The sequence below is a fragment of the Syngnathus typhle genome, linkage group LG7 (genome assembly GCF_033458585.1).
Source record: "Syngnathus typhle isolate RoL2023-S1 ecotype Sweden linkage group LG7, RoL_Styp_1.0, whole genome shotgun sequence".
NCBI lineage: Eukaryota > Metazoa > Chordata > Actinopteri > Syngnathiformes > Syngnathidae > Syngnathus > Syngnathus typhle.
Genome location: NC_083744.1, coordinates 18,739,986 through 18,804,929, shown reverse-complemented (window position 1 = coordinate 18,804,929; position 64,944 = coordinate 18,739,986). Strand labels below are relative to the sequence as shown.

Below are 64,944 nucleotides of genomic sequence, written 5' to 3'. Positions count from 1 at the left end.
CACATTGAAAAACAACAGCACTTGTGGCACATTGAAAAACAACAGCACTTGTGGCACATTGAAAAACAACAGCACTTGTGGCACATTGAAAAACAACAGCACTTGTGGCACATTGAAAAACACAACACAACAGCACTTGTGGCACATTGAAAAAAACAACACAACAGCACTTGTGGCACATTGAAAAAAACCACACAACAGCACTTTTGGCACATTGAAAAAAAAAAACACATTACTTTTGGCACATTGAAAAAAAAAAAAACATTACTTTTGGCACATTGAAAAAAAAAAAAAACATTACTTTTGGCACATTGAAAAAAAAAAGAAACACATTACTTTTGGCACATTTGAAAAACAAAACACATTACTTTTGGCACATTTGAAAAACAAAACACATTACTTTTGGCACATTTGAAAAACAAAACACATTACTTTTGGCACATTTGAAAAACAACACATTACTTTTGGCACATTTGAAAAACAACACATTACTTTTGGCACATTGAAAAACAACACAACAGCACTTTTGGCACATTGAAAAACAACACAACAGCACTTTTGGCACATTGAAAAACAACACAACAGCACTTTTGGCACATTGAAAAACAACACAACAGCACTTTTGGCACATTGAAAAACAACAACAGCACTTTTGGCACATTGAAAACAACACAACAGCACTTTTTGGCACATTGAAAAAAACACAACAGCACTTTTGGCACATTGAAAAAAACACAACAGCACTTTTGGCACATTGAAAAAAACACAACAGCACTTTTGGCACATTGAAAAACAACACAACAGCACTTTTGGCACATTGAAAAACAACACAACAGCACTTTTGGCACATTGAAAAAAACACAACAGCACTTTTGGCACATTGAAAAAAACACAACAGCACTTTTGGCACATTGAAAAAAACACAACAGCACTTTTGGCACATTGAAAAAAACACAACAGCACTTTTGGCACATTGAAAAAAACACAACAGCACTTTTGGCACATTGAAAAAAACACAACAGCACTTTTGGCACATTGAAAAAAACACAACAGCACTTTTGGCACATTGAAAAAAACACAACAGCACTTTTGGCACATTGAAAAACAACAGCACTTGCGTAGAAAATAAACAACAGCACTTGCGTAGAAAATAAACAACAGCACTTGCGTAGAAAATAAACAACAGCACTTGCGTAGAAAATAAACAGCACTTGTGGCACTTGTGTAGAAAATAAACAACAGCACTTGTGGCACAGAAAATAAACAACAGCACTTGTGGCACATAGAAAATAACAACAGCACTTGTGGCACATAGAAAATAAACAACAGCACTTGTGGAGAAAATAAACAACAGCACTTGTGGCACTTGTGTAGAAAATAAACAACAGCACTTGTGGCACTTGCGTAGAAAATAAACAACAGCACTTGTGGCACTTGTGTAGAAAATAAACAACAGCACTTGTGGCACATGCGTAGAAAATAAACAACAGCACTTGTGGCACATGCGTAGAAAATAAACAACAGCACTTGTGGCACTTGTGTAGAAAACAAACAGCAGCACTTGTGGCACTTGTGTAGAAAATAAACAGCAGCACTTGTGGCACTTGTGTAGAAAATAAACAGCAGCACTTGTGTAGAAAATAAAACAGCAGCACTTGTGGCACTTGTGTAGAAAATAAAACAGCAGCACTTGTGGCACGTAGAAAATAAAACAACAGCACTTGTGGCACGTAGAAAATAAAACAACAGCACGTGTGGCACGTAGAAAATAAAACAACAGCACTTGTGGCACGTAGAAAATAAAACAGCACTTGTGGCACGTGGAAAATAAAACAGCACTCGTGGCACGTTAAAAACAACAGCACTTGTGGCACATAGGGAAAAAAACAACAGCCCTTTTGGCACATAGGACAAAAAACAACACAGCAAATGAAGTAACATGAGATCTATTCTCATCTACACACAGCACACACAACTTTGGATATTTTGAATGAATGAGTGAGTAAATGAATCTTATTTGTTCATTTAGTCAAAGTCAAAGTCAGCTTTATTGTCAATCTCTTCACATGTCAAGACACAAAGAAACCGAAATTACGTTTTCATTATCCCACGGTGACAAGACATATTACACTATAGACCAGGCATGTCAAACTTAGTTTGGCTCTGGGGCCGGATCCAGAGTTTCTTTTCTCAGGTGGGCCGGATCAGTAAAAGAATGTCAACTCCAACTATTTAGCTTTGTTTTTCAGTACTATGCTTTATCATTCAGCCTACATTTGTAACCTACCCTACATATTATAATCACGGATGACAAGGGATCTTTTCTAAGCATAACACATTTATTCACAAACAATGGAGAAAAAAATGATTTTCATGTTTGGCAGTGAATGTGTTAACAACTGGTTTATTTTAACAGTTGAGTGAATGCAGTTTTACACCTGAACCAACTCACCACACTAAACAAACTCAAGTGGGAGCTAAGAAAAAAAAATGTTTTGCCTTAATTGTCATACTGCTTTGAAATAATAATAAATAAAATGACAAAATAAAGGTTTTAGCAGTGCATGGGCAATAAGATTAGACTACATCAGCTCAAACTACTAGGCTGGGCCTAATGAAGCTGAGAATATACTGCACAATATTAATTGTCTTTAATATGAAACCATATTAATCTTATTTTTAATGATCTGTATTCATGCGTGCAAACAAATGTCGTGTCATCACACTTTTTTCTCTCTCTCACTGCACTCCTGCAGTCTACTTGCTGCTGCTGGCTCCTGAAACTTGGCATTTTTTGCTTTTACAAGTGCGTCAATATCAGGTGTCAAATCCTGAGTAGCAGCACATTTAACAATGTCATTCAAGTGTTCATTTGTTAACTTTGAGCGCGCTTTGTTTTATTATTGTTCATCACGGAGAACACCTGTTCACAAAGATAAGTAGTCTCAAACATGGAGAGAACCTTTGCAGCCATGGCTGTTAATTTGGGGTAACCTGGCACAAGATACTGATAAAACGTATCCAATCCCACGGACCCAAATGTATCCTTCATAGCGGAATCGCACTGCAAGTCAATAAGCTCGAACTGAATGTCAGCTGGCACACCAGAAGGCTTCACTGTAAATGGCGAGCGAAAAAAGCCGAACTTGTTCTCAAGTTCACTGAAAACCTGAAACCTCCGCTCAAACTCTCGCAGCAAATCTGTTATGTTGTCTTTATATTTATCCAAATCGGGACGATCCGGTGCCTTCGGACGCACAGCTGTGAGACATGAGAAGTGCATGGTGAAGCAAGCTTGCCGGTTTATTTCTAGTTGGACACATCACGTTGCGAATGTTTATTTCCTGGTACTAACTCGTGTCAGTGCCGCATGGTGGACGTGAGCTCTTTTACACATTTACTGCCCTCTAGCGGCCGGAGGGAACATTTGAGTTGTATTTATTTTAAAGAATCATAACTTTTGATAGAAATGAGCTAGTGACTCGCTTCTTTTTTTGACATACTCAGAAATTTATGACGGGCCGGATCAAATCATCCAACGGGCCGGGTCCGGCCCGCGGGCCGTATGTTTGACATGCCTGCTATAGACAAACAAGTAAACGACATAATATAAAAACAAGAAAATGATGACTGTGTTAATACTAGGTATAAACAGAAAATCTCCTGCACAGAATGCCCAGTTTACTTGTTTGAAAAGGTGTGTGAACAAGTAATCTATCCAATTTAAGACAATTGTAGGTATCTCTAACAATGTGTTACTTTAGCTATTGTTGTCTTTTCCGTGAATAAAAAAGGAAGGAAGGACTCACCGGAGACGTGTTCGCCAACGTGCAAACGTTGTACTTTGTATTTGTATCCTTCAAACATACAGGCAACGAACACTGTGGAACCTAAATGGAATGAAAGAAAACTTTATCATTTGGCCTCAACCAATAATCGCAAATACGGCACCAATGGCACCAATGGCACCTTTAGCTTGCTATGTGCTAAAGGTGCTTTTTATAGCGCACCTTTAGCAACATAGCAAAATAGCGCACCTTTAGAAACATAGCAAAATAGCAAACCTTTAGCAACATAGCAAAATAGCGAACCTTTAGCAACATAGCAATATAGCGCACCTTTAGCAACATAGCGCACCTTTAGCAACATAGCGCACCTTTAGCAATATAGCGCACATAGCAACATAGCGCACATGGAAAAATAGCAAAACAGCACACACAGCAACATAGCGCACATAGCAACATAGCGCACATAGCGCACATAGCGCACATAGCAACATAGCGCACATGGCAACATGGCGCACATAGCAACCACCAACACCGCATCACTGACAAAGAAAGCCCAGCGCAGCCTGTACCTCCTGCGGAAACTCAGGCGAGCGAGCGCTCCTCCGGCCGTCATGACTACATTTTACCGTGGCACCATTGGGAGCGTCCTCTACAGCTGTGTTGCTGTTTGGGGTGGCGGCTGCACTGATAGTGAACACGGCTGGTAAGATTATTGGTGCTTCGCTCCCCTCCTTGAAGGACATTTACACCTCCCATCTCACCCGCAAGGCAACCACGATTGTGAATGATGTGAGTCACCCCGCTCACTCTTTGTTCGAGCTTCTGCTTTCTGGGAAGAGGTACAGAAGAAGCACAAGAGCACAGCGCGCAAGGCAGCACACAGCGCGAGAGGCAGCACACAGCGCGCAAGGCAGCACACAGCGCGCAAGGCAGCACACAGCGCGCAAGGCAGCACACAGCGCGCAAGGCAGCACACAGCGCGCAAGGCAGCACACAGCGCGCAAGGCAGCACACAGCGCGCAAGGCAGCACACAGCGCGCAAGGCAGCACACAGCGCGCAAGGCAGCACACAGCGCGCAAGGCAGCACACAGCGCGCAAGGCAGCACACAGCGCGCAAGGCAGCACACAGCGCGCAAGGCAGCACACAGCGCGCAAGGCAGCACACAGCGCGCAAGGCAGCACACAGCGCGCAAGGCAGCACACAGCGCGCAAGGCAGCACACAGCGCGCAAGGCAGCACACAGCGCGCAAGGCAGCACACAGCGCGCAAGGCAGCACACAGCGCGCAAGGCAGCACACAGCGCGCAAGGCAGCACACAGCGCGCAAGGCAGCACACAGCGCGCAAGGCAGCACACAGCGCGCAAGGCAGCACACAGCGCGCAAGGCAGCACACAGCGCGCAAGGCAACACACAGCGCGCAAGGCAGCACACAGCGCGCAAGGCAACACACAGCGCGCAAGGCAACACACAGCGCGCAAGGCAACACACAGCGCGCAAGGCAACACACAGCGCGCAAGGCAACACACAGCGCGCAAGGCAACACAGCGCGCAAGGCAACACAGCGCGCAAAGCAACACAGCAAAACAGCACCTTTAGCACATAGCAAAACAGCACCTGTAGCGCATAGCAAAACAGCACCTTTAGCATTTTTAACACATAGCAAATTAGCACCTTTAGCACATAGCAAATTAGCACCTTTACCACATAGTAAATTAGCACCTTTAGCCCCTTTAGCACATAGCAAAATAGCACCTCTGGCACCTTTAGCACCTAGCAAAATGGCACCTCTGGCACCTTTAGCACCTAGCAAAATGGCACCTCTGGCACCTTTGGCACCTAGCAAAATGGCACCTCTGGCACCTTTGGCACCTAGCAAAATGGCACCTTTGGCACCTTTGGCACCTAGCAAAATGGCACCTCTGGCACCTTTAGCACCTAGCAAAATGGCACCTCTGGCACCTTTAGCACCTAGCAAAATGGCACCTCTGGCACCTTTAGCACCTAGCAAAATGGCACCTCTGGCACCTTTAGCACCTAGCAAAATGGCACCTCTGGCACCTTTAGCACCTAGCAAAATGGCACCTCTGGCACCTTTAGCACCTAGCAAAATGGCACCTCTGGCACCTTTAGCACCTAGCAAAATGGCACCTCTGGCACCTTTAGCACCTAGCAAAATGGCACCTCTGGCACCTTTAGCACCTAGCAAAATGGCACCTCTGGCACCTAGCAAAATGGCACCTCTGGCACCTAGCAAAATGGCACCTTTGGCACCTAGCAAAATGGCACCTTTGGCACCTAGCAAAATGGCACCTTTGGCACCTAGCAAAATGGCACCTTTGGCACCTAGCAAAATGGCACCTTTGGGACCTTTAGCACATAGCAAAATAGCACCTTTGGGACCTTTAGCACATAGCAAAATAGCACCTTTGGCACCTTTAGCACATAGCAAAATAGCACCTTTGGCACCTTTAGCACATAGCACCTTTGGCACCTTTAGCACATAGCAAAATAGCACTTTTAGCACATAGCACCTTTAGCAGATAGCAAAATAGCACCTTCGGCACATAGCAAAATAGCACTTTATAGCACATAGCACAATAGCACTTTATAGCACATTGCACAATAGCACCTTCAGCACATAGCACAATAGCACTTTTAGCACCTTTAGCACCTAGCACAAAACCACCTTTAGCATCTTGCACAATAGCATTTTTAGCATCTTTAGCACAATAGCATTTTTAGTATCTTTAGCACATAGCACAATAGCATCTTTAGCACATAGCACAATAGCACCTTTAGCACATGGCACAATAGCACCTTTAGCACATATGCACCTTTAGCACAATTGCACTTTTAGCACCTTTAGCACAATAGCACCTAACCACATCAGACCTTAGCACCTAACCACATCAGACCTTAGCACCTAACCACATCAGACCTTAGCACCTAACCACATCAGACCTTAGCACCTAGCCTCTTAGCACCTAGCCTCTTAGCACCTAGCCTCTTAGCACCTAGCCTCTTAGCACCTAGCCTCTTAGCACCTAGCCTCTCGCACTTTACTTGTTTGAAAAGCAGTAGGAAGTAAGACTTATTTCATTTATTTAAAGGGAAGAAGTAGGACGTCTTTATTTAATGGGAAGAATGGATTTGCTGGGATTCCAAATTTCCAAAATGGTTGAATGAAGTCATTTCAAATGTGATTTCTGATAAATACTAGGTGTGAACACAAAAACTACTGCACAAGATGGCCAGTTTAATTGTTTGAAAAGGACTGTGCAGAAGAGAGACTTATTTCATTTATTTAATGGGAAGGAATAAGACTTATTTAGTTTGTTTAATCTATTTTTGTTCCCAGGCAAAATTGGATTTGCAGCAATTGCAAATTTCATCAAAGCACAGTGCCAAGCCTTGACTTGAGACCTGATAGGACGTATTAAACGCTTGGATAAATTAATAGAAGTTGGTCGTATGAGCGAATGGAGTAACATGAGACCTATTCTCATCTACACATAGCACACACAACTTTGGATATTTTGAGTGAGTGAGTGAGTGAGTGAGTGAGTGAGTGAGTGAGTGAGTGAGTGAGTGAGTGAGTGAGTGAGTGAGTGAGTGAGTGAGTGAGTGAGTGAGTGAGTGAGTGAGTGAGTGAGTGAGTGAGTGAGTGAGTGAGTGAGTGAGTGAATGAATCTTATTTGTTCATTTAAATGATGACTGTATAAATACTAGGTATAAACAGAAAGTCTCCTGCACAAAATGGCCAGTTTACTTGTTCGAAAAGGTGTGGGAACAAGTAATCTATCCAATTTAAGACAAATGTAGTTACCTCTAACAATGTGTTACTTTAGCTATTGTTGTCTGTGACTTTCCCATGAATAAAAAGGAAGGAAGGACTCACCGGAGACGTCTTCGCCAACGTGCAAACGTTGTACTTTGTATCCTTCAAACATACTGGCAACGAACACCGTGGAACCTAAAGGAATGAAAGAAAACCTTATCATTTGGCCTCAACCAACATTCGCAGATACAACACAATGTGACGTGCGAGGTTAGGGTTAAAGATTGAGGGAGGGGCCCTCGTTTTAAACTACTTTTTTGAAAAGGAGTGGGGAATAGCAACACTTATTAATTTATTTAATGGGAAGAAGTAAGCCTTATTTAGTTTATTTAATCAATTTTTGTTCCCTGGCAAAATTGCATTTGCTGCAATTGCAAATTTCAACAAAGTATGGTGCCAAATCTTGACTTGAGACCTGATAGGATGTATTAAACGCTTAGTTAAATCGATAGAGGTTGGTAATAAGAGCGAGTGGAGTAACGGTGGTTGAAAGTAATTTAAATTATGACTTTGTATAAATACTAGGTATTAACAGAACATCTACTGCACAAAATGGGCAATTTACTTGTTTGAGAAGGAGTGGCAAGAAGAGAAGTAAGATGTATTTAATATGTTTGTTCCCAGGCAAAATTGGATGTGCTGCAATTCCAGATTCCACCACATGATGGTGCCACATTTCTACTTCAGCCCTGATAGGCCATATTACACACTTAGTTGAATTGATAGAAATTGGTAATAAGACCGAGTGGAGTAACATGAATGTGCTTTTGAATATTTTTAGGTAAACAATTTAGCTTCGCTTTGAGCATCATTTGAGCAGTCTGATAATCTACCAAATCTTTGAATTGAAGAATTTAGGATTTAAGAAATAGCTTGTTATCATGTTCAAGGTAATCAGATTTGTTGACAATTCGAATGGCCTTCTTTTAAAAACTATTCTGGATTACTACTTTGGATCTTTCTTGAATGGATGAATGAATGTTGAAAGTAATTTAAATTATGACTTTGTATAAATACTAGGTATTAACAGAACATCTACTGCGCAAAATGGGCAATTTACTTGTTTGAGAAGGAGTGACAAGAAGAGAAGTAAGCTTTATTTAATCCGTTTGTTCCCAGGCAAAATTGGATGTGCTGCAATTCCACATTTAACCACATGATGGTGCCAAATTTTGACTTCAGCCCTGATAGGCCATATTAAACACTTAGTTGAATTGATAGAAGTTTTTTGAATATTTTTGGGGTAAACAGTTTAGCTTCGCTTTGAGCATCATTTGAGCAGTCTGATAATTGACCAAATCTTTGAATTGAAGAATTTGGGATTTAAGAAATAGCTTGTTATTATGTTCAGGGTAACCAGATTTGTATATAATTATAATGGCCTTCTTTTGAAAACTATTCTGAATTACAATTTTGGATCTTTTCTTGTATTACTTTGCAACAATATACTCGGTGACAGATTACACAGTATAATCACATATGTTCATTTGAGAGTGCCCACACTCAATTTACTTATGGTTATGTGTTACATTAATTACTGTTAGACATGAAATAGTGTTGAACATAAATGGAGGAAGAAAGGGGTACTCACGGTTGTGATCAATGAAGCAAGCCTCCAATTGATTTGTATAGTCATTCTTCTTACATTCTTTTTCTTCTTCTTACAGTGGAAAACATACAGCAAACAACGTTGAACCTAATGGAATAAAATTAAACGTTAACATTAAACCTCAACCAACATACGCAGATACAACGCAACTACGTTTCAAATAGGGTTAGCTAGCTACTCAGCTACACATAGCTATTACACTGGACGCTAGCTACATCGACAACTTTAGTCAAACTACACAAAAGTAAATCTCTACGGCCATCTGCTCCTGGTTCGACCCTCCGATCCAAATTTAGAACCCGGTTCGGCCGGCGAGTCAAAAGGTTTGCCCACCCCTGCTCTAGACGGTCCAGTTGCAAGCAGAAATTAAAGATATTTCTGTTGATAATCGCCGAGTTTGTATTCGCGCCCACGAATTCAAATTTTGGCGGAAGCTCCGCCCATCAACGCCACGTCCGCGTCACATGACTGGACGTAATATTATCTAAAACGGTAAATTAAAGTTAAATAAAGTTTTATTTTTTAATTAAAGCAATAATTTACAACCGTTGACCAGAAAAAATCGTCGAAATTCAGAGTCTGTGGCTGGAAGCAGACGCAGAGTTTGACGTCCCCCCCAAACGCAACATTCACTCGGTTTTTAAGGCTACAAAAGTACTTCTTTTTAAAAACAATGAGTTGTATTTACCGTGTACGCTTTAGACGGTCCAGTTGCAAGCAGAAAATAAAAATATTTCTCTTCTTACTCGTCGTGTTACTATCCGCTGTGTCTCGTTCGCCGCCATCGCAGGTTTCGGATTTTAATTTTGGCGGAAGTTCCGCCATTTGACGTCAAGTCAAATGTAAATTAGAGTTAAATAAAGTTATCTTTTTTTAATCAACGCGATCATTTACAACCGTTGACCAGGGAGAATCGTCGAAATTCGGCGTCTGTGGCTGAAAGCAGACGTTCGACGTTCCCCCCAAACGCCACACTCACTCGCTTTTCAGAGCTACAAAAGTACTTATTTTTAAAAACAATGGGTTGTATTTACCGTGTGCGCTCTGGACGGTATAGTTGCAAGCAGAAAATAAAAATATTTCTCTTGTTAGTCGTCACTGTGTCGCGCTGCTCGGCATTGCCGCCTTTCTAGCTCCTGTTGAAAAGTGCGCCCTCGGATTTGAATTTTGGCGGAAGCTCCGCCCATCCACGTCACGTCCGCGTCACGTGAACCACGACAAGGCAGACGTCATATAGCAAGCGCTATTTTGTTTAGTAGACTTACAGTTGTTATGCGTTGACATAATGGCGCACACTCAAAATAGATTTAAATACATTAAATAAGTCTTCTTATTTAATGACCAGCTCAGTGGCAAGTTCCACCCATCAACGTCACGTCCGCGTCACGTGACCACGACGTGGAAGACGTATAGCAACCGCTGTTTTGTTTAGTAGACTTACAATTATGCATTGACGTAATGGTGCGCACTCAAAATAGATTTAAATAAATTAAATAATTCTTCTGCCCACTCCATTTTAAACAAGTTAACTCTGACACACGGATTTTAATTTTGGCGGAAGTTCCGCCCATAGACGTCATGTGTGCGTCACATGACTGCGATGTTAACTGACGTCTAATAGCAACTGCTGTTAGATTATCTAAACTTACACCCTAGCGTGTTGATTAAATGGCGCACCAAATAACTTGCACATTCCCCATACATGACGATGAGGGTTCGACACAGATCGAGGCACTTTTGTTTCTGCCTTGATGTATGGATATACCTTATTACTTTTACTGTTATCTTATTTAGGATAGTTTATCTCAGGGTTTATTTCGACCAGAAAAGTCTTTTAGTCCGCTTATTTGGTCAGGGTAAGCCCTGTTTTATTTTGTAAACTTCAATTTATTCGCGTGGACACATAATGGCGCACCTGCAACCGGAGAGGAAGAGGCTGGACAAGGTGGTGAAGAAAGCCGGCGCTGTCCTGGGCTGCAGTCTGGACCGGGTGGAGGTGGTGGGGGAGAGGAGGGTGGTGGCTAAGCTGTCCTCCATCATGGACAATGTCTTCCACCCCCTTCATGAGACTGTCAGAGCCCTGGAGAGCTCCATCAGTGACCGGCTTCGTCACCCACGATGCACCACCGAGAGGCATCGCAGGTCCTTCCTCCCTGCTGCCATCAGACTGTACAACCAGGCCGATCACCGTAGCTAACGGACAAAATAACATGCAATAACGTGCAATAACCATATGTGCAATCACACTATGTGCAATATCTGTCTACCTCACACTCTTTTACCTGCTTTCTTTGCACTGTTTTTTGCACAATTTTTTTTTATCTAATATTTTTTTTATCTCTACTGCATATTGTGTATTGTGTATTTTGTATACACTGTCCATATTTTTTAAATTATATATACCTTCTACTTCTTTAAAATCTTTTACCCCCTTCCCCGCATGCGTGTGTGTGTGTATATGTTAAGTGTACTGCTGCTAACATAGGGGTTTCCCCATTGAGGGAATAATAAAGGATTCTCTTATTTTATCTTATCTTATCTTACTAGTTAACACGTCCGCTTTCTAAGCATGACGTTGCGGGTTCGACGCCGCTCACAACATGTGTTTCATTTTCCCGCAAGTACCAGAAACGTGTTTTAAAATACAATGAAGTGATACAGGCTTACCTTTCAAAGACAGATTTGAATGCATTGGCAGATTTGTCTCATTCAAAATTTTTGCAAGAAAACGACACAGAATTAGGAGCATGCACATATTAAAATAGACTCGAGAAACTGGGACTTGATCCATCCCATTGCTGAATACAGGACACTCATCTGCACTGCCACACCCAACCAAATATTTATATACCACTTTGACTCACCCTAAATAGAAGCAGCTCATGGAAAATGGACTTTTCTGTGACGGGTTGATGTTGATGTGGCTGAACGTCACGTCACGTACGTCGCGTACGTTTGCTGTGAGTCTGTCACATAGCTGTGGAAGACCACATCTCAACTGGATTTGAATTTGGACTTTGACTGCAAAATTGAACAGAAAACACCAACCAAAGCAGAATTTCGTGTCTATCTTCTCAGAAGATTTTAATAGGAAAAAAAAAAAGAACCGCCTATATTATAAAGAGTGTGGCGGCGGTGCTTCGACTAGTGACGTGTTTAAAAAGATGTTATATTGTCTACATTAGGGTACAGTGTTTCATTCAACCTGACAAAGTGCTCAACAATTATCCCACTTGGCTCCTAAAACAATAGGGAAATATAGAATTGGTAAAAGTATTTACAAGCCAGTAAATATAAAAATATGCAGCATATCAACGTACACAGATTATATACAATATATTGGTATTTGTACAAGTGTTTTTAGCAGGCAATAGAGAAAACTTCATTTGGATTTAAGTGAGGTTAATATCCCGTTTAAAAAAAAAAAAAAGAGAGAGAATAAAATGACCTTCAGGAGCAATAATTCTACATAAATACATAGTTCATTCCAAACATTTCAGATGATTTGAACCCAAACGTGCCTCTATTATAGGCGGCAGCATGTACCAAAAGTCTTCTTGGCGTTTGTGGCCAAGAGGTCCACCGGAGACGTCTTGGCCATGGGTTTCTCAGCTTTCACGTTCTTTTTCACTTCTCTTTGAAAGGAACAAACAATAGAAGCACAAAGTCAGTCATCCAAACGAGAGCCGAAGTAAAACAAATGAAAGCAACCTGGCCAGATGGAGCACCGCTTCCACCACGTTTGTTCCATCTTTCGCGCTGGTTTCGAAGAACAAGGCGCCGTACGCCTGCAACAGCACCAGATAGTCACGCTCAGACTGAACAAGCTCCAGAAAATGCAAATGAACACTGCAAGAATGCAATTGAACAAACCGTAGCCAACTTCTCTCCTTCCAGCGTGCTGACGCAGCGTTTGGCGGGCAACTGCTCCCTCATGTCCACCTTGTTGCCAATAATGCAAACCGGGACTTTGTCCTCCGCGGCATCCTGGACGAAGAGCAGAACACGCCAGTGAGGCGGGCCGTTTTGGTCGGCGGCGGCGGCAACGACAAGTAGCTACCTGAATCTGATCCAGCCAGTCGCGGATGTTGAGGAAGCTGCTCTCAGAAGTCACGTCGTACAAGAGAAGAACTCCGTTGGCTTTGCGGAAGTACGACCTAGCGATACTACGGAACCTGCCGCCAAACAAAAAAGCATTCGTTATCCATTGAGCAAGTGAGTAAAGATGAGAAAAAGTATGAGAACAAAGTCAAAACAGGAGCAGGAACATCTTTTTTCATGAGCAGAATATAAACTTGCATTTTTATTTGTGCGCAAAAACGTCTTACAATGTTTTATGCTGACCAATCACAACTTCTCGACAAAATACTCCTTTTAGAAAATGGTAGTATATCATATATTTATCGTTCATTTAATTTTCTTAGTATAGTAGTCCAAAGTGGAGAGTCCTTTGTCATAGGTTCATTTTTTGGAGCTCCCTCGAGTGGTATGCAAAAGAATCGCTGAAATAAATGCATATTATTGCAGCTGTAAATGATGTAAGTGTGTGCATAAAGCGTTCGCTGATTCCAGTGGATGGCGCTCTTGCTACCGATGTAGGTTTACACTAATTATTAGGGGTGTAACGATACATCGATACACATCGATGAATCGATATAATGTTCTACGATTTATTGGCATCGATGCTAAACGTAAACATTGATTTATATCGCCGCGTTTGACCTCGGACATTAGACGCGACTTTATTTTGAAATCCAGTTCATTGTTGCTTGCTTCCTCTTTCCGGGAGCGCACTGCGCGTGTTGTGTTGTGAGCAGAGCACGCACGTGAAAGGGGAGTCGACAACTAGTACGCGGCTCCTGGGCTGGTGCTATGGCTAGTGTCCAAAAAGACGAGGAAATTGGCTCCCCTTTAGGCTTTAAGTCATTCGTTTGGAAGCACTTTGGATTCCAAAGAAAAGATGACTCAACGGACAAGACACGTGCAGTTTGTAAATCCTGCCATGCGGTGATCAAATATTCAGGGAGCACAAATCTCGCCGCACATTTAAAGAAAAAACACGACATCAAAATTTAGTGTTAAAATAAGCACTTAGTTTGTATACTACAATACTCTTGTTATTTCCTAAATAAAGAGTTTGCAGTACCTTGTTGATTTTGCGTATTCACTTTGTGACTGAGGCTGGCATAGCAGCTTCAAGTTTGAAAAACCCACAAGAGTACAACTTGCAGGAAGGCAGGGGTGGGCCAGGGTTGTTGGGCAATATTTCAAGGTATCGGCCTTTTGCTTGTATTTGTTTCTTTTTGAATGCAAATGATTACGTCACCTTTCCTGTCCGGCCGTGTCCCATATCTGCAGGTTGGTCTTCTGTCCGTCCACCAGCATCTTCTTGATCTGGAAATCCACCCCTGACACAGCAAAAAAAAGCACAATTGGGCTTCACGTTCGGTCTGGTGGAGCCTACTGCAACGTAGCAAAGCGAGGGTCCGTTCGACTTCAATTGCCAACGTACCCAGCGTGGTCTGCATGTCCGCTCTGAACTGGTTGAGCGCCAGCCGCATCAGGAAGCTGGACTTGCCCGCTCCGGTGTCTCCCGCCAAGACCAGATGGTACATGGGCAAGGCGCCGTCAGGCTCGTCCGGGTCGGCCTTCTGAGCCAAACGTAGCACCAGGGTTAGCGCCGCGTGCGAGGTCGCAAGTCTCCAGAGCGCTTTGGTCCCAGTATGGGAACCAACAAAGCCGCCTTGTCAAGGTCAACATACAGTAAGAAGAATAGCTCTCTTTTTCTTTTTTTCTTTCATTTAAGAAAGATTTGTTTTGGATTGTCTCATGTTATGCGACTGACGACGTATCTAATAGAACTATATATATATATGGCTAATAGAAATATATTCTCGCAGGGACTATTTTTTTTTTTTTTTCCACATTTAAATTAAATACGTTTTAAAATGCAATACTACAGCTTTTTTTTTTTTTCCAAAGTGATTTGTTTTGGCTTTATTCTCATCATGACTGTGCTAAGATTCCCCCCAAAAAAGTGTTTCTTTAAACTTCCTTCTTTAATCACTATTAATACATAGTCTATACTCTGGTGACTTTCTTGGAGATTGGATTTTCCTTTTCAATTGCGAAAACCCATTTTTTTCTGCCACCTTTGTTGTTGACTGAACATATTAATTTACTTTAGGGGGGTGAGTGGCGACTACCTCTTTGGCGAAGGCAGACAGCTGCTTTCGCATGGACGACATCGAACCGAAGCTCTGCGCCAAAGACAGCCCCGCCTCGGACTTGGCGTCCAACAGCTGCAACAAAGATGAACACATTGATGACAAGGCTACGTCTGAAGTGGCCACGCCTCGCCCCGCCCCGTGTCTGACCTCGGGGTCGGAGTGGGCGCAAGAGTAGCTGCGGTGGATGGTCTCGGTGGAGCCTCGGCCGTCGTCCGTGTCCAAGTCCTGGTCCAGGTCGCTGGCTGAGCTCTCAGTGGTGTCCGGGGCCAGCGAGACGCCACTGTCCAGGTACTTGTCGGCCCACAGGGACACGTTGGACAGGGTGGACACGCTGGACTCTAAACTGCCCCCCACCGCAAGTGCACAAATATTTTATGTACTTGCAAATATTTTTTCCCTTTTCTAGTCCTACCTCCAACATACAGTGACTTTTTACTAGCTTTTGTGTTCTTTCACAAACAAAGAAAATGGCAGTGTTTTGTTCATATCTTAGCATCTCCAATTTTTCCATCATTTTGGGTTTTTTTTTTTAAGCGCAAACATTCCATCACTTTTATGTCATCATCCTATCGTGTGGACACAATGGAAGAGCACCAAATAGGTTCCAGTCACTTTGCGAACGTTAACTTCCTACGAGTTCATTTTAGCAGTCACTTCCTTAAAATCAGCGCAAATAGTTCCAAATACAGATGGTATTATTGAAATGCAGGCAGACCTGTGCTGCCTGATGGGCTTGGTCCGCCGAGCAGTCGCTTCATTCTTGGCAGGGAGCTGCAAGGACAGAAGGAGACAAACAACAGGTCAACTCAGGTCAGGCAACTTTGGCTGAGGGTTTTTGCGTCAAATGGACTCCGGCAGACTTGCCTTGCGTCTGGCTTCGGACGCCAACTCGGAGCGCAGGCTAGCGTTGGTGTCGGACAACTGCTTGTTCAAGTCCCTGCCAAGAAACGTCAGGTGATCCTTTCAACACCTCTTTTGGGGGACAATTTGTTTTTTTTTTATTTGAAAGGGACCGGGCAAAGAACACAGCCCTAACGACGGCTGGCAACTTCCCGTAACGTTTGACGTTATTTCCTGGTCTACTAGCAATGCTAATTTATGGTAAGAAAAAAAAAAAGGCCTGAATAAAAGTTTGTTTGATGCATGTGTCGCGACAACCGGAAAGCAGATTTGGACATTTGCACACAAACGAACAATTAAATACAAAAATCAAAGTAGAATAAAGTGACCCTAACAGAATAATTGGCTGCACTACGCCACATTGAGCATCCTGTCACAATGGCTATGAAAAATAGCATGAAGAACTAAACTTTTTTTTTTTCCACCATATATTACAAGTCATCCAGGTCGTGGTTGAGTCGAGGCAACGTGACACAAACATTCAAAAACGACTTTGAATTCATTGGAAGGAAAAAAAAGAAGTAAAATTGAGCAAGAAGGACAAATGTCACAAATGCTGTTTTGTTGGAAACCATTGGCTTGTGTTCAAAGAGCAGCAGCAGCAGCAGTATTAACCAGCAAATCCTGCTCCTTGCTTTCTGGATGTGGCCTATCACGGACACTTACTGAAGAATCTGGACTTGACTGGCGTAAGACTCGTACTCGATCACCATCTTCTTTAATTCGTTTGTTTCTCTGCGGTCACAAACGCAAACGTGAGGATGTGAGAATCAAAAGGCAGTTTGGCACTCCCGCACGGCGGCAGTGCTGCTGCTGCTGACCGTTGGTACTGAGCCCGTTGGTCGGCGTACATCTTCTTGAGCTCGTCCAGCTCGGAGCGCAGCGCACCCACGTCGCTCTGGGCCCGCAGCAGCGACGAGCGCAGCGTTTTGTTCTCCTGAGGAAACATGTGAGCTGAGTGAGGGCGAGCGACCCCTAACCCCGCTCGCCCCAAATTAACTCACCTGGGAAAGTTGGCCCACGCGTCTGCTGACTTCCGGTTCCTCCTCCTCGGAGGGGGCTGAGCGAGACTCTGCTCGACTCTACGCACAAAAACCCTTCAGAAGTCAACTCGGCTGCCGTGCCTGCCGCTCGTGGCTTATTTGCACACGCAGCAATGACTTTGTTAAGAAAAGCTTCAAATAGCCGAGGAGCGCGCTTCAAAAATCCATGCATCCATTTTCTATAGCGCTTGTCCCCACAGGGGTGCTGGAGCCTATCCCAGCAGTCATCGGGCAGGAGGCGGGGGACACCCCGAAATGGGTTACCAGCCAAATGCTGAATGGAAATCATTTCCTTCTACTTTGTAGTTGTTTGCCTGCACCACTCACTCACCCAGCCAATGAAAGATTGTGACGTCACCGTACGAACGTTTGAGGTGACACCTGATTCCGCGTTGGGCTCTGTCGTAGAACCTGTTTTTCCGGACACCGCCATGCAAGAGAATTTAATTCAAAGGACTTGGCCGAGCAAGAGATGCAGGAACTAAAAATAAAAGTCATCAAGTCCAAATCTAGATGGCAAAGTTTTGCCACTTCATTCCATGATGCAAGTTCCACACTATAGCCAACTTGGAGTGACGTGGCGAAAGAGTCAATCAGATTGGACCCATAAAGGAAAGAAAGCCGCTGGCTTTTTGGGGTGGGATGGCGGCTCGGCACGCTTAAAATTTTTATTGCGTGAAAAGCAACTAAACCAGAACGCGACTTGTTTTCTTGCTGTCAGGTGCACGAGTTGAAGGAAAATCCCACAACAGTCTTGATTTTGCGCAAGTGGCATACTTTTGCCACAGCTGCCTGTTGTGTTTCTCTTGTGGAGAATATCTATCTATATTATACTATACCAGAAGCTACTGGCCAGTCGGTCGGTCGTTGTTGCGTTTTGGCCCACCTGTAACAGTCGCTCCACCGTAGCCCGCAGGTCGGCAATCTGGTTCTCGTGTTTCCTCTGCACGTTGCACAGGACTTGTTCCATTCTTTTGCGCTCCTTTGGACACAAAAGCCAAGCGGTCAGAGAAAGTCAATCCGTCATCACCGGAGCCCCTTTGAAGAGGGAGCGAGCGAGCGAGCGCCAATCCCTTTTTACGGCTTTGGATGAGAGGCTGCTGTTTGGATTGAAACGCAGCCCTCACCTCAGCCCTGGCTCTTTCCTCCGTGCCCGCGAGTCGCTCCTGCGCGTCATCCTCGAGTTCCAACAGCCGGCTGCCGTTCATGTCCTCCGCTCTGCGTCCACACAAAGGAAAAGTCAAATGGGAAACGAGGCCGCTCCAGACATGCAACTGGCTAAAGATGGACCTGCATCCGGCAGCGAGGCGAGGACGAAACAGGTGCGGCGGCGGCAGCCACGCGTGGCACCGCTTCCTTGAGTGAGGAATGTCACTTGACGCTTCACGTCACTTGACGCTCCAAAAATTCCCAGGGCTGAACATGGAAAGTGGCTTTCGGCGGCCACGCGTCGCACCACTTCCTTGAGCAAGGAATGTCGCTTGACGCTTTACGTCACGCTCCAAAAATTCCCAGGGCTGACCACGGAAAGTGGCTTTCTGCACTCGTCAGGTGCTTTGTACGCTCGTTCGATTCCAACAACTTTTTCCTGACGCTGAGCTGCCGAGTGTCAGCAAATGCAAACGATGACTTTCTCCCTCTTCTGACACGCTGCCCTTCCTCTTTTAAATGGGTCAGATGCTCAATTTGAAAAACGTTTGACTGTATCTACCGTATTTTGCGCCCTATTAGGCGCACTGGGTTATAAGGCGTACCTTCAATGAACGGCCCATTTTAAAACTTTGTCCATATATAAGGCGCACCGGACTATAAGGCGCATAAAATAGAAGCTTTACTGCAACAAACTGAGGTTGACTAGGGTTGCGGTATGCACCCACTAGCCAATAACCAACGAGCCCTCTGTAAACAATCGCGTTTCTCAAACGATCTCCTATAAAATGATCAGAAGTTCTGACTAAAGTTCGATCTAACGCATTGGTACTACTTACCAATGATTCCCTTCCATATCGATCCGTAGATTTACTCGAAACATTAACAGAGCAGCCTATTTTGACATGAAATAGCCTCGCGCGTATAGCAGCTATCGTTATAGCATTAGCCATCCGCAATTTCCCATGAGCCTCAGCTCGCAATCTCCCATGAGCCTCAGCAAAGTGTAAACAATCGCGTTTCTCAAACGATCTCCTATAAAATGATCACAAGTTCTGACTAAAGTTCGATCTAACGCATTGGTACTACTTACCTACGTTTCCCTTCCATATCGATCCGTAGATTTACTCGAAACATTAACAGAGCAGCCTATTTTGACATGAAATAGCCTCGCGCGTATAGCAGCTATCGTTATAGCATTAGCCATCCGCAATTTCCCATGAGCCTCAGCTCGCAATCTCCCATGAGCCTCAGCAAAGTGTAAACAATCGCGTTTCTCAAACGATCTCCTATAAAATGATCACAAGTTCTGACTAAAGTTCGATCTAACGCATTGGTACTACTTACCTATTAACTAGACATTCCAGTTTATATTTTGAATCTTTGTTCCTTATGAAGATAGACTAATAATTTGAACTTTTGAGTGAGACTGTCGGTGCAAAGTATCCACTTGAAAAATGTCTATGGGCGGGTCCGGCCGGAGCCCGGCCGGAGCCCGGCCGGAGCCCGGCCGGAGCCCGGCCGGAGCCCGGCCGGAGCCCGGCCGGAGCCCGGCCGGAGCCCGGCCGGAGCGTTCACACCTTGAATGGATTTGTATTTTTTGTAGCCAATATTGCTCGGTATGTATTCTTCTCCTCCATATGGTGCAATGAAGCGAGCTCACCTTTCCGACAGAGCACATTCCGCATCGAACCCGACCGCGAAGTCCATCCCCGGCGGCGAGGCCGTCACGCTCTGCGCCTGGAACACCTCGTGAAACCTGGACGCAAAGCTGCCGAAGTCGATGCAGCTTTCGTCGTCCGTGTCGAAGTTGCCAAACAACGTCTGCACCTCGGAGTCGGCCACGTTGAGTTCCCGGCACACCACCGTGAAATCGTCCAACTCGATTTTACCGGACTGGTTGACGTCACAGGCGCAGAAGAGTCTCTGGAGGTTGCTCTGCTCCATTTTCCGCGCACAGCTTCAATACATCAAGCGGCGACTTGTCACATTTTGAAAAGCACGAGCACACAATTCACAAGTCACCCAGAAACCCAGGTACGCGGATCCGAACAAGTTTTCCGACTCGTTACTTCCGCCACCGCGCACAGCAAATAAATACATTCGATTTGCTCTTAATTTGGAAATGGTAGCAGTTTCATAACACATTGAAACTTTTAATAAAGTATCGGTTTGATTTTTATTTGGAAAATAAAAATAAAGTGCCTTTTTATGCATTACAAAACAAGAATAAAAACAACAGTGAATTATGATACAAAAAAATACAATGAGGGAACAATGAAAGGTACAATGAACCCTTGTGTACTGTACTCTTGTTTACATGCGTACAACAGAAGAGCTTTGCATTGAACTAAACTGATTTAGTATCTTGTTTAGTCCCAATGATCGTCACACACACATCTGGGTGTGGTGAAATTTGTCCTTTGCATTTAACCCATCCCCGTGTGATTGTGAGTGACGCGAGATAGTGCATAGCCTCCAGGGCAAAGAGTGTTAATGGCTGGCTGGCAGGCAGGCCTGACGAATAAAATGAAAGGAAACATCTGGGAGTGTTTGAAGAGCTCTCCTCAAAGTCCTGAAGGGGAGCGTGTGTGATCTTTTCATCCGTGAGCTCGGGTTGGAGCAGGAACCCGCGTCACCCGTTCTGCGGACTTCCGCACCGCTGAGGTTCTGAGCAAACGCACTCGATGTCTGAAGGTACGCTCCGAACGCACTAAAGAAATGCTCACAGACGGCGGGACGCCGTGCAAAACGTGGGTGCTGCTCATGTCCGCTGTTCAAACCGCCGCATCGCTGACGTTCCCGAGCAGCGTCCGCAGGAGCGCCTTTACACCACCGAGTCTTTGATGTCGGATCCCAGTCTGACTCGAGGCCGCGGGCCGTCGTCCGAATGCTGCGTGGGCGGCATTCCGCCCGACTCGGAGAACCCGGCCTCCGGCGACGAGCGCTCCCGCGGCGGTGAGCCGCGGCTGTCGTGAAGCGTCCGGTAGCCCCTGTGGTTGGCCGGCGCCGGGACGGCCGCCGCGTCGCTGTTGAGGGGCAGGTTCTCGGCGGGCTTTTTGTGTCGCGTGCCGGGGCGCTCGCCCTCCTTCAGCACAGACTTCACGCCGCGCCCGGCGTTTCTGTAGATGACAAAGAGCGCCAAGACCAGCAGGGAGAAGGCCAGGAGGGCGCACACCACAACCAGCTCGTTCCAGTAGGTCTTGGCGTCGATCTGCGGGGAGCCGTCGTGACCGGGCGGGACGACATCGCCGTCCCTCGAGGCGGCCGGGGTGCGGGTCCAGCCGGTCCGGGCACCGGCGTCCTCGCGCTGGGCCTGGCCGCGCACGCAGTAGTTGGCCAGCAGCTGCCAGAAGCCTTCCTCTACCGACCAGCACTCGTAGGTCTCTTGGCCGTCAGGCTGAGCCGCCGCCACCACCGCCAGCCCCCCCTCCGAGCCGAGGTAGCGCGAGTGAGCCGAAGTCTCGCTGAACACCCACGACCTCCGGGCCAGCTTGGACCGCAGCTCGCAAGGCAGCACTTGGAAAGTGTTGGGGGGGATGACAACCGCCTGGCAAGAAGACGTGTCTATGGAGGGAGGGAGGGAGGGAATGATCCAAATATGCAAGATGCGGACCGGGGCTTTCCAAACGTTCTCCGTCGAAGGCCGCGTGCCGACCAATAGAGAGCCGCGTTTGTTTTTTCACTTCATCAAGGCCTTCCGTCAAAGGTGTTAACTAAGGCAAATTGTTGTTTGTTTGTGGTGTTTTTTTAAAGAAACCAATTGGGGGGGAAAAAAAGTGCCAGACATTTTCCAAAAGGTTTGGCACTTTGTTGTTTCAAAGTGGAATCGACTTGAACGGTGCCACACGGCAAATCAGATGGTTTGGTGGCGGGCACTCTTTTGCTTACGTGGGCCGGCCGCCGTCTCGTCGCAAAGTGCCGAAGCGTCCGCGTTGTCCACATCCTGCAGCAGCACGCTGAAGGACAATAAAGGCAACACAAAGGCAACTCTGCTGTTACGCTGCTGCTGCTGCTTCTTCAAAGTCATCTTGGCCAAGAGAAGAGTGCGTACTCTCTCGGCGCAGCCTGTGTGACACGGACGCAGCGCCTGCCGTTCCAGGCACAGTACGGGTCCCTGGAGAGGATGCACTCGCCGCAGCTCAGGTAATTAGTGCAGTTGGCTAGCGGGACCTCCACCAGTTCGGAGAAAGTGGAAACGTAGAGAAAACCCTGGGAAGGAAAGGTGACCCGATGATTACGCTGTGGGATACATTCATCATCCATAGACCAAGGCACTTTGCTTTGTCGTGGATGATGCCGAGGTCAAAGCTCAAACAACTACGGGGTTGTGGGGGAAATGGCCATTTTTTTTTTTCCTCAAATGGCATTTAAAACGGACCCATTTCGTCGGCACGCTAAAGAGCCCATCAGACCGCACGCTGCGTGGAATGAGCTCTTTGGGCCGTCATCCCTCGCGCCTCGGCCGGGATGCGTCGGTCGGGCTCGCTTCTTCATTTTACCTTTTCCGCGTCCAGTTGCATGTGCCGCACAGGCTGCGAGCGGCGGAAGAGCAGCACCTCCTCGATGACGTGCATCTTGTTTTTCACACTCACGGCTTTATGGAGTCTCCCGTCGTCTAGAGACCAGACAGCCTTGTTGAAAATCCGAGCGGACAACGGCGACCGCTGCCGCCTTTGTCTACCTGTGCCGATGAAGAGCACTCGGTAGTAGGCCTCACGGGCCGCCGCCGCCGCCGCCGCCGCCACTTGATGGACAGCGATCCGTGTGTAGCGAGCGTGGCGCTTGAGCAGCAGAGGCTGGCTGCGCAGCACGCTGTCCATCAGGAAGTGGTCTTTGACAAAATTCAGCACCTTGTCCGGCATGTGCAGCGAGGACAGGACACCTTGTTTGCGGGCCGCGTCGGTGATACACTGCCAGGGGCAAAAAGATGGCGGTTGGAGCTTTCGCCGTAACCGTCTGCCTTTGGAGATAGTCGTGACCGTTTCGCATCGACCCACGTCACATCGACAAAGAAAAGACAGCAAATGCCAATTTGTTCCTTTGCCGCGACAGGACGCCGGATGCCTTTTGCAACGAGGCCATCGTCTCACAGATCGTAGCGCTGTAGATGCTAATTAGCGTTAGCCTTAAGCTAGCGGACCAAAACAAACGACTGGCAGGAAGCAGCCAGAAGCCTCCTTTTTTTCAAAATGTCTTCATTATTTGCCGCTCATCGTCGAGCGAGCGCTGTCTCGAGCCAACGGATGGCTGCTACCTCCAAACAAGGTGACAATTTTGTTTGATTATTTTGTCATTATTTCTACATAATGACTTGTCTTGAAGTTGGTTCGCTCAAACTTGCGAGACAAGAAGGCCGGTGCAGAATCAACGCCGTACACAGAGCAGACTGACTCACCGCTCCAGGCCGGGGTTCCGGGACGGGATGGTTGTAGGTGGACCACTGCTGGGTTTCTCGGTTCACCTCGCGGAATCGGCCGCTGAAGGCTTTTTCCACTTGCTCCATAGTGAAGGAACACACGGCGGAGGTTCCCGAGGCGCCATTGTACCTGCACAAAGAAGCACCGTCGCTTGATAAGGAACCAAAGCGATTTGCCCCGTTTGTTTTTCCATCAATGGCTTTGCGACGAACCAATTTTTCCCCAATCGGGATTCTGTCTCCGCAAGCTCTGCCCTATTTCTTTCTCATTGGTTGTTCACGCAACATAAGAGCACAATAATGAACACGTTGCAATCTGGTCTGGAAAGAATCTCCCAAATTTGCCTTCAAAACGGTGCATCGCTGCATGAGTGTCTGTTCTGTTCCTTTTCTTTTTTCTTTTTCTACATTCAATTCCATTTGATTACTATTGTACGGTCTTAAGTGGTTGCAACGCTTTTGCTCCGGCTCAGAAATTGTTTTGCTCCGGCTCAGAAATTGTTTTGCTCAATACAGTTGTGCCTCGAAATAAGAGTTCAAGGCCATTCACAACACTGGCATCTAAAATCCTCCCTCTTTCCCCTGAGACGTGAATGGAAATGCCCTTTATCCGTTCTAGCCTTCCCAGCAAAAAATTAAATAAGTGTTTTTGAATGAGGAGACGTCACACTTAATAAAACCCCAGTGATGAGATAGCGTCATGGACGTTTTGCTTGTTTCGATTCAGCACTGCCGCTCGCTTTGGCCGCTGCCCATTTTGCGTTGAAAGGAGGCCACCAGGTTGTTTTGAACTGTAACGTCTGAGACAGATTAGCGCGCTGACCACTGCGAGGTGAAGACTCCGTAAAAGACGGTGCTCTTCCACTCCTGCGGGCTGGGCGTCAGCACAAACACATCCCGGACGATGTTGAAGGGGAAGCCGTCGTCGGGCAGCGAGCAAGACAGTTGCGCCTTGAGAAAGGTGGTCCACTTCTTCTGCAGGACCCTCTCTCCTCCCAGGTCCCCCTGTGAGCAAAGCAAGCACGCGCGCGCCCGTCACCATTTGGCCTCGGTCGTGCGCGCCGACGCTTTGGCCGATAGAGTGCGCAAGCGGGCCGCAATGACGACAGCCAGCCAGATCAAGTATGGCGCAAGCAGCTTGAGGAGCTAAGAAAAAAGACAGAGGTTGGAACACAACTCTCTTTGGATTACGACGACGCTCGGAGGATGGCGAAGCGAGCCGACAATAACCTTTGCTCTTGCTATCTGCTCAATAGAGACAATAGAGAGCGTGTGCGCACAAGCTGGCAGCTTCTCTTTCTGATGTTGGCTGCCTTGGCCACTTGGTGGTGCGCACATGCAGCGTTCTTCAGTGCGTCAACTCCTCTTTAGTCGGTATCAGTGTGCTGTGTAAGATTAGTACCACAGGGAACGCAACAATTTCACCTAATTGGCCAGAATACGTTTGATCGACAACAAATCGTGTACGTATCTTTGCTCAACTGTCTGTGTCGTGACAGGCGGAGCAATTAAATGCTCGTCCACTAGATGGCAGACGGTACATAGTATTTAACCTGTGTGGTCACGCATTTGGTGGTTTGCCAGGAGATCCCGCCCTAAGTCAAATACTATGTGCTAAAGGTTTGGAAACAAAATCGAAAACACGGGAGAAGCTCGGAGGTGGGATGCTTCAGCGCAGTCGGACCGGGGTCGCGTCGGTCGTCAAGTTGACATTCTAACCAGCATGTACGTTCGCTACGTCCTGTATGGGCTGAGCACCTGTAATTGTCCCGAGCACACCTTGTCCTGTCCTGTCCTGTCCTGTCCCGTCCCGTCCTTCTCGTGTGGGGCCCAAAAGCAAAAAAATCTCCTTTTGAGAGTTTGCGCCTTCAAGCGCGACTCACCTTGCACACGCGGGCGATGCGCGACACCACGGTGTTGTCAAAGAAATCAAACTCCTTTCCTGCCTCGCTGAAGAAGAAGTAAATCTTATCGCCGTCGCCCATCGGGCCGCCCTCGGGCAGGGTCTCTCGGATGTAGGCGGAGCCCACGAAAGCCGGATCTGAAAATCAAGGCCGTGGAGTGAGAGTTTGCCTGTATTTGGCCACTCCCGTCCATCCGTCCACCCATCCACCCGTCCACCCGTCCACCCATCCATCCATCCACCCATCCATCCATCCACCCACCCACCCATCCATCCATCCATCCATCCATCCATCCATCCATCCATCCATCCATCCATCCATCTATGCGTTTTTACGCTCTGGCCTTGCATTGCACCTTGAAGCCAGTTGAGGGAGTTTTCCGTCTTGAGAGAGCTTCCTTGGCCGAGACTCCTGGAAATGACGGGCTCGTTTCCCTGGAAATTACTGACGGTGCCGGCATACAGCTCTCCGTCTGCGACGAAAGCAAACGGCACCTGTGTCGCGTCTCGGCGGGAGCTCGCGACGAATCTAAAACTTGCCGGTCTTACCGGCCATGATGGCGGTGGACCGGTAGTCGGGGTTGAAAGGACAGCGGCCGCGCCCGTCCTCTGTGACAATCTCGCCGGAGTGACTTCTGACCAGGGAGAAGTTGGCAGTGTTCTAGAAAACACAGGGAGGGACACGCGTGACAAGGCTGCGTCAAAGTGGAGTTGCTCCTTATTGATCCAGTTTCTCCGTTGGTGATCTGCCCCATCACCGCGCGGCCGGTCTCAGCGCCTCCATTTTGACTTTAAAACATTTCCAGTTCAGCTTGGAGCATCGTTCGTCCATCGACATTTATTTGGGTCAATTTCATGTGAAATAATATATTAGCCAAGTTGCTCTTGAAAACCTTGCGTGCAACTAACTGTTGCAACAAGGAGAGCGAGACTTTGTTCACTCTGACTGTTTGTTCATTACGGAGTGCGACGACAACAAAGGTACGTAGTACGTATTTAAAGATGGGTCTTTTTCCAAAACAATCCACTTTGACGGAAAAAGAAGTGGCGCTGCACTTACGACGTAAGCGCAGATGGGGCTGAAGGCGAACGTTCCGCACACGTACAGATGAGTGCCGTTCACTCGCAGTAAGATCTTGATGTAGTTGAAGCAATCCGTCTGGGAGAGAAGATGACTTCAGCTAACACAAACAAGCAATATGTCTCCGGTGTACAAAAAGGAGCAACAATTAGCAGACACGCTAAGGCGGTGAGCGGAATTAGCCGACGCGCTAATACGGTCACAGCATCAAGCGACCGCCGACGCACTTTGTGTAACGTCGCCGCGTCATGGGCGGGCACCAAGTGATGGCATCATCCACCTTCATCTGTGACAATATAAGCAAAAGCTCAGTTGGTTTCATTTTTTTCAGGCTGACATTTTGGCGAGTTACCTTGTGCCACTAAGGGCTAATGACGCCAGGGTTTGCGTCAGCAGTGAAAGCAGCGCTCCCAGCTTAACGAGGACAACAGTCTTACAAGGCGCAGTGCAGACGGTGCCGGCCCAAGCACAACACCGGCTTCAAGCGGACCGCGGTCAAATGCAAAGTCGGAAGCCGACGTGACGTGACGTCACGCCACGCCACGTCTTGCAGACTTGAGCTCAAATGTTTGGATTCAGCCACTCACCAGCAAGTCTTTTCCTTTGAAACTGCACTCGCCTCGTTTCTTGTCCGGAGTTGTCCACGAGAGCTGGAAAAACAGGACACCGATGAGAATCAACGAGACGGCATTATGAATGCATCTCAAGGGGCACGGGAAGACGTGGAAACACGTGAGAGACCACGCTTATAAACTGGAAGCAATATACAGATTGTCCATCCGTCCCTTTTCCAAGCAGCTGATTTTCTTAAAAGAAAACATTGCGAAAAAGAAGCGTCTGCCGGGCTACTGGGTCACCGTGCCGCTTGTAAAGTTGCATCTCGGGAAATTAGAACAGCATGGAAATCTTCAGTTACATCAAAATGTGAGATTCAATCTATCTTGTATATACTGCAAATCGAGGTTTCTCAAACATTTACACCAGGGGTCCCCAAACGTTTTCCTGTGAGGGCCACATAACTTTTTCCTTCTCTGATGGGGGGGCCGGTGTCAGTTTGTAACAGAAAAAGTGTGACGATCGTAGGGGAGCTTAACATTTTTATTGTTTCCCAGAAAGCCACACACAACCAAATAACGGTTATTTAATAACCCTTTCCAGGTTCTTTACAGAAGAAAAGGCAGGAAACAAATAACACTATTAATGAAATAAGTAACAACTAAATAACCCTCTCTGAGTTCTGCACAGAAAAAACAGGAAATAAATAATAACTAAATTACTCTCTCTGGGTTCTTCATAGAAAAAAAAAGCCATGGAACATTAACTTTCTGTTGTGCCATGCACAATCTTAAAAGTTCAGCTCAGTTGTCAGAGCAGAATCTCTGACACATATGAGCAGTCTCTTAACGTTCTTGTGTTCCTTCCTTATAATCCTTTTGTAGGTTCCAGTAGGCTTGTAGACACCGCTGTCTTTTTTGTTAGAGTTTGCTAGTACGTCATAGTCTGGAGTAAAATTTGTTGTGGCAATTCTTAGGCGAGATCCGAGGTGTTGATCCGTTTACCTCGATCTGTGACGGGTTGATGTTGACGTTCATGTGGCTGAACGTCACGTCGCGTACGTCGAGCCAAATCGGCCACTCTCTTTTAAACGCTCGGCACTGTGTCCACCTTGCTTTTCCTTGGGCGACCCATTTTAATGGAAGGATTCCAGGGGAAGGTTTGTGGGTGGCTTCAGCGCAAAACTGCATCTGAAAGCTCAGCGCGCCAATTACAAGAATGCTGTTGTCACAGCCCACGCTCTAAATTCGGGACTGATACAAATAGCGCGCGAGTGCGCCATGTCCGTACTACTGAGTACTGCACGCACTTGTGAGTGTGCACCGAGCTTTCTGACACGGCTTCCGGTAGTAAATGCGCAGGCGAGCGCTTCCCCATCAACTGGGGAAACGCAGTCATCGCAGGCAAAATGACCCAAAAAAAGTTTAATAATACAATTTGTTCAGGGTTGGCGGGCCGGATTAAACGGTCCCGTGGGCCGTATCCGGCCCGCGGGCCGTAGTTTGGTGACCACTGATTTACACGGAACGCCAGCTAACAAAATGACCCCCTTACAGCTCTTTGCGGCTTGAGCGCGCCGACGTCCGACAGGTCGAGCGCAAAGAGAGTCTCGCGGGCGCCCACAAACAGCGCGTTGTCCTCCTTGCTGAGCAGCAGTGACGTGAAGTTGAAGACTCCGCCCACAGAGAAACTCCTGCATCGTCTCTCCTCTGCATCTGCGGAGGAGCGACAGTTGGTGAAGGGACCCCGATCCGGAGACGCGCGTCGCCCTCTGGGAGAAAGTCCGCTCGAGCAAGTTCTGGCGGCCAAAGACGTGGTGTGAGCTTGAGCGCATGCTGGCGGGACGTTTCGGCCATGCGTCGGGCTTTAGTCCGAGCGCATTAGCGCCTCCCGACTCCGGCCGGGGCTTCAATCATTGATTCCTCTTTAAAAGCTTATGTGATTTGGAGCTTTGCTCTTTTTTTTTTTAATGTCTCTCTCTCTCTTTTGCTCTCCCCCTCCCCTCCTCTATAACAACACGTCAATTCAGTTGCGCTGTTGAAAAGTGCTAAGGGCGATGACAACAACAGAGGGCCACACATTGAAGAGAAGGGCTGTAAGGAACTCAACTAGGAACTAAAGTGCTGTAGGTGGACATCAGTGGCTTGTTTACACGCCACCGATGAATCGTGGAGAATTTCCCAAACGGGACACGGGATGCTGCTGCTGACAAGCCCAATTGCTCAATTGGACAACAACGCGGAGGTGACAACGGTCCCTCTGTGCTAGCCGCGTGGCCGCTTGAACACGTGGCCCTGGAAAGCGGAAAACGAGCTCTGCTCTTTTGCAGGCAGCCAGCGATCGCCGCACTCCCAAAGCCGACACGGGGCAGCCGCTGCTGATTCGCGCCGCTCCGAGGCGTGCGAGAAGCTCCACTTACTGTAGGAGAAGGTGAGTCGAGGGGTGACGTCGTGCTCGGTGGCGGCGGCGGCCGAGCGCAGAGCGACGGCGAGTAGCAGAGCGCAGAGCGGGAGGCGGGCCATGTCTCCCGAGGACAGGCGGCCGAGGGCCACCGTTTCACCGATTGGCCCGATGCATCAAGAGTCCGGAGCCCGTGGTTCTCTTTCTCCCCGGCGGATCCGGGCGCCTGGAAAGAACAGGAGCTCTATGCGCTTTGGGGTGTTGGCAGGTGATGCTGCTCGGGAGGGACGGCCCGCGGCTCAGCCTCCGCTCCGTCGAGGCTCCCATCTGCGCACAAACAAACAAAGCCACAATTTGGAGCACATTCTCTGGCCAACCAAAATGAGGAAGTCACATTGTTCTTATCGGGGCTTTTTTCCACATACTCACAAGACAACAGAGCGCTGACTGACATTCTTTTGCGTGCAGATTCCTGAGAAGCAAGTCAAAAGACCGAGTTGGCCGGTTTTCGGACTTGAAGCGCGGAGAACCGCTTCAATATCACAGAGCTAATGCTTCTTTCCTTCGAGCGCATCAGCCAGGAGAAGAGCCCGAGACGAGACGCCGCGGAGAGTCGCGGCCAACCCGAGCGAGAGAACAAGGCTTCTTCTGATGCCGTCGCTATCTATATGGCGCTCGCAGATCCTCAATCCTCCCTCCCTTTGACTGGTCGGTCGCACAGGCCCGACAGTGTGCCAGGCCACGGATGACGCGACGGGCCGTTTCTGATCCCGACCGACCTCCGGCCTCCGTGGCTGTGAAAGTGAAAGCAAACATCCCCAACGAGTGCAGCGGCTCTGCTTCGCCGAGGCGCCGATAGCTGTCGTTTTGCAGCCGTCGCTCGTGAACCGCGACAAGCCGCGTGGTGAGCAAGAGGAAAGCAAGCCACGTCCGAGTTGGCCGAGCGGGGCAATTCGTGGACGGCAGCTGCCGCTATTGCGTGCGCGTCGGACCTCCCGACCTATTTTTAGCACACGGACGCACGGTGAGCATTGAAAATAGCAGAGATGAAAGCGGCGGCTGGAGAAGAAGAATCCGAGCAAGGAGCGCGTCCGTCGCCGGCCGGCCCCCACGCGCAACACCTGCGATCCCGTCTGCCGTCGGTGGAAAAGGGAGCGAGCGGTTTGGCTCACTTTTCTCCTGCTACCTGCGCTGCCTTGATTTCACCTTTGGAGTTGCCCTCCAATGGCAGGCCAAGAATTTTTTTTAAAAAAAGTCAATTTCTTCATAGAAATGTCAAGTTTGCATTTGTGTTCAGAGCAGACGGAACATACGCGCGCATGCTCGTTCGCTTGCTCCCGGCCGGCGCAATTTCAAGCCGATCCTTAAAGCTGGCTAGCGGTAATTAACGGCTCCTTGATGAAGCAAGCACACGGCAGTAATGAGGAGCGCATGCTTTTAATTGACTCAAATTTGGAACTACGTTTGGAAGCCAGGGTCTGGATTTAACTCCATGAAGCTTGCTACTCCGCGGGGAAACCCCACACACGGGCGGAGGTCGGAAGGATGACATCCTTTGGAATTCGAAGCGGAGCCGCAAAGGCAAACGGCGAAGTTTTGGCACGCAGGCAGAAGGAGCTTGCTGATGAAAAGTCAAGTCGACTGTTTTTGGCCACAAGCAGCGGGGGTTACAAAAGCGCAAGGTCAAAAACACTCTCAACTGCAACAGTGTTGATCATTTGAAATCAGTGGAAGGGCAGAATTTTCCTACCGAAAGTACACCAGAGAATGTGTGGGTGTGGGAGTGAGTGAGTGAGTGAGTGAGTGGGTGGGTGTGTACGTGCGTGCGTGCGTGCGGGGATTAGTTCAGTCGTACCTTTTATTTGGTCCGGGTCCCAATTTTGGCCAAAAGGCTTTGTTGTAGTCAAAGTTGTTGTCAGGTGAAGGCCCAACCTCGGATTAGAAACTCTTCAGCCGCAGCAGCCACGAAGCAACTAAATAGGCACCATCCCGTGTGTGAAAAGGGATCCATCCATTCATCGGAACCAGACAATGACCTCGTTCGTGCCTAGCGGCTGTTTAACGAAAAATAAGAAGGGGGACTCCCCAATGCTTCGGAGGAGTCATCGCTCAATAAAGAGAGCGAACAACGGCATCGATGAAGTTGAAGCCGAAAACGCGGCTACGTACGGCACTAGGTTTTGTCAAGCGTACCAAAGCCGAGGCAGCGCATTCTCTTCGCCGACCCGGAAAGAAAAGGACAGACAGCTTTCCGGAGGCGCGTAGCAGAGCTCGGTCGGACTTTGGAACTGCACGGCTGCCACAATTCCATTGCCGTGGCTTCTGGGCGGGCATTGTGGATGCTCCACGGGACTTTTGGAAGGACAGGCATTTTATTTTCGCGTGCGGCACGCGTCTATTTGTGGAAGCAAACGGCCCACGGAGACCTCGCGAGTGCCGCCGGCCGAGTCGGGTGTCGACGCAGGCACTCGCAAATAGACATTTATTCTTAAACACGCAGCAAGTGGGACAGGTGCGGGGGGGGGGGGCGGGCTTGGGTCACGCAAACACGCCCTTGGAGCACTGCGGTGCTTCTCTCGTGACTCGCGTGCAAACAAAGCGGTGCGAGGAATGCGCTGGGGTCAGAGAAGAAGAGCAACTTGCGCTCGGTTACTTGCGCGTGCACGGCCCTTTCCCACGGACAAACGCGGAAGCTCCCACGCAGGAACGGGACTCCCTGGAGGCCCGCGTTTAACCTTTGGGCCGCTCGGCCGTACACGTTCAGACTTTTAGGGCTCGTTCTTTCCGTTAGCCCGACGGCGGTGTACGCCAAAGCGAGAGACGCGCTTCAAAAGCGGCAGACGACTTCTTTTGCCCTTTCAAAAGCAAACAGAAGCCAGGGCCGGAAGCTAACGCTAGCTGCTGGTGCAACTCGGGAGTGACTGATGGCAATTCGGCTCCCTTGGAAGGAATTTTCTCCTGCCATTTCTGCCAAAGGCAAACTAGTGTACGTCGAGGCACCACTGTGCAACATGACGCGCCAACGAGCTGCGGTACATTCCTAAGACGGACGCAGCTGAGAAATGCCTTCTTTTGCCAAATAAACCACGGCTCTCGGTGTTTCGCGCTAGATCCGACGACGCGCTCCGAGCGAGCGGGCGGGAAAACGAGCTGCTCGGCGAGACGTCAAAAATGAATGGATTCATCGACAACCGCAACAACTACAACTGACCACTTTTAACTTGCAACGACTACAACTGGACAACTTGCCGGTCAGACTCCACAGTCATTTGTCTTCAATGTTTGGTGCAAAGCGCCTGATTAGCTTTTGACAACATTTGCAGCAAGCATCCGCTGCTATCCGCAATGACCCTGGCGGCTGACCAAATTCTAACATGAAAAGGCCCAATGCTTGTCAGATGCGGCAGAAATAATCAAGTCCAAAGCATCCAATTAGATTGCCAGAGGATCAAGTCACAAGACAGCTGCTTCATGTCAGCTGACTCGCACCCACTTTCAGCAAATAATCAAAAAGTTGATAGTGAGTGCTCCTTGGATCGTTTGCACAACAGGGAAGCAGAGCGCTCACATACTCACTCGAGTCAACGATTGACGAAGACGAGCCGCTGCACGCTCTCGCACATCCGTGGCCGCCCGCCACGCGCGCGCGCGCGCGCGCAAGGGAAAATCCTCAGCCGAGCCGCGGCACGCTTTCGCACATCCGTGGAAAGTTCTTAGCCTTGCCTTCCTCCTCGCTCTTCTCCTCCCTGACGCCAATCTCCGGGCGCCCGCCGCTTGACTGCCATGCCAGGCTGCTGCTTCCGCAAAGCCGCGCCCACAGAGCCGAGGCCACGCCTCCACCGGGAGCAACTAGTGTACGGCTCGTTCTCAAACGGTGGCACATTCCCAAATGCAAGTAGCTGTTGTCCTAAAAGTTATATCAAACGACAAAGACCAGCCGGAGAGAAAAGGAGGCCAAGTTCAATCATTTTGTCATCATTTACCTGTACAACTAATCGAGAGAGAAAAAAATAATATATATATATATATATATATATATATATATATATATATATATAATTATTCCATTCCCAGGAGGTGAAGTAAGAAGAAACAACTGAGATGAGGCAGCGAAAGCGGCACGCCCCGATGAAATATTAACTTGGCATCTGATAAGAGGGACGACAATGTGGGCGGCGCCGCGAGTGGGCGGAGCGAAAGCCGGAGCGAGCCCAAGTGGACGTCACGCGTTCGAGAGCGTCCCGAGAAGCGCACGCGAGCCCGGTCTTTTGTTTTTGTTCAGCAAAGAAGGAATCTTCTGGCCGAGTCTTGGACAATGATGTCATTTGTTGCTGTGTGCTTAAAATAGTCAAATGAAGACAGTACACCTGCACACCAGAGCCGTATGAGATCACACACTTCATCTCCTACCGTGGAAACCACAACGCGCACACACGCGCGCACCGGGGACGCCAACGCTGTGGCAGCCGACGGCGCGGCCAGCAACAGCCTACGGCGGCTGGCTATCAGTAGCGGTGTCACTCACGCACGCAAAGTCGCCGTCCTCGCCCCGTTTGCACGCAGAGTCAGGACGGGGAGATCTCGGTCGAGAGCCCCAGAAGCTCTTGCGCTGTCATCCCCAGGAAAAGCCCGACGGAGGCTGCCGAAGGAAGGAGGCTGCCGAAGGAAGGAGGCTGCCGAAGGAAGGAGGCTGCCGAAGGAAGGAGGCTGCCGAAGGAAGGAGGCTATACCGAAGGAAGGAGGCTGCCGAAGGAAGGAGGCTGCCGAAGGAAGGAGGCTGCCGAAGGGGGTTGCCGCCGAAGGAGGCTGCCAAAAGAGGCTGCCAAAGCGGCTCGCACATGCGTCCAGAGCATATTGAAAAAGGGAGGGGAGGAAATATATAAATAAATAAAAAGGCAAAGGGGAAAAAAAAAACCCCAGGGAGTTGCAGCCAGAGCGAGCATTACGTCATAGGCGGCAGCAGCAGCGGCGGCGGCGGCGGCAGCTGCACCACCACCACCAGCAGCAGCTCCAAATTCAATAAAAGTGAAATGCCCTCGGGGCATCAATTCCATCACCTCAGAGCTTTGCCACGGATTGACAACGGCGAGCAGGAATGTCGCTGCGTGAGCGGTGCTAGCGAAGCGCGCAGATAACGGGCCTAGCAAAATTCGACGCGTCTCCCAAGTTGGCGGTTGCGGAAGAACGGGCCCAGATGATCCTGAATTAGGACCATGACGACCTCTCCTATTGTTGAACATTACAAACTGTCTGCTAAACTTTCATCCTGCGTCTTTGGTAGGATTTACTGCCAATCGGGACTCGGAATGAGCGACAGGTTGAGCTGAATGGAAAAAAATGCGGGGGGGGGGGGGGGGGGGGGGGTCGTAGGCTGCTGCTTTTGTACAAGACTGACGGTGGCCGGGCACACTCGCGACGCAGATCAGTGGGCCCACGCGGCCAATAGCATCTCTAACATATGCGTGCGCGTCGCCGCTAACTCAAAGAGCCCTTCTCTGCGCAGGTGCGAGATGAAATGAGCGCGCTGAAAAGCGGATAGTGTGCGCCACTTGGCAGCGCACAAGTCCGCTCGCTCAAAGCGATTTCTTTGTGTGTCTTGGCATGTGAAGAAATTGACAATAAACCTGACTTTGACTTTGACCTCGCGCTGGCTGAACGCGTGCCTTGCCTCGCCTCGCCGACATAAAGGTGCACCGTGGAGCCGATTTAGCACCGAACAACTTCGGATGTTTTTCAGAATGTTTCCAAAGAAACAACGTTTGCAAAAACGGATTGACTGCCGACGTTGGGGGCAATTCCAGTTCAATCCATTTCAAACATCAGCTCACGTTGTCGCAATATGCTTGGAGCATGATGTAGCATCCCCATCTACTGGCTAAAACACGTAAGCACACTTTCAAAACGAAAAAGCGGCCAACTGAGGCCGGCCGACATGTTGCCAGTCCACTTTGGGTGAGTTGCGTTTGCTTGAGGATAAAGACTGCATGCATCTCAATAAACGTCAGCATTTGTCAAAACCAATCCAATTTAGAATATTATCTGATTATGCAAATAAATCAGTCCTCGATTTGGAGAACTTGAATACACAGCCTGAGCTCGGGCACGTCAGGGGAGGGGGAGGCGGGGGGGCTGCGGCACAGCCGGTCGTATTAAAAAAAGCATTACAAGTAGTCTTTAGTAATTGTGATGTGACCCAAAAAAGATGCACAAGTCACGCTTGACAGTTAACAATAACGTTTTAAACGTCCATCTTGTGGCGTGAACAACTAACTCAGTGGTTCTTAACCCCTAGGGGTGTGAGAATGCTTCCTAGGGGGTGTGAGGATACCCTGGGGGAAATTTACAATTTTTCGGGGATGATGGTCAGGTAACCGAAAAAAGTGAAACATTCTGGAAATCAAGAAGTCATTGTGTTAATTGGCATTAGGGATCATACTAATTAAGCCTTATAGCTGTAAAGTAAACCAATTATCATTATAATCATTATTTAGGGTTAGGGTGCGAGAACTGGTTGGTGAATTGAATAGGCATGCGAACAAGGAAAAAGGTTAAGAACCACTTCACTAACAATAAGACCTTTCGATCGATGACAAAAGCTTCCAAAAGAATGAAGTTGCCAACTAAGTATGTATCTGGACACGGAGCTGCAAAATGTGCAAAAGCTTCCAAAAGAATGAAGTCACCAACTAAGGAGCTGCAAAATGTGCAAACTATAGCTGTCAAACACATTTGGCGACGCAACCAAGAAAAACTACGGGTTCCCCCAGCATGATTCATTTGAGTTGATTATGTGAACCAAGCGTATACTTTGTACATTTCAAATGCATAGCGATAAGACGTATAATAACCGGCACCACCTCGCCGCCGCATACCAACTGTAAATGTAAGAACTTGTTTCCAGTACGTGTTCGCCCAGATCTACTCATTTAAAAACTTTTGTATTCGCATGTTTTTCCCTCACGCAATTGAAATGATACGGCTGGCTGGGTGGCTGGCTCGCTCGCTCGCTCGCTCACTCACCTGAGCAAAACGTTGCTCCCTCCTAGGGGCTCCACAACGCTTGGCCGCTTGGCCAGTTATGCCACGTCGGCAATAAGTCTTGAATACGTCCGCACAGAACGCAACCGGTGAACGCCGCCGCGGGACGAAAAATGGTGTCATCGTGGCTTGTGCCCGTCGTTCGAGAGCGACATTGGCGTTGGAGTGGCACTGGCCACTGGCCACTGGCCAGGACGAGGCGAGGCGAGGCGAGCTCTTCTTCACGCGTCCGGCATCGGGGGTGATGGAGGCGCTGCTGCCACCCAGCTGTCAACGCCGGCATTACAGCTGCTTTCAACAGGAGACGTTTGTTCGTTTTCAAACTTGAATCGAGGGTGACTGCGGCCCACTTTGTGCAACCTTTTCCCCTCACACGTTGACATTTCATGTCAAGCTGCAGGTAGGAATGAAAGGCCCCTCACACGTCCTTTTCTTGGAGCGTTGTTTGTTTAGCGCCAAAAATCAAAGACCTTTGGGGTCTTTGCGACGTCGGAGTCTCCGAGCCCAACACGCTGCGCTGCCGCGGAGAAGGTCAGACCTGACCGAGGTCAGCCTTCCGCTCCGGCGGACTGGCTTCCTGCTCAGCGCCGAGGGCGGCCGGCCCGCGTTCAAATACGAGCGCCGAGCCCGTAATCCGACCGCGCCTTTTCTGTTTCTCGCACGTGTACGCTAAGCGACGATACATGGAAATGGAGGAGGTGCTCATGGAGGGCGAGAATCCGTCACCCAACGACCAGACGACGGCGGCCGCTCGGTCTCCCGATATCTTGACGGGAATCGTTCCGGCGCCTCTACGATAGCAAGAGACGACAGCGGCCCGCGCTTTGGGCTTCGGCGTATCTCCCGGCCACGCAATTGCGTGGCATCCAAATTGGAAACGATTCCAAACGTACAATTGACAGGGAAACCGATAAAGCCCCCTCCCCCCATTCTTTCTAAAAGTAAGAAGCAGAAAAGGCAGCATGATGGAATGGCAGGCTTGAAGGGGAGAGAAAGGTGAAAGACAGATGAAAGTGAAGAGAGATAAAAGTGAGCGAGTGAGGAGGGTGCGGGATAAAGCAGGAGGAAGGGAGGCACAGATGAAAGCAAAATGAGAAAGATAAGAACAGAGCGAGGGAGACGGAGAGGCAAACGGAGGAAGAGATAGATAGTGTACGCAGCCCAGAGAGAGGTAACCATGGAAACAAGGGGAAGGTACAAAAGGAAGGAGAGAGAGAGAGAGACAGAGAGACAAAGGTTGGTTTGATTTGAAAAAGAAGGAAAGTTGGAGGAAAGGAAAAAGTCATTCCGGCTGAGATTACTTGGCAGCGCACAACGGCAAAAGGAGGGACGCCGCCGACGCCTCGAAATGTCGACGGCCTGCGCCTTCAGTAAATCTGCCCTTGTGCCACAGACGGACGTGCCGCCAAACGGGTGTCGAACGAGTTAACTTTGACGTAGCGCAGAAAGGTGGCGCTGCGACACTTTTTCGCCCTTTGTGATATTTTGGGCGGGGCTAATGCGAGTCGCCCCTCCCCCACGCCTCCAGATACGAGCGACCCTACTTGCGTCTAAAGACGAAAGTCGTGGGAGAGGAGCCGCCGCTCTATGACGAGTGGAAAGTTGGCGTGTGATCACGTGACATGCGGGATCCCTCAAGGGTCAATCCTCAGACCCCTGCCGTTGGCTCAATGAAGGCCAATGTCAACTGGAAATGGGTCGTTTAAAAAGACAGACAGAGGGCTTTTTCACTCTCTTGTGACTATCCCTTCCTTCCTTCCTTCCTTCCTTCCTTCCTTCCTTCCTTCCTTCCTTCCTTCCTTCCTTCCTTCCTTCCTTCCTTCCTTCCTTCCTTCCTTCCTTCCTTCCTTCCTTCCTTCCTTCCTTCCTTCCTTCCTTCCTTCCTTCTTTCCTTCCTTCCTTCCTTCCTTCCTTCCTTCCTTCCTTCCTTCCTTCCTTCCTTCCTTCCTTCCTTCTCTGTTTTGGTCTTTTTCACTCTCTTGTGACTATCCCTCCCTTCTTCCTTCCTTGTCTGTTTTGCTCTTTGGTCCTCTCGCTCAGTGGCTCACCCTGCTTCTTTTTTTGCTCTTGATCTCTCTCTCCATCTATTTCTCCGCTTCCTTCCATTGCTCTGGCCCCCCTCCCAGTCGTTCCTTTTATATCCTCCTTGCTGAATGCTCTTCTCCTCTCCTCCCTCCACTCTGTCTTTCCTCCTTTATATTCAGTGATTTTTTTTCATTCCCTCCCTTCCAAGCTCTCCTCCATGCTCTTCTTTCTCCAGTGTTGTCTCCAAGCAGAGCTATTTGATTGTATTGTGTCTTCCCATTTGGGGCCTCACAAATAATAGAGGGAGGCTTGTCTCTTATTTATGATGATTTCTTTGGGGTCCTTTCAGTGTCCTTTCTGCAGGAGTGTGATTGAAGAACAGTTGATTTGAGCTTCTTGTTTATTTCCAAGCCAAAGTGCTGGCGCACCGGCACACCTCTTCTGCATCTGCCTCACGGTTTTGCCACGGGGTGGCTTTGTGCCGTGCCTTTTCCGAGATGGCCAAAAGGCCACGGCACGCGCTGCGAGAGGGGGCCGCGCCGCTTTGGCCGAGCCGACCCGCTTTGACGACGCGCCGTGTGCGCTCCGATGGGCGAGCCGAGCCGAGCCACCGGCTCAATCGCTGCAAATTCAAACTCCCCCTCACCTTCTTTCTCGCTGTGTGCGAGCATAAGAAAACACTCACCTGAGCTCTGTAGCCATAACGACGCGAAACGCGAGCGTGCGTGCGTGCACACCGCTACCAGGGCGCCCGAGCGACAGTGAAAAGGAAGGGATGTCATTGAGCTCGGAGCCCAAATCATCCGCAAAGCAGAGTTTGACAGCATGTGTACGGATTTGGCACATTTTCTGCTCTGTGACGGCTCAAAAGTCAGACGAGAGAAGCACAAGGTTGCTCGGCTTTTCCACCTTTATCAACAGGAGAACATGCGTTGCCCAAAACACCATTTTTGGATGAAAACAAGACCCCCACTCTCTGGAACTCTCTCCCCCTGACCATCCGTAATGTTGACTCCCTGCACTTCTTTAAACAAGACCCACCTCTTCAACTCTGCATATAACCCCCTAACTCTTCGTGTGTGTGTGCGTGTGCGTGTGTGTGAATTTTCTATGTAAAGCGGATTTGAGTATTTAGAAAAGCGCTATATAAAACCGATCTATCATTATTATTATTATGATTATTATTATTAAAGAGGCCCTTGAACGGCCGACCAACTCATGTCACAGCCTAGACGCTGGATCCAAAGAACATCTTTTGAGGACATCTTCCCTATTTTTGTGCCCATGGGGATGTTGATGAACTCTTCTTTCCTTTTTCAAGCGACAAGTGGGTGGGTCGCACCGCTGGAAGAATTCTGGGCTGGAACGCAGCCAAGTGCATTTGTTCTCACCCAAACTTTTGTTGTCTGTTTCTTTTTGCTTTTCCCCAATGGAGAACCAGCCAGCTCGCTCGCCCGCCCGCCCGCCCGCTCGTGGTTGTTTTACGGACGTGTCCCTTGTTGTTTCTTCCATGCGCTTTCTTTGTCTTTCCGCCTCTTATCTCTTTGTTTCTTCCCTGGCTCTCCTTCTATTTTCTCTCCCTCGACTTCCTGCTCTCTAGCACCCCCCCTCTGCGCACTCGACCCCCCCCCCCACCACCACCACCACCACCACCACCACATCCACTCCTTGCCTTCCCTCCCTTGCGCTCAGTCCCTATCTCTCCCACTCGCTCACTCGCTCGCTCGCTCACTCCCCTTTCTTTTTCTCTTTTTCATTCTCGCGGCCACCGATGATTGATCAAGGTTTTCTAGGCTGGCCTTTTCCTGTTATTTGGTGTGGAATGTTTATGCACAGCGCCAAGTGGCCACGGCGCGCCGAGCAGCCACACACGTACACGCACGCGCGCACGCACACACGTGTTCACACACCTGTGCACACACGTCATTGCAGGTGTTTATTAGTAGGGAGGACTTGTACTAATTCTGAGGATGGGGCTGAGCCCGTGAGGCCACTCGCTCACTATCTGAACGCCAGTGCCCCCCCAAAGGTACGACAGGCCGCCTGCAAGAAAATGTGAAAGTTCAATAGTTAATGTCTTTCCTTTTCCTTGACTCTTGTGGTCTCTCTCCTTTTCCTCCTCCCCCCTGGTCTCCACCGCCTCTCCCTCTCAGTCATTCTGCAGCCCTCCACTCCTTGATGGGCTCGTCTGTTTTTCTTTTTTATTTTCACACCTCACCATCCCCCTTTTTTATTCTTCTTTCAGGGCATTGTCTCGCAAGGCTCCCTCTCCCTTCTTCCCACCTCCAGGTTCTTTTCTCCTTTCTTCCTCTTTGACATGACCACCACCACCAGCAGCAGCAGCAGCAGCAGCACCACCCAGTCTGTCCTTTCCTTTCATACTTCTGCTTTTTTTTTGCTGCATTCCCCCCTTCCCTCCCCCACCAGGCTCTTTTTCCTCTCTAGCCTTTTTCTTTCTGTCTTTCATGCACCCCCTCGTCACTCCTCCTCCCTCTATTTCTTCCTCCTCCACTCAGCGCCCCCCTCCCCCTGCCGCTTCTGCTTCTTTCTTCCTTATCCCCCCTCACCTCCCTCCCTCCCTCCCTCCCTCCCGTCCGTCCTAACTGCTTTTCGCTCCTTTCTTTCTTCTTGTCTTTTGTCACTCTTACATCGGATTGTTTTTCCCACTTTGGACTGTCTCCATGGTTAATTAGTTATTCGAATTAAATGTTGAAATGTGACAAACTGCATGTGGCGAAAAGTTCAAATGTCAGCTGTCCGTCTGTTTCGATAGTGACGAACGCACGTCCGTCCACCCAGAGAAGTCGCTCAATCTGCTCTGCGGGGGGAATGACAAAGTGCCTGTGTTGCGCTTGCATTGCACGTGCACACTCGTTTTCGCAAAGGTACTTCAGAATGGCGTGCACAAACGAGAGAGAATGTGCAGAGTACGGCGATGACTTGAGACGGGTTTTTCGACATACGAGGCGTCCTTAGACCGTTTTTTGTTTGTTGCGATTTTTCTGGGAGCGCAGACTTGAGATAAGCGCGCTGTTTGGTGGCCACCAACTCAATTTAATTTACTCCACAACAGGCAACAGTTGGGCAGATGTTGAAGAAGTGAGCCAAAAATAGCCTCTGAGTTGTTTACAGTCACCTTAAACAAAACAAAGAGCATTAAACTGTGTATTTTCAGAACCACTTTTTGGAATGGCGCTTTAGCTCGATGCTAACAAAAAAAAGGACTAAAGATGCTAACAGTTAGCATCGCTAGTAATGTATTTGTGAACACAAACAACAGACAGAGCAACACATTTAAAGTTGTTATTCCCAATGAAAGAATAATTGGCGAGTCACTTACCGTCGTCGTCGTCGACGATTTCTTTTCTTCCGTTGCTTCCCAGTGGCACGAGGGGCCACATCACAAGAAGCCTGGCATTCTCAGTGGACCCCGCCGCTAGTCGCAAGGGACACAGATCAGGCCGGGCCGCTAATAGCAAAAATCCACACGAAGACATTGGGAAATAAAGAAGTCAATTGTAACCTCCTTCATTTCTCAAACGCCAACAAACCTGTAATTGGAAAGCAGCCTTAAATCATGACACGCAAACAGTGGACATTGTTTAATGACCGTATTGCTGCGTGTCTTTAGAGTGCTGTTTTCCAAAATGAATATTTTTCATTTTTGATACTAGAACGGATTAATGGCATTTCCATTCATTGCGAAGGGAAAAGGTGATCCGAGATATTAAAGTCGTGTCTAAAGGTACCGCGCTGCATTAAGCGTGATCAAGTCAAGATAGAGGGCGTGTGCGTGCGTGCGTGCGTGCGTGCGTGCGTCCGCACATAGCAAATGTGCGTTGCTGGATTGTATGTGGTGAGAGGAAGATACGACGTGTGTGTGTGCATGTGTGCGCGTGCGTGCGCGCGTGTGCGTGTTTGAAAAGAACAGAGGAGAGAAAGAGAAGTGAGATGGGAAGGAGAGGGTGGGAGGAAGAGAAAGAAATGGGGTGATGTGTGAGTGTTTGGCGGGGTGGAGGGCTGATGGGGGCGCGGGGAGGGGGGGGGGGCAGGCAGGCACAGTCAGTTCTGATAACAGCAACAGTAGGAGGAGGAGGACGAGCCGTGGTACCGCCTCTCTCGCTCTCTCTCTCTCTCTCTCTCTCTCTCTCTCTCTCGCTACCTTTCTCTCTCGCTACCTCTCGCTTTCTCTCTCTCCGCGGATATAAATCGGAGGCGGATTGTTTGACTCCCGCACTCCTTTCTCGTGAAGGATGAGATCGCTCAAGCAGCTCAAGCATCACTCCGAGAACAATGTGGTGAGTCTACAAGACGACTTGGCATGATTTGGGAGGCGGGGGGCGACTTGTTTGCCGTCTTTTCAGACTCCCCAAACACTTGCGCGCGCGGTGTTTGCAGCCCGATCTGCGTGGCGCACCTACGCCGCTTTGTCGCTAGGTGTCTGAATTTCAACTTTGCGCAGCAAAGTGCAGGCCGGTCAGCCGGCCAGGGCCGGGTGAGCGAGCGTGCGTGCGTGCGTGCGCAATTAGCAAGGCTTCTCTTCGTCTCTCTTCTGCCTTGTCATTTGTCTTGTCTTTCATTTTGTCAGCCTTTCATTGCGCTCAGCTTTCTCTTCTTTCACTGTGTCCGCGCGGCTCGTACTCCCTCCCTTTCCTCCCTCCCTCCCTCAACCGTCGCCCTCCTCCTCCTCCTTTCCCTTTGCTTTCTGTCTTGCCACCTCTCTTTCACACGCTCACTCGATCTCTCCTTCCCCTTCCCTCCTCTGCCCTCTTTCTTTATCTTTCAGCCCCTCCATCTCATTTCTCTCTTCGTCTGACTACATCCCTCCCTCCCTCCACTCCTCCCCCGCCCACAGCGCGCTTTCGCTCTGTCTCTCTCTCTCCTTCCTTCCCTCCTTCTTTTCATTCTCACTCACACAGACGCTTTTCAAACACACACCCAGTCACTCTTTCCTTTTCTTTCATGCCCAAGCACACAAGCAAGAGCCTGTTTGTCTGTCTGTCAGTCTGCCTGTCTGTCTGTCTGTCTGTCTGTCTGTCTGTCTGTCTGTCTGTCTGTCTGTCTGTCTGTCTGTCTGTCTGTCTGTCTGTCTGTCTGTCTGTCTGCCTGCCTGCCTGCCTGCCTGCCTGCCTGCCTGCCTGCCTGCCTGCCTGCCTGCCTGCCTGCCTGCCTGCCTGCCTGCCTGCCTGCCAGTCAGTCAGTCAGTCAGTCAGTCAGTCAGTCAGTCAGTCAGTCAGTCAGTCAGTCAGTCAGTCAGTCAGTCTGCCTGCGTCGGTCGACTTTAAAAATAGTCACGACGTCACGCGCTTATGGGCACATCCGGGTCACCTCTGCTCACCCCACACAGTTATTGACTGTTTCCTCTTTATTTATTTTCCTTTTCACTATTGCGTCCCCAAAACGCTGCACCGTATGTAATAACCGCGATGGAGCAAAGTACGGGCCACCACACCGTTACAGCGTGTGTCAATCAAAAGTACATGCAGCCAAAAAGCTTGGCGGCCGCTAGTTTAGAGCCTTCATCCATTTGTATTTGGAGTGTGCACCTGTCTCTCACTCTCTGTCTCTCTCTCCGCCATCATTTCCCAGGGAGTTCTGAGTGAGCTCAGCCCTCGATCAAAAGTGTGTTACAAAGACGAGATCCTAACCGGCCGGTCGACATCGGGCAATACCGAGGCCGCGCTTTTTACCCTAGCCAAACGAGACGCCGTAACTCTGACGCTCGCCAGTCCGTCCCAACCCGAGAGAACGAAGCGCCGGGACGGTCGGCGGAAGTCGACTTCCCGGCCGGAGCCGCGTCCCTTCTCATGCTCCCGCGGAGGAAGGAAGCCGTGTGCTACGCGTCGCTGCCGTTTGAGCGCCTTCGCCTCGTGCTGTGCCCATTCAAGGAGAGCAAAGAGTCAAGGCGGAGCGGCTTTGACAGAAGAACCCTGAAAACGGCTCTCCCGGAAACCTGAGGTAGATTGGGCACAATAAAAGGCGAGGACGGACGTCTTTGACAGTGCAGGAAGCCGTTAGCCTTGTTAGCAAGATCAGGAGGCTGAAAAGGGGAAACATAAGGTGGGCTTGTAACAACGGAGAGAGGCACACTCTTTTCCTGATTCAAAGTGTGGTTTTCTTCCAGGACCAGGAGATTGGGCGCACGCCGCGGCCGTACCCAAAGCTAAGCCGAGGCCAAATGGACGCCAGCACGCAGACGGAACCCGTGGTGGTTCTATCGTTGGCTCAGGCCGCCGTTCTCGGACTCATCTCCCAAAATGAAATTTTCGGCGCCACCATCGCTCCAAACGGCTTTTACACGGGAGAGTCCAAAGAGGGCCCGCCTCTGGCCACGGAGTACCACGAGTGCGCCGACCAGCTGATCGGGGCCAACGGGGACTACCTACCCGAGCCCGCCGGGGATCCGGCCTCTCGGCTCAGCGCCGGCGAGAGGAGACGGCCATGTCCCCGCGGAGCCAAGAGACCCAAGAGCGAGGGGGAGCCGGCGGCCAGCCCACACGCTCGGGTGAAAGGCGCACTCATGGAGTCGGAGACGTCTCCCGATTGCGTCGACGTGAGCAACGGCTCGTGTGCCCGCGCCATGCGAGGGGATCCGAAAAGCTCTGTGAAAGAGCCAGCCTGCGGCAACGGTCCTTCGTGCGTCCGAGAAGCGTCCCTGCCGCAAGAGCAGAGCGTGGACGGGGAGGAAGAGGACTCGCTGGTGGGGGAGGAACCCGAGGAGGAGGCCCTCAATCTAAAGACGGGCGGAGGGAGCGGCAAAGACGACCCGTATTTGGAAGCCAACCAGGCACCGTTCCAGTCTGCCTACGAGGAAAGCGGCCAGGCGGCGCTGTGGTCGGACCCCGAGGGTCTGGCCAGGCGAATGCAAATGGACCGCCTGGACATCAACGTGCAGATCGACGAGTCTTACTGCGTGGACGTGGGCGAGGGCCTGAAACGCTGGAAGTGCCGAATGTGCGACAAGTCGTACACGTCCAAATACAACCTGGTCACGCACATCCTGGGCCACAACGGGATCAAGCCCCACGAGTGCAGCCGCTGCGGCAAACTCTTCAAGCAGCCCAGCCACCTGCAAACCCACCTGCTGACCCACCAGGGCACCCGGCCCCACAAGTGCGCCGTCTGCGACAAGGCCTTCACCCAGACCAGCCACCTGAAGCGCCACATGCTGCAGCACACCGACGTCAAGCCCTACAGCTGCCGCTTCTGCGCCCGCGGCTTCGCCTACCCCAGTGAGCTGAGGACCCACGAGGGCAAGCATCAGAACGGCCAGTGCCACGCGTGTCGGCGCTGTGGCGTGGACTTCCCCACCTACGGGCACCTGAAGCGCCACCTGGGCAGCCACCAGGGCCCCGCCGCCAGTGCCGCCTCCAGTGCCGCCGCCTACCAGTGCGGCCAGTGCCACAAGTCCTTTGCCTACCGCAGCCAGCTGCAGAACCACTCCATGAAGCATCAGAACGTGCGGCCCTACGTTTGCCCCGAGTGCGGCGTGGAGTTTGTCCAGATCCACCACCTGCGGCAACACGCCCTCACGCACAAGGTACGCTGCACGATAGAGGTGTAAAGCGCGGGTTTTGTCACGATACGATATATCGATACAAAGTAACACGATACGATATTTGCCGATATCTTAAAGCCTGCTGTGATTCATTCACGATACATCACGACACAGAGCTCCACGATCGATACTTTGATTTATTTATTTAATTTTAAAATAAAAATATGGAACCATATCCTGATTTATAACAATTCATATGCAAAATCAACAAGGTACTGCAAACTCTTTATTTAGGAAATGACAAGAGTATAGTAGTATACAAAGTGCTTATTTTAACACTGAACTTTATCAAATTCCTATATTTTTTCTCATATAAGAAAAGAAAAATGAATATTCTTTCTTTTTTGGTAATACCATTAACTTTAAAGTGCATTACTGAACTATTTATTTACAATAATTTTAATTGTCCGTTGAGCCATCTTTTCTTTGCAATCCAAAGTGCTTCCAAACGAATGACTTCAAGCCCAAAGGGGAGCGAATTTCCTTCCTCGTCTTCTTGGACACTAGCCATAGCACCAGCCCAGGAGCCGCGTAGTTGTCGGCTCCCCTTTCACGTGCCTGCTCTGCTCACTGCTCCCGGAAAGAGGAAGCAAGCAACAATGAACTGGATTTCAAAATAAAGTGGCGTCTAATGTTCGAGGTCAAACACGGAGATATAAATCGATGTTTACGTTTAGCATCGATGCCAATAAATCGTAGAGCATTATATCGATTCATCGATGTGTATCGTTTAGGGGTGTAACGATTCATCGATACACATCGATTCATCATTGGAAGCACTTTGGATTCCAAAGAAACGATGGCTCAACGGACAAGACACGTGCAGTTTGTAAATCCTGCCATGCGGTGATCAAATATTCAGGGATCACAAATCTCGCCGCATTAAAGAAAAAACACGACATCAAAGTTCAGTGTTAAAATAAGCACTTTGTATACTACAATACTCTTGTCATTTCCTAAATAAAGAGTTTGCAGTACCTTGTTGATTTTTCGTATGAATTGTTATAAATCAGGATATCGTTCTATATTTTTTATTAAAAATATATATATATATATATCGATCGTAGAGCACTATATCGCGATATATCGTGAATGAATCGCAGCAGGCTTTAAGATATCGGCAAATATCGTATCGTAGTTCTTTGTATCGATATGATATTGTATCGTGACAAAACCCGCGATTTACACCCCTAGTATCGATGAATCGTTACACCCCTACTGCACGAGTCTGCCTTTTACTGTTTGGACAGTCAAAGAAACTAACTGACTGTGATGGTCTTTTCCATCTAAAATGCCGCCACCACGCGTTGCTAATCTTCAACACGGCTCGTTTGGCTCCATCTGGTGTCTGTCGCTGTTGAAAAGCACTTTGAATCTTTCCTTGAATCAGCATTTTTTGAACACAGCTTGGCACAGTATTTCCGCCACTGTTGGGAAAACGGCACCTGAAAACAAAAGCTCGTAAGGGTTTGCAAAAAAAGCTTTTTCTCCATGGGAACGCGACGGTCACGGAGAGCCCTTCCACCTCCTTCCCGCAGGGAACCAAAGAATTCAAGTGCGAAGTCTGCTCCAGAGAGTTCACCCTGTCCGCCAACCTGAAGAGACACATGTTGATCCATGCTAGCGTCAGACCCTTCCAGTGCCACGTGTGCTTCAAGACCTTTGTCCAAAAGCAGACCCTCAAGACGCACATGATTGTCCACTTGCCCGTCAAGCCCTTCAAGTGCAAGGTAGGGCCGGGCCGAAATCCGTTGGGAGCTGAAGGAAAGCAAAGAGCTACCTCTGTGCTCTGCTCTTGCAGGTGTGCGCCAAGTCCTTCAACCGAATGTACAACCTACTGGGCCACATGCACCTCCACGCCGGCAGCAAGCCTTTCAAGTGCCCTTACTGCAGCAGCAAATTCAACCTGAAGGGCAACCTCAGCCGACACATGAAGGTCAAGCACGGCATCGCCGACGGCATCGCCGCCGAGGGCCGAGGTACGCCGCTCTCTTGGGCAAAGTCGGGGCTGGGCCCGGGCCCAGGTACGCCAGGTCGGGGTTGTTCGGTGTTTGGCTGCTCTGGGCGCCCCCCAATGCCATTTCTCTCCGCCTCTTCCTTCAGGGCCGCCCCGAGACACAGAAGGCCGGGAGGACTACGAGGAGGGGAGCTTTGACTTTGGCAAGCCAGAGAACCGGGCAGATGGCACCGACGCAGCGGACACTCCCAAACTCTCTCCACTCGACTACTACGGCACGGGAGCGGGGCGCTGCGGCAACGCGTGAGGGCGCAGGGCCATTTCGGCCGACACGAGGGACGGACGCCATTTGTTACTATTTTCCTCGGCCGTTGGTACGCAATGTTAGGAAGCCGCTTTTCCCCACAGTTGAACACTGGTCAACTTTGGCTTGCTCTGTGATGATTCCAAAGTTGTCTGCGACCCTGGCCAGAGTGGCGAGCGAGCATTTTTTGACGCAAATGTAGACCGAGCGCTAGGTCGCATTGACTACCGCTGTCGCCTTTTTGCCGTTGAGCGCTCAGCGTCAGCCATCTCTTAGTTTATGAATGGAACTTTTTGGGTGTCAGAAAAACAGAGAGAGCGGCGCCGCACTACCAAAGAATCTCCAGGTGCAATCTCAGACCTTGTCAAATTGCATTCAGGCAAAGTCGCCGCTGCTGCATTTCCCAAAAGCAGCAAACCTAGCAGTCGTAGCACAACATTGTCTTGCTTTGTTTTTAATCTCAAACACGGTTTACGAGAGCAAGGGCCATCATACAGTTGAAATAAAAGTCCTCATGCCTTTTTCCATCAGCATCAGGAGGAATCAAGGAGCTTTTTGGACACTCGAGTTTACGGTCAAACTAAAGTGAAAACGAAGACTCTGTTTCAGAACTTTGCCTCGGTTAAGCGCGCCTCGCTTAACGCTGGAGAAATACGCACGACAAACATTGAGCCCTTGCGAAAAGCACCGGCAGCTCCCCGAATTTGTGGCCCCAGATTGCCGAGGCGCAAAACAGTTTCAGACTTTGCGTTAGGATTTTCAAAGACATCACAAGACGCTGGCCGGCTGGGTCAAACAAAGGTTTTATTGGCCTTGCACGTTAGGGAAAATATCAACGCTGGCGTGACAACGGACAAGTGTTAGGGAGGCTCCGGTGGCCCCGGCACGTGCCGTCCTCCCCTTCACATACAAGTGGAAATAACACAAACAAACTCTTGTCCTTCAGATGAATGGGTTGACCTTTAAGTTAAAAATGAGGTACAAAAACGGAAGCGCGACGAGGCCGTCTCCGTCTTGCGTCGAGTCCTTCACTTGCCCAGGGCTTTGTCCAAGTTTGTCTTGATGGCGTCCAGGAAGTCGGTGGTGTTGACGTAGTGCTCGTTCAGCTTGACGCTGCCGAGGGGGGGAGGGAGGGACGCCGTCAATGCTTTTGACACTTTTCACACAAAGCATCATGAGGATCTCGTTACTGCGTCGTATCTGGAACGCTAGCAGACGGCGCCTCGGCCACCCGCCAAGTACCGTCACGACCCACAGCTGACGATTCAATTCAAAGGCAAAATCAAATCGATGATCTTATCGACGAGTCAGTCAATTATCTCCCTTCCAACAACAATGAGGACACCCTCTTCACAAAATACGTACTCGAGAGCTTCCTACCTTTGGCGTTTACATCGGCGTGTTAGCATTACCGAGGCGCCGCCGGCCGCGGTCGTAACATCAAAAATTGAAATGCAACAATTTGGAAATGTGGATGAAGCGCTAGTCCCGACCGGGCCTTGAAAAACGATGGATCGGAGCCGTCCCATCTTTTGCCGCCGACAGATAGGAGTGGGTGGATTCGGTCCCCTGCCCCGGAGTAGATGCAAACCGGAAGATAACTCCGGTGGAGCGAACCGCAATCTCAAGTGGGTCCAAACGCAAACGCTGACACGTGGCACCACGCAAGCATTCTCCATTCTGTCGAGCTGTCATAGCGAACGCTTAAAAGCCCACGAGTCAAAGCGCGTGCGGAAAGGTCTTTTGGAAAGCATTTGATTGGAGCGGGAGCCGGATCGTCTGTATTCTTTTTCAAAATGACTGCGCCGCCACGCTCTCTAGTCCGACGAACTTACTTGGACAGGCCGTGGATGCAGCCGGCCAGATCCTTGGTCATGGTGCCGCTCTCCACCGTCTCCACGCACACGCGCTCCAGCGTCTGCGAGAACCTGAGCGTTCAAAGGCCGTTAGCGACGAGGACCTTCGGATCGCCGAGGCGGGCCGGAGCGCGCCTTACTTGATGAGGTCGGGATTTCCGTCCAGCTTCCCGCGGTGCTCCAGGCCTCGGGTCCAGGCGAAGATGCTGGCAATGGGGTTGGTGCTCGTCGGCCTTCCCTGAAGTGGAGGCGGCGGGAGCGGTGACTGCTTTGTTTTTTGGCTTCTTGCCAATACGACCGCAAACTTCTCAACATCCATCATCCATGCACCATTGTCAAGTATGTAGTGCGTCCGCGTTTCCAAAACTACTTGGCCAGCTTACAAAGTACAATGCCACAATTGAATGGAAAAGGAGTAGACTTTGTTTTTAAACTTTACTTGATGATGGGCATTGCCGTTCATCTTAAGGCCAAACCCATCGCAGACAAATTGATTGCGCAACCCTGTGAGCATGAAACGGCCACAGGGCAGTGTTATCGCTCCGCCATCTCGCCCGAGCCTACACAAATCTCACCTTCTGGTGCTCGCGGTAGTGCCTGGTCACGGTGCCGTGGGCGGCCTCGGCCTCGATGGTCTTACCGTCGGGACAGACCAGCACGGACGTCATGAGGCCCAGAGACCCGAAACCTGCATGGCAGACGGATGAGAGAAACCAGACCTGGGCTCAAAGAGATGGACAGTGGGCGGGCGGGCGTGTGGCTTACCTTGGGCGAGGATGTCCGACTGAACGTCGCCGTCGTAGTTCTTGCAGGCCCATACAAAGGCGCCGGAGGACTTGAGGACTTGGGCCACCATGTCGTCGATGAGCCTGTGCTCGTACCAGATCTTCAGGTTGTCAAATTGGGCCTTGTAATGCCTTTGGGAGGAAGGACGGCGGCTTTCAGGTGGCCGTGGGCGGCGCGCGGGCGGCGCGCGGGTTGCGTGCGGGCGGCGCGCGGGCGGGCAGCGCGGCCACTCACTTCTGGAATATGTCCTCAAAGATGTCTTTGAATCTGCCGTCGTACGCTTTAAGAATGGTGTTCTTGGTGCTCATGTAGAGCGGCCACTTTTTGTTGATGGCGTACTGGAAGCAACTGTGAGCGAAGCCTGTTATGGACTGGTGGAAAGAGAGAGCGAGAGAAGCACACGGGTGAGGCCCAGAGTCCAACGATGGGCGCTCGCGAGCTTCCCTCACCTCGTCCGTGTTGTACATGCCCATCCCGCAGCCGCCCGCCGGGAAGTCGTACACCTCCCATTCCTTGCCGGCGCTACCATCGGCGGGCGAGAAGATGATCTTGAATTTGCCGGGCTGGTCCACAACAAAGTCCGTCGCTCGGTACTGTTGGGAAGAAAAGCCCGGTGGCGTTTAGGCCCTGGCGGCGTTCAGGCCCTGGCGGCGTTCAGGTGGTGGTGGTGGTGTTCTTCACCTGGTCGCCGAAAGCGTGTCTGCCGATGGTGATGGGCTGCGTCCAGCCGGGAACCAGCCGGGGGATGTTCTTGCAGATGATGGGCTCGCGGAACACCGTGCCGCCCAGGATGTTCCTGATGGTACCGTTGGGGCTCTTCCACATCTTCTTCAGGCTAAACTCTGCCAAAACAAAAGAAAGACCGAGACACGTCAAAGCGATTCCAAACACGAGTTTGATGCAGCAAATGAAGTTTTGACTGCTAAGAGCTTGCGTACTTCCCCAGGCACTTTGTTTTGCTTTTGGAGCGCAACGCATTTGATTGCTACGAGTGAGCCCATTGAGTTGAAGATAAGAGTTCAACTTTGGCGAGCCATTGCAAACGCACCCCGAAAATGGTAGTCCCTCCTGCTCCCACGACAAACCTTCCACTCTGGCTTCGTCAGGCGTGATGGTGGCGCATTTAACCGCCACGCTGTACTTCTTGGTGGCCAGGGCCGAGTCGACAGTCACCTGGTCGTCCGTCTGGTCGCGGTAAGGCAGCCCGAGGTCAAAGTACTTGAGCTCCACGTCCACGTTGGACAGGATGAGCTGCGGACAGGGGAGGGGAGGGGATGATGGCACAGCAGCACACCAAAAACAACCAAACTAACCCTAACCCAAACGACAAACCTACATCACGCACTTTTGTTTGAGGCTCACCTTTTCCTTGATGAACTCCCAGATGATCCGGGTCATCTCATCCCCGTCCATCTCCACCACGGGCTGGGCCACTTTGATGCGCTTGTCGCCATCTGTCGAGAACAGCCGCCGCCGCAAAAGACTCTGTGAAAGAACTCCTGGACAGTTTGGCTTTGAAAAGCGCCCTTTGGCAATCCGACGCCAGCACGGACCAGTAGATTCGAGTTAAGCTCGACTTTGTGAAAGTGACTTTGGACTTAACCCTGCCAGGAGACGGGTTAACAAACGCGCGGAAGAAGATAAACGTCTTATCGGTAATCCCGTCAGAGGAAAGTAGCGTCGTCAGCTCGGGTTAGCCGCTAACAGTTAGCCCGCTCGCCGGCCGAGGCCGTCCCATCGGCCGCAGCTTTCGGGCTACTAATTTGCTCCGACTAGCGGCGGCCGCTTACACGGATAGCTCACGTTGGCCGTCCGAGGCTGCACGCGTGCTCCAGAAACGAGGCCGACACTTTGGGCTCACGGCGTCGACTTCTTTCTAGCCGTGTGGGGGAAAAAAGCGAGACAGTGACGCTTTGAGCCAGAGAGTTTGCTAGAGCGTTTGTCCAAATCCAATCAGTCTCATGACATTTTTGAAAGTCGTTCTTGCACTTCTCCATCTAGTTTAACAAGGGTTCCAAAACTAAACAGAATAAAACATCACAAAGCTGCACTGAACTCAGACCCCCCTCTCCCCGATGCTGGACATTTGAGCCACTCGCAGCCACAGGAGCACCTGTCCAAACAGCCAACGTCGCCAACATGTGCACTCAAAATAAACCGGTCAAGGCACAAGCAAAAGACGGACGGCGGCTGGCGGGACCGTCCACACGCTCGCAGAAGCGAGAGCCGTACGGCGGCTGGCGGGACCGGACCGCTCATCCAATGGAAAGCATCCAAATAAACAAAAGTGTGACGGCATTTGACATTTCAAATATTCTTTTGAACAATCCCATATGTTCTTTTTGAAGACTTAAAAAGGGCTGTCGAGTTCACGACGCAGACATCAACTGTACTCGTGCGTCGGCAGCACGCTCTGCGAAAATGCTTCCTACACATGGGTTCAATTGTTGAGAGCCAACCTTGCATTTGGTCAATTCCTGCAGCGTGGGGAAATGCACATTGAATCTGGCCTGGCCTAGATTGACGAGCTCAGCGTGAAATCCGCTAGCCCGCCTAAGCGCCCGCCCGCCCGGGATGCACAGCGAGGGGAGAAGGGCGGGACTAGAGCAGAGTGTGTTATGTAACCAGACGGAACGACACGGCCCGCCGGCTCTGAAGGGCGAGTGTGGCAAAGTCAGGCCCGCTCCGCTAGCCACCGTGTGTATTCGCGGTGCGACATTCGTCAGAAAGCCCAGCGCCTTTTCTAATGGCACCTTTTCAAAAAAAACTAAAAACATTTGCGATCTTCCACCGACCCGCTAGTGCTCGAGCTACGGGCAGAGTCTGAAAGATTCCCGACGACCTCCTTTGGTCACCTTAATTGCCCTTCCGTGTTGACTTTCAGCTGACGCGCACACGCACACAAGCTGCAGCCGTCGCAGCTTGTATCCAATGCCCGACACGCAACCTCAACTACTGTAGTGAGTTTGGAAAGGCAGCATATCTCAGCAAACCGGGCGCCAGTCGATGGCGGGGTACACCGAGACAAACAAGCGTCCTTTTTCACAGCTACGAGCTCAATCGGCCCGTCGTTCGTTCATGGAGGAAACCCCCCGCAGGCAGGCGGGCAGGCAGGCGGGCAGGCAGGCAGGCAGGCAGGCAGGCATGCATGCAGGCACGGGGAGAACACGCAAACTTCACACTGCACCTCCCAACGGCGAGGCCACGTGCTAAGCAAGTCGGCATGTTTCTTTCCCTTTTTACAAGCTTTTGAGAGAGACCCAACACCTGCCCCAAATACTCCGCTCGCACGGAATACGACACTGGCGCAAAAAGCCGGGAGGGAGTCTTTCAAGTGACCCGTCAAACCCCCTAACAGGCTGCCGAATCTGTGGGCTGGCGCTGTTTGTAACTTGCAGACAATTTGGGGGAACCTGCAAAAGTCATGTGACGCAAATGCTCTTAGAAATAGAACAGAAAGCCTTCAAGCCAAGTCTGTTTTCAGCACAATTGAAAATAGGCATCGCACAAGCAGGCGATTTGCATTGAAACTAAAACTCCATCGGGTTCAAATGAAGAGCACAGCAAGGTGACAACTGCAGAAGCAGAGGAGAGAGAGAGAGCGAGAGAGCGAGAGAGCGCGTGTCTCGGAAAAAAACAGTATGGAGGACATCGGCAGCCATTTCTGACCACCGAGGAGCCTCGTCGGCGGCGCCTGACCTTGGGGAAACTTTGCCCCCAAACGGCTCACAAGGATGCCACCCAATTTCCTGCCACTTCATTATCATTTCAATAACCAGTTGGACTTGTCGGTCCCGGAATACAAATGTCCTCTTAACAGACAGTTACGAACGGTGGCGTTCATAAGAGCGGTGCCAGGAGGCTACCGAATATTCATTCGCCTTGTGCGAGGGAAACGCCGGTGCGCAATCTTTTGTCGTTTTACGGCGACTTTCGCATGGAGCACACCCGCACATACTTTGAATGGGCCAGACAAAAGACAGGCAGGCAAGCAAGCAGACACACAGACAGGCTCCTCTCGGCCCTTGACGCGCCAACAACTCAGATAGTCCAAACTACGTAGGGTTCGAGATGACGTTTCAATACATTTCTGTCGCTCGATGTTCGCAACAAACGCAATAAAAGCGCGTCCGGGTGAGGATGCGAGACCGGCTAGCACAAATGCTACGCGGACGAACGGGGAGCTGGCGGGCTGACGTCGAAACCCATTCAGTCGCATCGCATGACAAATTCGGCCCGGTTCATGATCGATTCGCTCGGCTTACTTACAGTTCCTTTGCTGCGAAGACTGGCACTGAGCAGCCGGGGCGAGCACGGCGGGATTTCGGGAAAAGGCTGCTGCGGCAGACCTCGACAGAGAGCTGAGGACTTTCAGATAGCCAGCCATGTTTCCCCGGCCCGAATGACTCCAAGTGAAGAGGAAGGAGGGCTCACATAATGGCACTGAGAAGTTATAGCAGCTGGCGCCCGGCGGAGGCGGGGGCGGGGGCGGAGGCAGGCGGGCTGCTCAGCGCCGCCCTTCGCCCCTCCTCTGCACAAGAGCGACTGCGCGCGTCACCAACTGCGACGTGCGGACCGAGCCGCCATCTTGAAGCGGCAGGGAGTCCCGCAACATCCCCCTAACTTCTTTCTTTTTTTCTTTTGCTTGACCCTTGGCATGAGCAGACTTTAAAACCATGTGTGCGTGTCTGCTGTTCGAAACAAACAATTCCGTGTCAAAATTTGACAAGTCATGGTGGACTTATTGCCGCCAAACTCCCGCTTCAAGATACTGGCTCGGTCCTCAACGACTGGCGGCTCCCTCTGGTGGTGATGACTCACATCGTGATGATCATGCCGGAAAATCAATGCTGGTACCGGAAATCAACTTTTACCTTTCATAATATAACGTCGTCTGTTATGATTACGATTCTTAATGACTTGGGGCAATTTTGGATGGTGTCGATGATAACATTTTTTTCAGGTAACCTTCGTTCACCTTACTTAGCAGAGGGGAGGGAACGAGGAAATTGACGAGCGAGCTCAACCTTTTTCAAGCGAAGCGGCCGGCCGAGCCCGGCGGGCCGGCAGACAGCTAGCTCCTCATGCTGTTTGCAGCACAAAAATGTCACCAGATGACGCCAAGCAATACCGCCGAAGCTACCGCTTTCAACAAAGGTTGAGATGTTGCCGTTTAGTCATTCAATAATAATAATAATAATATTTATTATTAGCCATTTTTATTATTATGAATATTTTTCCACCTGCTGTTTTTCTTTTACCAATAACTGGCATTGATTTCCAGCGAGCTGCATGCGCGCTAATGAATAATTGTGCTACAAACAGGAGAGGGAACACAACTGCCTGGCAAACCGCCAACTACGGTGTTACAGAGCAAGTCCATGGTGTGAGACCTCTAGAAATGGCCAGGGGTACGAACTGCAAGCAAAATTCTTCAAGCTGACTTTTTGTGTGCCCCCCCCAGCACATTTGATAAAAGAACAAGCTTTGGAATTCTCCACCCATGATCAGCTAGGTTGGGGGAATATCCAGAGCCACTTTCAAACCTTTCTATGGTAAATATGGCAGTGATGGCGGCTTCACGGAAGATTAATAAAATCAAATACCCTTATTGCCCCCCCCCCACACACACACACACACACACTGGTGGTTGACATGGCAACACAAGACACTCGCCATTGGTTCAGCGGGACACAGGGCAGGACATGCAGGTGCTCCATTCTATTTTGATGCAAGTGTGTTTGTTTTGAACCCACCTGGGAATTGTCTTCCAATTGTAAAAAAGGCTAAACGCTTGAAATCACGCTTTTATTTTCTTGGGAGGTTTTTAGCGTGGGCCTCAAATGTCTTTGGATCACGTTAGTGGTCTACAGCACACGTGCGTCGGGTCGAGGCTAATAGGAGCTTCAGAGGCGGAACAATCCTTCGAGCCAGATATGGAATAAGAATGGAATAGTAAAGTCCATGGCAGTGTTTTGGCTTCTAATCATCCTGCAAAGTTGACCTTACTCAAGTGATGAAAGTGAGGTTCACCGCGAAGCCGTCGCCGTTATCGACCGCGTTGCTGTATGTCGAGTGGCGAGCGGCGGGTGGCGAGGGCCTCGCTCTGAACCAGCTGACTAAAAAGGAATGCAGCGCGCACACGCGCAGCGCATCTGCGAGCGCTTGATGCTGAAGACCCCGCCGCTCACTGAAAGCCATCTGGCAAGATGGAATGAGCTCATCCGCCACGTTCGGCCTTCGGTGTGCACGTACGCAAGAGCGCCTGGTCTCTGGCCCTTGGATCCGAGCCGGCCCCGAGGGCTGACAGAGCCGAGACGGGCTACGCTCGACCCCGCATTTCCATTGGCTATTAGCCAACGGTCAGACCTGAAGCTTTTTCATCTTTGTCGAGGCCTGGGAGCAAACGTCCTCCCGCTTTAGGTGAGTAGAGAGCCCATTTATTATTGGAAGAAATGTAGTACATGGGAGGAGGGGGCTACGCTTCCTTCTTCCTTGGCTAGCTTCGACATGTATCACGTATGCGCTGGAAGTTCCAAAAAGCCATGCAATACCGACGGTAGCAACAGCAGACTGCAGAAAGCCTCAGCTGTCGGCGCCCCTCGACGATGGATCCTACCGCGCGATATTTACAAAGGGGGCCGGGGCCTGGGATGAACAGGGTGGGCGTCATTTGGACTCCACGTCCTCCGGAGGCAGACGTTTCTGCCGGGCGTCCTTGTCCTGGAAGGTCACCTTTTTGTTCCGCTTGGGATCGATCCAGGAATTGTGGATGACGGCGTTGTTGGGGGTGGGGTCGGCCTCGATGATGGACACCACCCTCTTCTTCATCTTGCTCTTCAGGACCTTCTGGAACTTCTGCCTGGTGAAGGCGTAGAGCAGCGGGTGAAAGACGGTGGTCCCGTACGCCATGACCAAGAAGCCCAGTCGCAACTTGACCGTCAGCTCGCTGGGGCCCAGGCTGAGGATGACCGTGTTGAGCACGGTGATGGGCGTCCAGCACAGCAGGAAGGTGGACACGATCAGCAGGGACATCCTGTAGACCCGCCTCTGCCGCTCCCGTCTCTCGCGGTGGCGCTTGACCGCCCTGCGCAAGGCGATGATGACCGAGACGGACGTGCGCATGCCCAGCGCGCCACCGCTGCTCTGGGAGGCGGCGGCGGCGGCAGCCTCCCGCTGCGGCGTCACGGAAGGACGCTCCTTTGGCCGCCGGGCCTTCTTCTTCTGCGGGGCGTGGAAGCGCGTGCCGATGCGAATGTTGAGCGCCTGCAAGATTTTCCAGTAGGTGATGAGCATGACCACGGCGGTGAAGAAGAAAATGGGAATCTGAGCCAACAGGTGGTAGTAGAGGCCCAGTTGGGCCTCGCGCCGCTCGGAGGACGCCTCCCGGTGGAGTCGAAAGAAGGCCGCCTCCGCAAAAGGAACCAGGAAGCTGACAAAGGACAGCAGCCAAACGGCGGCCATGAGCGCCAGGGCCCGGCGCACGGTCAGCACGCGGTTGGCCGGCTTGACCGAGATGTCGTAGCGGTCCAGCGTGATGGCCAGTACGTTGGCGGCCGTGGCCACGCTGGCGAAGGACACGCAGGCCTCGTGGAAGCGGCACAGCAGGCCGGCGTCGCCCTCCGCCGAGAGCAGGACCGCCGCCGCCGTGAGGGGGATGCAGCAGAGGCACACCAGCGCGTCCACCACGTGGAGGTTGACGGTCACCATGTTGCTGACCGAGCTGATCAGGTTGGACTTGGCGCAGTAGAGGGCCAGCACCGTCAGGTTGGAGCTCAGGCCCAGCAGCATCTCCAGCGCCAGGAAAGAGGCGACGGACGCCCGGAAGCCCCCGGGGAAGCTGTCGAGCCCGGGGGGCGGTGGGCTGGCGCTGCGGCCCAGGGGCTCGCCGTCGTCCGTGACGGTCACGTTGCTGCTCATGGTGCTTTCTTCCTTGGGCCAGGGGATGATATGCATTCTCCTGTCACAGCAAGCAACAAAGCACAGATGGATGGATGGTGTATTGGCGTACGCTTGCGTCGCTGCTCGTTCAAAATGGCAAAAGTAAGTCAGCGCGCATGCACGCGCGCGCGCACGCACGCACGCACGCACGCGCCGTGTTGGCACGTAGCCCCCCTCAACACGTCCTTGAGCTTGAGGAAATGATATGACCAGCTCAGCGGTGTGTGCTGCACATGCGAGAAGGGTACAAGTAGAAAAATGCTTGGCGGGGGCGCGCGCGCATGGCCCGGATCTCGGCCGGCCGCGTGTCATGCTGTCAAGTCATAGGAACACAACGCCATGCAACACTCGAGGCCACTCTGCTGGAGATGAGTGGACTGAAAGTCAAGATGAGCTCATCGAAAGGTATTTTGACACGGAAAAATGGCAAAACGTTTACCCTTGTGCCTGCCTCCAGCACTATCTGAGCAGCGGGCCGGTGGAATCAGGAGCGGGAGCTGTCGGCTTCAGCATCACGTCCAAACATTTTTCCTTTTCCTTCCGGAGCTTTTGCTGAAGCGCAAGTCCTTTCTGAGCGGCCGGTAGTGTGCGCTCAGAAGCGCCTCACCTCTTTGCTTCGCTTGTCAGTCGCCCGGCTCATGTTGGGGGCATTCTCGCATTCCGAGATTGGGTCCGTCCGTTCGTCAGTCAGCCTCCGGCATCGGTGCTCGGGAGCACTAAGGGAGCGAGAGGGCGGGCGAGCAGGCCGCCACTCCAATCCGCACGCTGGACTCCAGTGGTGCCGGACTGGCGCATGTAGCGCGGCGCGGCGCGAGGCAGGTCTGCCGCCGGCCCCTGAGCATGCTCGCGATCTCCCTCCCTCCCTCACTCCCTCCCTCCCTTCAACAACGGCAGATTGCGCGAGTGAGCTGAGTAGATTAGCGGAGGCTCCGCTCGGCGCGGCGTGACATTGGCGATAGCAAAATTTAGGATCTGCGGGGGCGGCGGCTGAGGGCGGAGGGATCGGTCGGAGGGAAGTTCAGAGCCAAGGGCATTTTCCTCTCCGTCCTTCAATCCTGCGTCTTGAGCCGGGCGACCTGAAGGGGAGAGAAAGGCAGCGTCAATGGATCAGCCAGGAGCTAGGAGGCGGAGGTGCGAGCGGGGGATGTGATGTGTTACTGGAAAGAAATGCACAAGAATTGAGGCGAAGCTCTGACGACGTCTAGCCCGCCGTCTTCCTCCTGCACACTTTCATGCATGCAAACGTAATTGCGCCGCCGTCTCATTTTTGCCGCACAAATCATGCGCGGATGTGTCACACTGCGCGGTTTGTCGTGATGTCGGCCAGCCCGCCAGCCAGCCATGCAGGCGGGTGGGCTGCATGGCCAAGAGCCTTACGGGGGCAGCGCGATTCCTCGGGAAACTTAGCACGCGGACACGACACGGCGCGGCGCGTACGACAACCACTGCTGACAGACGAGCTTGCATGCGAGCGATGTCACGCTGGGCTGACTTCGGGGCAGACAGCACAGCCAGGGGTCGGGAACCCGCAATCCGGACCGCTGATCACTTCTTCATTGAGCAACTCAATTCATTTTCTCCACACATACACAAGCCTTGCTTTGAAATACGCCGCTCTCCAGATTACATTGACGCACTCAAGAAGTTACGCGAGGTGAAATACGCAAAGGCGCTGCGCTGCGCTGCGCTGCGCTGCCCTGCGCTGCCCTGCGCGCCGGCCCACTTTTGACGTCGTTCCGAAACGCGAATGACTCGTGGGTTCCCGGTCCAAACAAACGCGGACGAGCTCACCGTGGCGAGTAAACGCGATGGAGGTCGGCCGCAGTAAGCCAGCAGCAGTTCAGGAGACGCTCCGTTGTGCCTTTCTCCTCTGCTCATCCATCCAGGCGCCCGAGTGTGCCAATACTCTTCATCCTCTCTGGATCGGCATGGCGCTCCCGCTATCTCCACCTCTCTCCCGAACCTCCCTCCCTCCCTCGCGCTCCTGCTCTGTCTCTCTCTTTTACTGCGGAGGTTTGCAGTGCACCCCCCATCCCGATTGGTCCGCCGTAATGGCTTTAACCCTTGCGCTTCCCCCACTGGACCTATTTCCTTTTCGTGTAGCGGGACCTGAGCAAAAACGGGTGTCCGAGCCGCTGACGGCATGCACGGAACCGAGTCCAAGTACTCACGCGTGGATGAGAATGGATGCACGGCCTTCCTCTTCTTCACAATAGCCTGCAAAAGAGAGCTGGCTTTCACTCATAAGAAAGACACTTTGGCTTTTTGCAATTTTCATTCTCGCTAATGCCATTCTCAACAATCTAAATTCATCTGGATCAATGGCTGTCCCCCATGCAGGGTTCAATTCCCGACCCCTTTTCTCTTTGTCCTCCCCGCATTCCCCTTTGATGGGAAAATCGGCCGACGGCGTCCGTCTCTTATGCGAGGCTCTCCATTTTCATCCCCTCTCCCTTGGAATCTGCCGTTTGTTAGTCTCCCGATAGGCCTCGACAGGCATGAAAACACCCCGGCCCGGGTACGTTCTTTGAACACAAGAGGCACAAAAGAGGCGTTATTTGAATCAAAGAGGCCGGGATTGGATTGGCCCAAAATAATCCAATGTTATGAAACAAACTTTAGAGTTGAGAAAGCACAGTGGAACCAACCCCTCCCCCCCCCCCCCACCCCACATACATGTTCTCAGAAGTGGTCGACTTCCTGTCACGGCCGCCACATCTGCCTGTGCGATCGGTGTCAGGCGAGGCGTGGGAACGCGACACTCGCGTCGCATCGCGCACAGATAGTGCGGCGAGGCGAGGACGCTCGCACGTGCAGCACACTCGGCCATTGTTAGATGTCTGCTTACCCGTTGGGAATTGCGCTTCCTGGAAAATGTGCAGCTGCTTTTCTTAGACAAACGCTTTCATCTTTGCAAACATGGCAAATGAGGGAGGGCAGCCAATTAAGCTGCTTTGCTTCAGCCAGCGTCAAGGTGGTTTCTCTCGCCGGCTCAATGTTCTGGGCCCGGAGAGCGACAGAGTCCCCTGCGCAAGAGAGGACTCGCGATTGTAGGCACGGCTCTTTTGGTTCTAAAGCCCAAAGGCGAGGCTCCTCGAGATCATCCGTTTGCTGCATGCGTCTGCTCCTCGCATGGCCTCTGCGCCTTTCTCTTCATCTCTTCTCCGTCCCGTCAAACATGCAGCAGGTGCCTCGTTAGCCAGGTGGCTCCCGTCGGCGCTAAGGGGCCGCCGCCTTTGCGCTGACAGGTGGCGTCTGTCTGCGCATCTTCACGAAGGCCAGCAGCCGTACCTTTGGCACGGGTTCTGGAGTGGAAGGAAAGCCTAAGAGAGGAGGGTGACGCGTATGACGAGCGGCGACGTTGACAACACGTGGACAACACGCAGCTCGCTACGTTAGCGCCTAAGCTACTGTTCTAAGCTGGCGGTGTGCCCGTCCCAAAAGAGACACACCCGTCCATTGAGACGGTGCCTTTTCATCCGGGGGACCTGCATGGGAAAAATAGGGTCCTTGCCGGCTGGCGACGACGGCTTCTTTTTTGACCTTGCTCTAGCGGTGGATGTTCACCATCAGGTTGAGTGGAGGAGTGCAAAAGCGCTTCCGTGCTAATCAGCCATGGCGTCACGCTTGTTACACGCAGACGTCCGCCCAATGCGTGCAGACCACAGATGTGGAAGTGAAATTGTGCCAAGGTGCGTGCGTAGGACGAGGCGGCCCGACCCGGCCGGACGGGCTGCTGAGCGCCGGTTCGCGCCATTTAACAAACTGATTACATTTTGGTTCCACGCCACAAAACCACTGTGATTTCTCAGCCTCGGCCGGACGATGATTGAATTTTCTTTGGTGGCAAATTGACAGCGAGCCAAACGGGCCGCACGCGTCGTCTTCAAGCTCTCTTTTAGCGCCTCCTTGCAAAAAAACAACAAAGAGGAAAGAACGCGAGCCCGATACTCGAACGTAGTACGCGGTCTACTAGTCTCGGCGGGCGCCGGAGATGAGCGGCTCGGACCGGCCCCAGATCGGGCCATCTGTCGGCACAACGGCGAGGCGTCGTGTTGGAGAGGCTGCAAAAGTCACTCCTATTCAAGTTTGTCCACAAGACGACGGCACGCGCAGATGGCACGCGGCGGCACGCGACCACGGCACGCAGGCCTCGACCCGCAGACGACACGCAGATGACGACGACGGCGGCGCTTTCGCCACCTCGGATTGTTTATGCAGGCAAGTTTGAGCGTGGTTTCCAAGCCACCACGTGGAGTCGCTTCCCACTCACCTCCCTCCCTGTTCCTCGCAGCACGTAGGCAGACAAATTCCCCATGCAGCACTTGATTTGGCTGGCAATCCGTAGCAGGTGGTCCGTTTCTTTCCAAACGCCGAGCGGAGGCCTCCTCTTATATGATAGCGGCCGGCACCGTGAAAATGCGCCCGATGCGGGGGAGGCGATTGAGCTTGTCGGAGAGAAAGTATGGCAAGTGGCTCTGACTAAATTGCAAAAGTCGAACTTTCATTTCATTTGAGTCACATACAGATATCAAAAGAATTCACCTTTCCGTGAGTTGGGATCGAAATACGTCGAGTGTTGGACTCCTCCGACGTGGTGCATGGCAACAAACAAATCAGTCTTTGTCCCTCACTTGCATCTGGTGCAAAGCCAAAAAGATGGACGGCTTCTTCTCTCTTCTCCCCTCCGCCAGAACAAAGGCGACAAACACGCCTGCCTGGCGTAACCTGACCACGGCGGTGTCGTTTGCCGCTTCCCGAAAATGAGGAGCGTGGACTGAGCTACTGATCGCAATTCAATACTGTGATCGATTCCTGGCTAGCTGCCACCGTCTGCACATGATTTTTTTTTTTTTCTTCAAGGCTGATATTGCAAGAATTTAGTCAGTGGTGCTGAAATTTGAAATTGAACGTCCTCTCACCTCGGGCGCACGCCCGGCTGCTAATGAGCGGCTGCAAAGTGGCTGGTGTGTCATTTCCTGTTAGAAATTGCTCTGGCTGTGATTGTAAGGTAATATGAGCTTACGCCCTCTAGCGGCCACGTAGACACGTCAAATGTTCATCATTATTTCCCAGTATTTTGTCATATTTTATGTTATATAAAACATTTTCCGCATCATATAGCCAGATGAACCGATCGATCTCTCGATCCGCTGCAGTGATCACTTCTGAAGGATTTGAATGAGCGCAAAGGTCGAGGGAGCGTGTCTGCGTGTTTGATCACGAGGAGGGCAGCAGCAGACGCTCAACGGACTTTGCAGCGCGGTTGCACACACAATGGGGAAATGCGGCCCGCCCGCCGGCCTAATTAACCTCGCTCCCGCTGCTGGAATTCCAGACCAGCCCACCATTGGAGAAAGGAGGCAACAATTGCCCAAATCCGGCCAAAAGACCCTGCAAGTAATGCAAGTGCAAGATGAGATCGTACGGTTCTCACAGTCGAGCTCGAGCTTCTGGGCCCGAGTTGGTCGCATGGCTGAATTCCTCACGGCGTTCAAAATGGTCTCGAGACGCGAATGACTGCTGCTTTATCTGGGAACGGCAATGAGCAAAGTATCAGCCG

The 64,944-nt window shown here is 50.7% G+C and overlaps 5 protein-coding genes and 1 long non-coding RNA gene across 15 annotated transcripts; 2 read left to right on the top strand and 4 right to left on the bottom strand.

Annotated features, from left to right (window-relative positions):
• Positions 1-12,294: 12,294 nt before the first annotated feature.
• On the bottom strand, positions 12,295-20,625 carry rasef2 (RAS and EF-hand domain containing 2). The gene is made up of 16 exons (XM_061282677.1): positions 20,222-20,625; positions 18,537-18,627; positions 18,296-18,391; positions 17,371-17,448; positions 17,188-17,303; positions 17,033-17,101; positions 16,331-16,403; positions 16,182-16,237; positions 15,614-15,839; positions 15,443-15,538; positions 14,749-14,887; positions 14,563-14,644; positions 13,297-13,411; positions 13,110-13,223; positions 12,948-13,024; positions 12,295-12,871 (listed from the first exon to the last, which is right to left on the bottom strand). The coding sequence occupies exons 1-16, from the start codon at positions 20,503-20,505 to the stop codon at positions 12,763-12,765; spliced, it is 1,821 nt and encodes a 606-aa protein (XP_061138661.1). The 5' UTR covers positions 20,506-20,625; the 3' UTR covers positions 12,295-12,762.
• Positions 20,626-20,712: 87 nt separating this feature from the next.
• On the bottom strand, positions 20,713-37,180 carry LOC133156584 (semaphorin-4B-like). 8 transcript variants are annotated; one of them, XM_061282412.1, is made up of 17 exons: positions 36,937-37,180; positions 31,772-31,889; positions 30,346-30,388; positions 29,936-30,243; positions 29,071-29,231; positions 27,549-27,611; positions 26,941-27,039; positions 26,430-26,541; positions 26,237-26,353; positions 25,861-26,018; positions 24,801-24,982; positions 23,957-24,107; positions 23,243-23,471; positions 23,061-23,176; positions 22,613-22,770; positions 22,450-22,517; positions 20,713-22,125 (listed from the first exon to the last, which is right to left on the bottom strand). In XM_061282412.1, the coding sequence occupies exons 4-17, from the start codon at positions 30,036-30,038 to the stop codon at positions 21,386-21,388; spliced, it is 2,457 nt and encodes an 818-aa protein (XP_061138396.1). In that variant the 5' UTR covers positions 30,039-30,243; positions 30,346-30,388; positions 31,772-31,889; positions 36,937-37,180; the 3' UTR covers positions 20,713-21,385. The 8 variants fall into 8 exon arrangements, with proteins under 8 accessions (XP_061138396.1, XP_061138392.1, XP_061138391.1 ...); XM_061282408.1 differs by lacking the exon at positions 30,346-30,388 and having other exon boundaries at positions 31,772-31,970; XM_061282407.1 differs by lacking the exon at positions 30,346-30,388.
• A 5,914-nt stretch (positions 37,181-43,094) lies between these two features.
• Positions 43,095-49,760, top strand: znf710a (zinc finger protein 710a). Of its 3 annotated transcripts, XM_061283158.1 has the most exons (6): positions 43,117-43,277; positions 44,569-45,039; positions 45,104-46,519; positions 48,076-48,267; positions 48,339-48,561; positions 48,641-49,760. In XM_061283158.1, the coding sequence occupies exons 3-6, from the start codon at positions 45,158-45,160 to the stop codon at positions 48,799-48,801; spliced, it is 1,938 nt and encodes a 645-aa protein (XP_061139142.1). In that variant the 5' UTR covers positions 43,117-43,277; positions 44,569-45,039; positions 45,104-45,157; the 3' UTR covers positions 48,802-49,760. The 3 variants fall into 3 exon arrangements, with proteins under 3 accessions (XP_061139139.1, XP_061139140.1, XP_061139142.1); XM_061283155.1 differs by lacking the exon at positions 44,569-45,039 and having other exon boundaries at positions 43,095-43,277; XM_061283156.1 differs by lacking the exon at positions 44,569-45,039 and having other exon boundaries at positions 43,097-43,277; positions 48,339-48,516.
• Positions 49,586-55,884, bottom strand: idh2 (isocitrate dehydrogenase (NADP(+)) 2). The gene is made up of 11 exons (XM_061283159.1): positions 55,710-55,884; positions 52,803-52,894; positions 52,526-52,691; positions 52,122-52,282; positions 51,890-52,033; positions 51,675-51,811; positions 51,420-51,571; positions 51,230-51,342; positions 50,795-50,892; positions 50,634-50,726; positions 49,586-49,911 (listed from the first exon to the last, which is right to left on the bottom strand). The coding sequence occupies exons 1-11, from the start codon at positions 55,825-55,827 to the stop codon at positions 49,827-49,829; spliced, it is 1,359 nt and encodes a 452-aa protein (XP_061139143.1). The 5' UTR covers positions 55,828-55,884; the 3' UTR covers positions 49,586-49,826.
• Positions 55,885-55,987: 103 nt separating this feature from the next.
• Positions 55,988-57,240, top strand: LOC133156984 (uncharacterized). Its single transcript, XR_009714928.1, has 3 exons — positions 55,988-56,293; positions 56,404-56,597; positions 56,766-57,240. It is a non-coding gene; the product is annotated as an uncharacterized LOC133156984 (long non-coding RNA).
• LOC133156983 (G-protein coupled receptor 22-like) lies at positions 57,235-60,226 on the bottom strand. The gene is made up of 2 exons (XM_061283160.1): positions 59,821-60,226; positions 57,235-59,400 (listed from the first exon to the last, which is right to left on the bottom strand). Exon 2 carries the CDS (start codon positions 59,394-59,396, stop codon positions 58,110-58,112), a length of 1,287 nt encoding a protein of 428 aa, XP_061139144.1. The 5' UTR covers positions 59,397-59,400; positions 59,821-60,226; the 3' UTR covers positions 57,235-58,109.
• Between the last annotated feature and the right edge of the window lie 4,718 nt (positions 60,227-64,944).

Bases quoted from the DNA above. Each gene is read 5' to 3' on its own strand.
- rasef2 (XM_061282677.1), bottom strand. From the start codon at position 20,505: ATGGAGCAGAGCAACCTCCAGAGACTCTTCTGCGCCTGTGACGTCAAC. The intron at 16,238-16,330 runs GCAAGTCTGCCG...CTGTCCTTGCAG, and splicing joins CGTCCGAAGCCAGACGCAAG to CTCCCTGCCAAGAATGAAGC. The intron at 13,224-13,296 runs GTAGCTACTTGT...CTCTTCGTCCAG, and splicing joins ACTGGCTGGATCAGATTCAG to GATGCCGCGGAGGACAAAGT.
- LOC133156584 (XM_061282408.1), bottom strand. From the start codon at position 30,038: ATGGCCCGCCTCCCGCTCTGCGCTCTGCTACTCGCCGTCGCTCTGCGC. The intron at 27,040-27,548 runs GTGAGTGGCTGA...CTTCTCTCCCAG, and splicing joins TCAAAGGAAAAGACTTGCTG to ACGGATTGCTTCAACTACAT. The intron at 22,771-23,060 runs GTAAAATGAAGA...TTTCCTTCCCAG, and splicing joins TGCAACTGGACGCGGAAAAG to GGTTTTCTCTACGTTTCCAC.
- znf710a (XM_061283155.1), top strand. From the start codon at position 43,233: ATGAGATCGCTCAAGCAGCTCAAGCATCACTCCGAGAACAATGTG. The intron at 48,268-48,338 runs GTAGGGCCGGGC...CTGCTCTTGCAG, and splicing joins TCAAGCCCTTCAAGTGCAAG to GTGTGCGCCAAGTCCTTCAA. The intron at 48,562-48,640 runs GTACGCCAGGTC...CTCTTCCTTCAG, and splicing joins GGGGCTGGGCCCGGGCCCAG to GGCCGCCCCGAGACACAGAA.
- idh2 (XM_061283159.1), bottom strand. From the start codon at position 55,827: ATGGCTGGCTATCTGAAAGTCCTCAGCTCTCTGTCGAGGTCTGCCGCA. The intron at 52,692-52,802 runs GTGAGCCTCAAA...CCCTGTCCGCAG, and splicing joins GGGAGTTCATCAAGGAAAAG to CTCATCCTGTCCAACGTGGA. The intron at 50,727-50,794 runs GTAAGGCGCGCT...TTGAACGCTCAG, and splicing joins GGAAATCCCGACCTCATCAA to GTTCTCGCAGACGCTGGAGC.
- LOC133156983 (XM_061283160.1), bottom strand. From the start codon at position 59,396: ATGCATATCATCCCCTGGCCCAAGGAAGAAAGCACCATGAGCAGCAAC.